The sequence below is a fragment of the Paroedura picta genome, chromosome 9 (genome assembly GCF_049243985.1).
Source record: "Paroedura picta isolate Pp20150507F chromosome 9, Ppicta_v3.0, whole genome shotgun sequence".
Taxonomy (NCBI): domain Eukaryota; kingdom Metazoa; phylum Chordata; class Lepidosauria; order Squamata; family Gekkonidae; genus Paroedura; species Paroedura picta.
This window is the reverse complement of record NC_135377.1, coordinates 58,428,883-58,500,971: the sequence shown is the minus strand read 5'-3', so window position 1 is coordinate 58,500,971 and position 72,089 is coordinate 58,428,883. Positions and strand designations below refer to the sequence as shown.

Sequence of the window (72,089 nt, the reverse complement as noted above, 5' to 3'; positions counted from 1 at the left end):
ATAGTGTCTTCATATGTTCATCTATCAAATTGTGTAAATAATAAGTACTTACTGTGAGGGAGAATCATCAAAAACAACTATATGGAACCTAAACGTTTCTTTGGTTCAATTAAAGCAAGAAATGAATCACTGTTTCATGGTACTGTGAGGTACTTTTCCTATGCATCTACTGCTTTCAGAGCCCAGGCTTCTTACTTTAAAGGAAAAAAATCAGAGGCTTATGTATTTATTCTAGACTCAATAGGCAAACCTTGCTTTTCCAACCAATAATGAAAATATGTGAATGAGCTCTAACCTTAAGGAGAACTCTTATAAAATGATATTTCATCAGTATTTGTCACCTAAGAGATTATCTGAAATGTACAAAAATATGTCCAGTATTTGTTAGAAATGTGAACAATTTGAAGGGAGATTTTTTTTCATCTATGGTGGACATGTAGGAAGATGAAGAAGATTTGGACACAAATACATGCTCTAATTCCAGAAGATATTAAAGACTAATATACAAGTGAACTCAGAGGCACTTCTTTTAGGACTAATGGGGGAAGAATTTGAAAAAAAATGTTTTTGTATATAATTACAGCAGTGAGGAAAATGGAAAATTTCATTATTACCTACAACTGAAGAATGGTTGATAAAAATGTTGAACTGGTTGATATGGCCAACCTTATTTCTTCACACCAATGAAATGTGCGGGCATTTATATATTTGCTCATCCTTTGCACTGGTGAAAAGATTTGAAGGTTATATATATACATATATATCTTCTTAGCGGTTGGTAAACATTTTATCTCAGATAAATAACATGTGCTTTCACAGTTCCTACAAAATGGAACTCTTCTGCCAGGTTTTTCATTGAGGCTTGGAAGATCCTGACTCCTTATTGAGTTCATCAGGCTCCCCCTAGGAAGATCCCAGGGCAGCTTTTCACAACTTTTTTACTATTGAGAAATCCCCAAAACATTATTCAGGCTTCCAGAAACCACAGAAGTGGTGCAGTCATGCACAATAATATTGGGAAGCATAGCTGTGTACACACCCACCTGGGGCGCTCCCTTTCCCACCCCCTCCAGTCCCATTATTGGCCATTTTGGGTGGTGGGTCAACATGACCATGTATGGTCATATCACCCAATAAATGTTTAACACATTTTTTTTATATATTAACTGCCACTCGGACTGTTTCCGCACTAGGGATATTGTTTGGATTTGCATTTTTAAAGGGGCAAGCTTTTTAGCTATTTCCACACTGAAATGTGCCTCTTTGGGTAATGACCTGAAATGCCCCCCTCGCTTGTGTCCAGATCACACCAGGTGATGGTACTACTTTATCGTACTCTTTACTGTACTCACTTAGACTACTGTGTTCACTTTTGAGCACCAGAACTAAAGAAGTCCATAGAGAAGGATGGAGCACATCCAAACACGGGCAATGAAAATGGTGAGGGGTTTGGAGACCAAGAAAAGGTTGAGACAGTTTGGTCTGTTTAGCCTGGAAAGCAGATGACTAAGGGGTGATACGATAGCCATCTTCAAGTACTTGAAGGGCCATCACATAGTTGATGGAGCAGAGTTTTTCTGTTGCCCCAGTGGGTAGGACCAGAACCATTGGGATGAAATTAATTCAAAATAATTTCCAGCTAAACATCTGGAAGAAGTTCTTGACAGAGCAGTTCCTCAGTGGAACAGGCATCCTTGGGAGGTGGAAGGTTCTCCTTCATTGGAAGTTTTTAAGCAGAGCTTAGATAACCACCTCACAGAAATCCTGATTATGTGAATTTAGGCAGATTGTAAGTGGCTGGGCAGAAGGGATTGTGCCCATGTTTGGGTCTTGTGGCCCTTTCTTGCATGCCCAGGAAATGTCAATCACTACTTTGGGGTCAGGCCAGACTGGCCAGGGATTCGGGGGGCGGGGTTGGGGGGGTCATCTTGACAAGTAATTTGAGGACACTGTGAGTGGGCAGGTAGTTGTGGATTTCCTGCATTCTTCAGGGGGATGGACGAGATGATCCTGGAGGTCCCTTCCAACTCTGATTCTAACACTGCTATGTAAGACTCTTTTTAAAAACCATTTATAATAAACAATGTGATAATAAATAAAAATGTATTTTGTAACTTTTTAAGCACAAATTACAAAATACAGATCATAGAACTAATTGTGGCATTGTTAGTGCCCTTTTGGTATAAGATTCTGGCAGTTCAGCTCTACTAAATCCAGAGAGAAATTCAGCAAGAGAAATGTTCAGCACCTTAAAGTAGATTTCCCCTCTTGTCTTAGGCGGAGAGAAGCAACATGAGGCGTAAAAGAGGGGAGGCATCAAACAGAAAGTTAATTAAAGTGATGTCTATGCCAGGCACAAGGATGCCTGAAGCTCTGCTTATTGTAGCAGATACAACTTAGAAGGTCAAACTCTTAACACTCAGTTGCAGAAGACAGATGTGATGATTCAACAGGCTGTTTTTTGGTATCTGCATGTTTTTTTTGTTTTGTTTTTGTTTTAGGAGTCAGACTGTCAAGGCTGAATACAATAGACTTTTTTATTCACTGAGCTTTATCATCAAAACTGAGATTACTTCTTGGTACTCTATATTCAAACATCAGAGTGAGCTGGATAATATTTTAATATATAAATTCCTCCTGCGTGGGGGAATCTCCCTGTTAACAAGATTTCCGTTAATGCCAGAAGCTACATTAGATAACAGATCTCAAAGAACACCTTTCTGGCAGAGGTGAAAGTAAAGAATTTTGCATATTATTTACTTATTCTTTTACCCAAGGGTCAGATTTCTCCTACAATTTGTATAAGAGTGACAACATTGATATAATTAGGGGGGGGGGGAAGGTTAAATTCTTAATGAAGATACAGAGTTTGATCAAAAGGTACTTATTTTTGTAACCGGTTCTTGCTAAAGCTTTAAACACTTGATGGCTGAGCATGAGCTTACTTGTGGGTGCAATTCAAAGCCATCCAGTTAATATTAGCCTCATAATCCCTGCTCTTTATACCCTTGCCTTCAGAAGTAAGGTGAATAGCAAACAAATATGGCTTTTTCATTGGTGACCCATTGCCTTTGGAATGCACTTCGCATTGAGGATCACCTGGTGCCTATTGTGCTCTCTCTTGTTGCCAAGGCAAAATGTTTCTGTCACGGCAGGTGAAGAGGCCTGTTTGCATGCATATATCTGTTAGGGCTTGTTCCCTTCTTTTCCCCATTTCCCACTGGCTAGATTGGACTGCCATCACCCAAATGGGTGCTGCCTCTCCCATTTACCAGGGGTTGGGGACACTCTTGGGGCTTTGTATATATACATAGAGTGTAGATTCTCCTTGTGCCCACTTTTGTTTATTCTTCAACCCAGCCTAACTGGGAGATTATAACATATTTTGAACAAATGACTAGACCAGGCTTTCTCAACCAGGGTCTCATGAAACCATGGGTTTTCTTGATGACCCTGGAAGGGTTTCTCGAATGAGTGGGAGTTAATTAATGTGTTTGTGTTTGTGTTTGTGTTATTAGACATTTATCAGGTGATATGGCCATATATGGTCCTGTCGACCTGCTCCCCTCTCCCAAAATGGCCATTGATAGGCCTGGAGGGGGTGGGAAGGGGAGGGACCCTGGGTGGCCGTGTACACAGCTATGTTTCCCAACCATAATCTGTATGATCGTGCCATTTCTGGACTTTCTCAAAGCCTGAAGAATGTTTCAGGGGTTTCTCAATGGTAGAAAAATTGAGAAAGGATGGACTAGACACACACGTGAGGCTCTTCAAACAAAGTTCCCTTAAAAGAGAAAGATCTTTATTCAGTACAACACTGCTTTGAACTCTAGAGGCCAACTACACAGAGAGTAGCACTAAGTGACTATTGTATAACTAAGAAAGAAAATAAACAATTGTGCTAGTCTCATCTTTAGAGAAACTGAAGTTACCTTCGGCATCTCCCTCTGTGGGGTGGCCACAAGTCTGATGGATATAGAGGCAGGTGCCCTCTCTTCCCTCCCCTGTCCTGTCAGTACTGGGTAGCTCTTTGCACACAGAGTGTTCAAATCTTTTAACCTTTCCTGACCAATCTGGGTCAGACTTTACTTTCCCCGTTCCTGAGTTTGGAGAATGATGGCTTTGGAGGCAGCCCTTTGTCCAATCAACTTGAGCTGTATGATTGCTCAGCAAACCCAAGCCAAACCCCGATCATCTTGCCCCTTCCTGGCAGCTGGTCAGCTTGTTATCTTCTTGTAGGAAGCTCATCTCTACTTACCTGGCAATTTGAGCAGTTTATTACTCCCTTCCCTGGGAAAGAGTGTCCAAGGAAATCAAAGGTGGTATAAGGATATTTGAAATTGGCAATGAAGAAAGCAGTGGGTTCTGATTAGCACAGGTTTGGTGGCCTGTGAAGAACAGAAGCCCAGTTTCAAGAGGTTAAGAGACAAGGTGAATAAAGACAGCAGACACAGTGGGAGGTTTGGAGACAAAGGATATTGGCAGAGTGTATCAGGGAGTAGAAGATAATAGTAAGGGAGATTGTGCTTCATTTGAAAAAGAACCAGAAGAAATTATTAAGTGCAACACATGGTAATACAGAGAGTGGAAAGATATATAATAATTGGACAATAAAGTGAATGTGTTTTATTACATTTATATATTAAAATAGTTGCATATTGTTACTTTATAGAACTAGGAGAAAAATCTTCAAACCCAGACACTGAGGACTTGTGGTAATCCAAGAGCAACAGAACAATCAGGTCAATATGCCGAACAAAAATGACCAAATTATTATTTTTTAAAATTTATCTTAGGGACCATTTGTCTGAATACAACTCCTGGAGATTGCGGAGTTCAGCCAATACCAACTGGCTGAAGGTCCCTGACCCCAATGGAAACACACTTGGCCTCCATCACCACCATGGCCTTCTCAGTCCTTACCTCCACTTGGTGGAATGAGCTCCCAGATGAGATCAGGACCCAGACAGAACTTACTCAGTTCCTCAAGGCATGCAAGATAGAGCTCTTCTGCTGAGCCTTTGGTTGAGGCCAAAGGAAAACTCATGTAGAACAACCTGGTTGGACCTCTCCTATTCTGTTCCTCTCCTCTCTTTCCCCTACCCATAGGGCCTACTGTTCAACTATTGTTGTGAGGTAGAATTAATGTTTTTAAATGTTTTTTAATAGTTGCTTTTATTACTCAATGTCGCATACTTAAAGGTCATGCACTACCTAAGACGGCTGGTTCAGAGGGGTGATATATAAATTCCAGAAATAAATATATTTAAAACTATATGTATTTAGACTTTATTTCCTCCTCAGCTGAATGAATCAATATATCTTCTCATTGTGAGATGCCCATTTGCACCACATCCTGGTCTTGAGAATGTTGCCCAAGCATCTTGCACATCACCACACCAGTTGACCACTGAACCTCAAAGCACATGCTGTGGTGCACTCCAACCCTCATGTTGACATCCCTGATGTTCCTAGCCATGGCAGCAGTTCATCAACTTCAAGGCATGTCCCATGTTAAGAAAGGCCTGGCAGCTGGCCTTTGTCATCCATCGACCCAGCCACATGAGACAGAGCATGTTTAATAAAAAGCACAATGGAGGTGAACCACGACTGGAGAGCTGAGTCTGATGAGGTCTGAGGAGATCTGAGCAGGTCTGAGGAGCAAAGCCAAATAAAGGAGCTGAGTGATCCCAAGCAATCCATTTGGCCAAATGAGCTGGTTGGGCAACACAACATGCTTTCCTTCATTGGCCCCTCCCTCTTTCACTCTCCCCAAGCTTCAGTCCCAGGTCCATCATAGGGGAGGGGAGGCCCTGTGTTTCACACATTTGCAGCCACCCTGCCCCTCAACTGGCTACCATTGCCCCCCACTGGCTCCTTCCCCCCTCCATGCAAGTCCACAAACAAAACCCAAAGGTAAATAAGGGTCCCTGCATTGCATGTAAAAGTTGAGGGTAATCTTGTTCTAAGGGGAGAAATGTATGTTTTCCAGTTGTCACACATACAATTTGTGTAATCTTGATAAGGCATGGGAATAATCTCCCAGTATCCTTTTTAATAGCAGCAACCCTTAGATAATAATGCTAACTTTTCTATTTATATTGTACACGGCTGTGAAACTTGTTTGCTGAAAGATCCATTTTCCCATCAATGCCAAAGTAAATATCTACATCATCTCCTGAACAATTTTCAGACGAGTTGTTTCCTGATTCATCTCCCCAGGCTGTGAAATTCTTCAGCTTGATACAGTCTTAATCTATGGCATCTCTATATGTGGATCTCAATGGCTGTACAAGCTAATGAGGTGTATAACACATTCTAACCAGAGGTGCATTTTATTTATGTATCTGTTTATATATGGAATGCCGTGATTGTAAATGCGGCTTCACTGAGCACTGGAATTTACATGCATTTGGATATAAGATATCGTCCTGAGAAGACAATATGTATGCATATCATGTACATGGGACTCAGTGTGAATGATATTGCTCATTCATCATTGTAGCAGACCACTGGGGGCTTTATAATCCTCCTGCTTTTGCCATTTGCCTAGGATTGCCAAAATGGGTGATTATCTAGCGTTCTGCGGGCATGGATGTGTTGCAATAATTTAACTGGCGACAATAAATTGTGCAAGTCTGATGTGTGTGTATGGTTTGATGCAACACATCAGCCATCAAATCAAATTCATTTGTCAACTGGTTTCAGTGAAAGACCAAAGCTAGGACTTAGTAGGTCTTGATTTTCTCTCTGTGCGCACATTGTTAACTTCTAACATGCTGTTGGCTCTATCGAGGCCTTGATCACTCTGTCAAATGAGGAGATGGCCCATTTGTTGTCACAATGGTCCCTATCTATCCCTCTGCCAGACAGAGCCAAGCAGACTTCCTGGTTCATTGGTTCAACTTGCATTGAATAATCTGCAGGGTTGCAGTCAGTATGTTAATCATTTCAGTTATTAGTGATGTTATTGTTATTGATGTTATCGCTGTTATTATTAATTGGAGCATTTATCAAACCTATATTGTATTTATCTTATGACTTTCATGTTCTCTATAATCCACCCAATCTCTATAATTGGGCAGTATATAAATTAAATAAAATAAATACATTGGTGCTGAAATAGGAGGGGCAATGGGTAGAGTACCAATGGCAGAAAATTCAGAGTGAGATTGATTGAACATGTCATAGAGCTCATATTGAAGCCAACTCCATTGTGGCAATGACAGGGAGAAGGCAATATTTATTCACTACCATTGCATCTGTACATGATCATCTAAATGAACTGTTTCATGTAGTTCTGGGACTTTTACATCATAGCCTTATGTAATTGGACTCTGATCATACAGCAGCCAGCTGTGATCAGTTTGTTTTGCAGAGAAAATTGCACAGATCTACTATAGGTAGCTGCTGGCATGGATACATATTCAGATGCCTTTGGCATCTGCTCTTCTGATTTTTACAGATGCTTTGTAGCTTGTGGAACCTGAGGATATGGGCAAGAGCTTTGGACAGGTGAGAGCTACCATCTGTGTTCTAGACCTTTGCCCTTCTTGTCTGATAAAAGCTGGTTGAAAGGGAAAGGCTACATCAACAGGGGAATGATAAATGTTTCCTTGAGAGTGGGAATTATGCCATCCATGCATGGGAGTGGGGGAACCCTCCCTGAGAATTTTTATTCTTGGAGAACTTTTGGTCAATCTCCAATCTTTCATTTTTGTCAAGGTACTACAGCAAGTGGTTGCTTCTCAGCTCCAAGGGTTTTTGGAAGAGATTGATATTCTGGACTCATTTCAGTCTGGCTTTAGGCTGGGATTTAGAACAGAGACTGTTTTGCTTGCCTTGATGAATGACCTCTGACAAGGACTAGACAGGGGAAACGTGTCTCTGATAGTTCTGCTGGATCTCTCAGTGGTCTTCAGTACTATCAACCAGAGAATCCAACTGAGCCACCTCTTAGCACTGGAACTAAGGGGCACTGTGTTATGATGGTATGAGTCCTATCTGGTGGAGTTGGTCACAGAAACTAGTGTTGAGAGAATCCTGCTCTGCCCCAAGGTATTTGACCTATATGGTTCTGCAGGGTTTGATCTAACCCCAATATTATTTAATATCAATGTAAAGCCACTGGGAGAGGTCAACAAACGGTATTGTCACCAATGTACAAATGATACTCTGGGGTTTCATTTCCAACTAGTTCCAAGGATGTTAGTGACAGTGCTTGGAGTCAGTAGTGGGTTGGATGAGGGTGAACAAGCTGAAACTTAATCCTGACAGGACAGAGGTTCTCTGAATTAGAAGAAAACAGACTGTGGTTTTCAGATATCTCCTTCTGACAAGAAATGTTCACAGCTTGGGAGTGCTATTTGACAGAGCAGTCTGAAAACTAGAAGGATGCAATGGCTCAGAGTGTCTTTGTCCAGCTTTGGCTAGTAAGTCAACTGCATCCATTCCTGGGTCAGTCAGATCTAGCTACAGTGATTCATACCTTATTTTTTTTTCCTGATATCTAGTTGTACTTGGAGTTTAAATCTATTACTGCACGTTCTTTCCTCTACAGCCAATGGGAACAGCATCCTGCCCTCCTCCAAGTGACAACCTTTCAAATACTTAAAGAGGGCTATCATGTCCCCTCTCAACCTCGTTTTCTCCAGGCTGAACATTCCCCTCAACCTATCTTCATAGGGCTTGGTCCCTTGGCCCCAGATCACCCTCATCACTCTCCTTTGTACTCTTTCAATTTTATCTGTGTCCTTCTTGAAGTGAGGCCTCCAGAACTGCACACAGTACTCCAGGTGTGGTCTGACCAGTGCCATATACAATGGGACTATGACATCTTGTGATTTTGATGTGATGCCCCTGTTGATACAGCCCAAAATGGCATTTGCCTTTTTTACCGCTGCATCACACTGCCTGCTCATGTTTAGCTTACAATCCACAAGTACCCCATGGTCTCATTCACACACAGTGTTACCTAGAAGTGTATCCCCCATCTAGTAGCCATGCTTTTCATTTTTCTGACCTAGATGCAGAACTTTACACTTATCTTTATTAAATTGCATCTTGTTCTCGTTTGCCAATTTTTCCATTGTGTTCAGATCTCATTGAACTCTGTCTCTATCTTCTGGAGTATTTGCCAGTCGTCCCAATTTGGTGTCATCTGCAAACTTGATGAGTAGTCCCTCCATCCCTTCATCTAGATCATTAATAAATATGTTAAAAAGTACCAGACCGAGCACCGAGCCCTGAGGTACCCTGCTACTCACCTCCCTCCAGTCTGATGAAACACCATTGACAACAACTCTTTGAGTGCGGTTCTCTAACCAATTCCCTATCTACCTAACTATCTGAAAATCCAGATTGCAGTCCTTCAATTCCAATTATGGACAAAGTAGCAGGGAAGTGCACTTGACCCCTCACCTTTGATCTTCTGGAGGCAGCTGGAGACAGTTTTATATAGGTCTGCATTTTGACTAACTTAGTTTTTATTTATTGGCTGTCCAAATTAGTTTTTAAACTGTCATTTTTATTTTTATTTTTATTATTTAATATTTATACTTTAAAAGTTCTGTGCATTCCCATTGTTGCAGTTTCAGCAAAGTCCCTCCCCCTGGCTCTCTAGTCTGAACTTTTTTTCTCGGAGGGAGCGGAGAGCAACGAGCCGGCGAACTTTCATTCACCCAGCGAGGCTTCTCCAGCTGCAGTCCCTCCACAGAGCTGCTTTAAAGCTCCCCTCAAGTCACCAAGCACAACACAGCCCTGTTTGCAAGTTCCCTTTATTTTCGGCCGAAAATCGCGCCCGTGCACGGGTGGGGGGGGGATTTTTTTTCACTCAGGGGAGCATGGCAACGATGAAACGGCAGCTCACACACTAGCTGCCAGCTAGATGGGTCTCTACGTTAGGAGGAAGCAAGGAATCAAGGCATATTCGTTGCAACGTATGTTTTTCTTTTTTAAAAAAAACCCTGTTCTTAAAGGCAAAGGGGCTTTTCTGGAGCATGGTAACAACTGCCCATTGGCTGCTCGTTTGATTGACGGCCAGGGGGGGGACAAGGCACAAAAAAAATCGCTTCCTTTCTAGCGATTTTTGCCAAGACCGGAAACCTGTGGGAAATGACTGAAACGCAACTGGATTCCACTACAAAGTAGGTATGCGTTACGCCGAATTCCACTATTTTAAATTCCGTTTTTTCTTTCTGTAAGCAATTTGCCACATTGATCCTTGTGCGGAATGGGCCCAAGAACTCCCACAGGGCCCACAGCTCTTCCCGGAACTCATTCTGCCAGGTGGAGGCCTGGACTGAAAAGGCCCTGGCCCTGGTTGAGCCCAAGAGTGCCTCCCTGGGGCCAGGAATGACCAATAGATTGGTATCCACAGAGCGCAAAGCCCTGAGGGGGGCATAGGCTGAAAGACAGTCCCTCATATATTTGGGACTTAGACTGCAGAGGGTCTTGAAGCTCAAACACAGAACCTTGAACCAGATCTGGGCAGCAACTGGCAACCAATGCAGCTGCCTCAGCACAAGCTGAATATAGACCCTCCAAGATGTTCCTATGAGGATCCTAATAGCTACACCAGCTGCAGTTTCCGGATCAAGGCCAAGGGAAGGCCCACGTAGAGCAAGTCACAGAAATCTATTCTGGAGGTGACTGTCGCATGGATCATGTTTATTGTGTTTTATAACTGATATTGTTTTTAGGTATTTTTATCTTCCCATTTTATTTTTAGGATCACTGGCTTGTGATCTGCTTTATTGCCAAGTAGCTGCCTTTAGCAGCCTGGATTTTTCTTTTCTTTTCCTCTGTCAGAGGTTCAACAAAAATTGAGTCCAATAGCACCTTTAAGACCAAAAAAGAATTTTTCAAGGCATAAACTTTCATGTTCTGGCACATTTCCTCAGACAACATGGAACAAGAGCCATGAGAGAACAGATATATAGAAAAGGTAAATTAATGGCAAATCCAAATGTGTATCCAAATTATGCCATATTGTAATTCTTTGCGTATCCAAATTATGCCATATCCAAATTATGTGTATCCAAATTATGCCATATTGTAATTCTTTGCTAAAATGGCTAATCAGTCCTTTTGAGTTCAGTTGTAGTTCACAAAACCAGAGGTGAAATACAACTGTCCATGTTAGTAATTAATGGCAGACAGTTTCCCAGTTGTAAAAAGAAATAATTAAAAGAGACTAGTTGCTTGCTCCATCCATCTCCACCCAAGCATGGAAGCATCCCTGTGAGTGACAAGCTGTGCTGGCAAGTTATCTTGTCCGGGGACCTGAAAGTTAAATTCGAAATTACATTTTCAAGGCTCATGCTTTAAAAAAAATCTTTGTTGGTCTCAAAGGTGCTGTTGGATTCCATTTTTGTTGTGCTACTTCAGACCAACATGGCAACCTCTGTCAGAGGTTGTCTTTGTGAGGTCACTGACCTTAGCTTTTGGCTTAATTAATCAAGTGGGATGAAAGGGAGAGGGAGGAATGGTTGATGGGTGCTGGTAAGTGATAGAAGACTTGCCTATATATTCTTTTCTATTTTGACAGTCTGTTGTGGTTGTGTTGCCTTGTTTTTTTAAAAAAAACAGTTTACTTTCACATGTGTACCTGTATTTGTATCTACTGTCTTTTTCTTTTTTCTTTTCTGTGTTCCTAATTAATTGAATTAATTTGTATTTGTTCATTTATTCACCTAGAATGCCTAAGGAAAAAGGCTGCCCTTTTGAGAATTCTCCCATGCCATCTCTCAAACAAAGGAAACCCCAGAACTTTTTAGAATGTAATGTTAAGACTAATAATAAGCTTCAAGTTCTTCAATAGAGCAATGAGAGTATTGTGGGTTCCCCTGTTAATAGAATAGGAGGGCAATTTGGCAGGAGACCATAATCCCTGGCACTTTGGCCCACTGATATGGCCCCTTCAGATGGATTTTGTGAATCAGCTGAACTTTTTCAGGAAACTGATGGGGAAACCTCTATTTTAAATATATTAGCCTCACAAACATATTCAGTTGCTAAAAGGTAAAGGTAAAGGTATCCCCTGTGCAAGCACCGAGTCATGTCTGACCCTTCCCCAGTCATTACCATTTACCCCCCAGCAAGCTGGGTACTCATTTTACCGACCTCGGAAGGATGGAAGGCTGAGTCGACCTTGAGCTGGCTGCTGGGATTGAACTCCCAGTCTCATGGGCAAAGCTTTCAGACAGCTGCCTTACCACTCTGCGCCACAAGAGGCTCTTATTCAGTTGCTAGACAAGAGAATTTATGAGAAAAGAGATACCCTAACCAGTTTAACTAAACAATCAACATATCAGAATTCAGCAACTTTTACTAACTAAGGAAGGGACACAAAAAGTCTTTCTGGGCCAGGTATACTGCCCAAGAACTATGTAAAGCAAAGGATCATTTTAGATCCATGTGAGTTATTCTGAATATCCCTCTTTTTCCAGGCTGAGTTATTCATGGGGGAGACAAGTGTCTGATCAGAGAGCACACCGATTTAAGAGGCACCATCTGTTCAAGTGTGTATGAATACTTTGGGATTGATGGCCTTGCTCTGGCTCACTAGATTCTTGTTCTAGTCCTATAAATTAGATAGTTGTCATAGCTTCCTGTTGGCAGTTTGCAAAGGTCGTGACACTTCTTTTGAACATTCCCTGATGGAGGGGATTTTTGCATACACACAAACACACACACACAAAAAAAACCTTATGGAGGTTGCCATTAAATCACTGCAGGATACTCGTCTTCAGATAAAGAGGTTCTGACCAATGATGAACACCTCGCCTACCTTTTGTAGACAAAGTAATTGAACAGGTGGGAACAGAACAACTATAAGGGTTTTTGGATGACCCACCTTCCCCTAATACATCTGACTTCGGCCTGAGCATAGCAAAGTTCAGTGTGTACAGTGGAAAAGCAGCCAGCAAAAGAAATAAAAAGAAATTTACAAATTGAGGATTCATATTGTCCTCAGTGCTTTTTAATATCTCTGCTCATCAGTTAAATTAAATCACTGGAAACTTTGTAGTTGTGTATCATCAGCCTTTCTTGTTAAAAAGCCTCTTGAAGGGGCTGCTTCAGTTCTGGGCTGGTGTTTGGCTGCCATATATAAAGTGGCTGCGGGAGAACAAGCTAAAACTGAATCTAGATGAGCTGGAGATGACGCAGGTGGTGAAGGCTGATATTCTGAAAACAATTTTGCTGCTTACTTTGATTAGTTTTTCTTTTGGTGGCTGGTTGAAAAGCTTGAGTACTTTCTGATCCAGTATTCTTGCAAGAGAGGCAGGTTGATGAAGAGTGCTTTTTCCTCAGCTACTTCAGATACAAAAGCTGTTTTCCTTTCAAGACATAGTTAGGGTTATCATTCTCAAGGGGAGCCTGAAGTTCTTAATTACAATTGATTTCAAGACTACAGAGGTTGACTCCCCTAGAAGAAAGGACAGGGTATCCCCGCTCACCTTCCTCCCTTCCCTAATTCCTGGTTGAATTCCGGATCAGATTCAAGGTATTGGTCTGGGCCCTATGTGCCTAAAGGACCACTGGACTGTATTTCCCAAAGAAGTCTCCACCAACATGAACAGGCTCATGATCCCTGGCCAAAGAGATGTACGAGTGGCCTCAACCAAGACCTTCTTAGTCCTGGCCCCAACCTGGTGGAATGAGCTCTCTGAAGAGCTGCAGGCCCTACAGGAATTTCCACAGTTGCAAAGGAACTGCAAAGTGGAGCTCTTCTGCCCGGCATTCAGTTGAGGCCATTGAGTTAATAGAACACCACTCATAGTGCTCTCCTCCATAATTTTCTCCTACCCTGGCCTGAGTAGGGAGCAGAACTGATTACTTGGCAAGTTTGGCAGCTACAGTAGCTAAGACCATTTTTAAAAGGTTTTGAATGTTATTAAATCAATCAATAAATGGATAAATAAATAAATTCTAGCCTCCCTGTTACCAACTGCTAATCTCAAAGAAGTTCCCAAGTCATCACTGGGAACCCTGTCCATGGTGCTATGGCTTTTAGGCTTAACTATATGAAATCATTACTGAAAACAATCTAAGAACTGCAGATGGGTGCAAAATGCATCAACTTCACTTTGACTGGAGCTAGCCATGTGGACATGTCAGTATATCTCATTCTCAAAATGGCCAAATCTCCCAGGGACTGAAGCCATGAACAAATAAGATGTTTCTTTCTTCAGACAAGAAAAAGTCAATTGGCAGATTTAAAAAAAATCTGAAATAATAGAAGCAACCGCTGTAGATAGATGAGGATGGAGAACAGATAAAAAGTACATCAGTTGGTGAGTGGGAAGGAGAGAGAGAAGTAAGGAAAAGGAAGGATATGGGGGCTGCCATAGGAGGAAAAGAGGAAATAATATGGGAAAAGGGATACAGAGGGCAATGGGATAGCCCCCACACATTTTTGTGGTTTTCTCCAGCACACTACTGGGCCCATCTTGGCAGCCAGTACTGTGTAACATTGGCCATGGGACAGGATGTCAAGATATGGAACAAGGGAAAACTGAAGGGGTGGGATAAAGCCAGTTGAAAGGAGAGAAGGTGGCAGAACAAGGAGAGAGGATGGGGGGCTTTCAGGGAAGGGAAAGAAGAAATAGTGGAGGAGTAAGCAATGAGATCCACCCACATGTCCTTGTAAGCCCCCCATGTGTAACCCTTATCCTGTAGGGTCTTTTTCAGCTCTCTTTTTGGTTTTAGTTAAGTTTAAGGTGCTGGTACTCACACGCTTGAAGGTACCCACACTCTTTCTGTCTCAACCTGTTGACCAACTGCATTCCGCACCCCCAGTGGCTTCTCTTTTGTGGTACCATCACACAGGCTGATGAAAATCGGTTCCGCCTGGTTGCAGGCTGCATCCATCAAGAAAGGCATGGCTCTTTGGGATGGTGTTACATTATCATCTTCTCTGCTGGCCTTCAGGAAGACAGAGCTCTTCAGATGAACCCTTGGTGAGAGCAAATGGTAGTGTGGTGAACTATTTGACTTCTTTGTTACAGTTACAGCGACATTTGTGATGTTGCTTTCAACTGTATGTTTTTTATTACTTTTATTATATTATTTTTATTGCACACATTGTTTAAGCCATCTTGATGTCATCAAAGAGGGAGCACATGTGAATGATACATCCAAATATAACCTTTGAAGTTATGATAGAGGCATATTGCCTCTACAGAAATGGATTCTGGAATAATATGCATGTTGCCATAGCTCTATTTACTTATTTGTCAAAAATGGCACAGTAATTTCAAGCTCTTTAAAATGGTAAAATTAAAGGACGTAAATTTGCTTAGGTAAGGATGGAAGGTAAGTAGGCCAGGATCAGAACAGGATAAGAAGCATGACAGCTGCAAGTCAGTCTTCATCATCTCTGGGCAAAGCCCTGGCAACATAGTTAATACAAGAAGAAAGGCATTTAGAGTCTATAGATTCAGGGATGCAGATAATTTAAAGCTACTCATTGCTCAAACACCTGATTCCCCCCCCCTTGTTTAATATATCTTATCCAGTCATGTGTTAAAAGTTATCAATATGTTTGCTATTTCAGGATGCGAGACTTATGCTAAGTGTCCTTTCCTGGACCTGAATTCTACTATTATCCATTATCTGAATCAGGTCAACATTCAAGACTCTTTCACATATAATAAAGATTATTTTTATTAGACATTATTGTGTTTCCTTCCGTGCAGACTGATAAGAAACCCAGTTGCTCAGCAACTAATTTAACATTATTGATATTTTGCCCAAGTGAGAAAATTGCACATCTTTATTATTTGCTACCAGTCGCTATGAACTAATTACTGGGTCATACTGTATGTTGACCAGGATCTCAAAACAGTTTCTGTGCTCTATTTCAGAACTTAAAAGATCCCCCCCCCATAAATGTTTGAGTTTTCTCCCTCTCTCCAAAAAAAAAAACCTCCCCCGCACCTCTGCTTAGAAAAGAGCTGGCTTTATTTATTTCGTTGCTGTCTTTTTTGATCAAGATTAAAGCTCATGCTGTTTAGCACTGGCTAGTCATTCTGGAGATACCGCTTTTTACTGCTCTAGTCATTATAATGAGTGAGGTGTGCTGATGAATAAAACTGTGCAATTATGTTCCATTAATACCACTGGAAGCACTGGGAAGAGAAAACTCATCGAAGACCAGGCACAAATTTGGGAGTACTCAGTAGCTACCCTAGGAACTTGGCTTCATATGTTTCATTTAATTATTCTGCACTTTACTATTCTAAGAAATTCTCCTAAGTATGATCCTCAATTCTAACAAGCTCTTCAGTGTAATTTGATTTATTCCAACCACCTCTGGAGGGCTGAAGAAAACAGGACTGTGAATGGGTAATTGTACTTGGCCGCTGCAGGTTCCGACTGTGTTCACGCTAACCATTTCACCCCAACCTCCCTTACCTGCAAATCATTACCTAGACAACAATTCCCTGAACTTCTCTGGGGTGTCATTTGAACAGATGATGCCCATCTTCAAGCCTAGCCCAGGAGCGGCTCTAAGTGGACGCCAACCAGGTTAATTAAAAAAAAATACCTAATGTCATAATCAATCGAGTATGTGCAGAATGTCTTTGCAACATTTGGGGTGCAGAGGACAAATGGGACCCAAAGCATCATTTGAATACAAATATTTTAATATAGAACCATCAGTCATGTGTATTATATTTTCAGCTTCCTTCTCAGATGGGGTGAAAGAAAGAGGAATAAGAGACACAAAAACAGTGTCGCTGCATTGGACCATGGTCCCTCTATCCACCACTGGGATTCTGATAGCAAGTTAGCAACCCACTAGATGCCTCTGGGAAGACAACAAGCAAGGTTTGAAGGAAAGCATTCTTCTCTGTAGTCTGTCTTCCACCATTCAACATTAAGAAGGAAAAGTGATTGTGCATTCAAAATGATGGTAGGAACAGTTAATTGACCATCAGGAACCAAAACAAAGTTTGAGTCCAGCAGTACCTTTAAGACCAACGAAGTCTGATTGAAGAAGAAGAAGAGTTGGTTCTTATATGCCACTTTTCTCTACCTGAAGGAGGCTCAAAGTGGCTTACAATCGCCTACCCTTTCCTCTCCCCACAACAGACACCCAGTGAGATGGGTGAGGCTGAGAGAGCGCTGATATCACTGCTTGGTCAGAACAGTTTTATCAGTGCCGTGGCGAGCCCAAGGTCACCCAGCCGGCTGCATGTGGGGGAGTGCAGAATCAAACCCGGCATGCCAGATTAGAAGTCCACATTCCTAACTACTACACCAAACTGGCTCTCCAGGTGTTAAATCTATGGATTCAGAGGAACATGAACCCTGGATGTGACTTTAGCTCCTTACTGGGACCCCAGCACTGAACTCAACCCCCCACACCCAAATCCCCAACTTATATGCATTGCAACACAATAGACATTCTGCCAGTGTGCACTATAGGTCAGTTTCAGTTCAAACTAATTGGATCCAGCAGTCAGGATCTAGCCATGCAAGGGCTGATTGTGTGCAGGGTTACAATCCTGCCTCAGACATCAAGCTTGGACCTTGGCAGAGGCACAGACACAACACCAGGTATAAGCTTTCATTTGCATGTACACTTTGTCAGATAGGCCCATTATGCAAAGCCGCCAAAACGGCGATTTCGGATCACATGGAAAATGCGGAGGGGGAAGAAGCGAAGCAAACCGCTTATGCAACAGCGGCAAAACCCAGAGTAACTGATTATGCACGCGGCGACCCTGGCGCTGCTTCTGGTTGCGCCCCGGTCACCCAGAAGCTGCGCTTTCTTCCGCATTTCGCTAACGCGGCTTTTTCAGCGGCATGCACCGAATCTGCGGCCGGTTGCAGCCGGCACTGTGCGTTATCACTGATTTTAGTCGCCACCATTCCACCCCGAATGTGCATTATTCCCCCTGTGCATAATGGGTCATAGTGGTGAACCAGAAGTTACACAAATCATTGTAGGAAAGTAACTGGAAATTGGAGAGAGATACTAAAATGTGGGGTTCTTGAGTAGCCTGTCCTCAATTATTAGAACCACCTAACACAAGCATAAGTACATGGGCTACCAGTGTGGCAAGAGGCTGCAATGCTGGCACAGTCTTTCCATTGGGATCCAGGAAGCACAGCTCTGTGTTATATTACGAAAAGTCTCATGCTTTTAACTTGTTGATTTTTTCCTTTCTTTCTGCCATGCAGCATATTCTCCTCTTCCTGGACTGCTTCTTTGCTATGTTCCTGTGAATCTCATAAATGATCATAACTTTCCCACAGTTAGCAAAGATGTGAGTAGAAAGGGAGATTTGGGAGCATCTATTCACCATCCAAGGTCTCCACATGATAATTGCTATTTTCGTTTCCAGTTGGGCCCCTAAGCTGTTTGACTTCTACCTTCCTTCGTCCCTCCTGCTCCTCTGCTGTTGTACTAAGCATGGTGTAGTGATTAAAAGTGTGCGACTAGTATCTGGGAGGCCCAGGTTCAAATCCCCAGTTATGCCATGGAATCTCGCTGGGTGACCTTGGGCCAATCATACTCCCTCTGCCTGACTTATCTTACAGGATTGTTGTGAGGATACAATGGAGGACAGGAGAATAATGTAAGCCACTTGGGTTTCCCATTGGAGAGAAAGGCTGAATTACAACAAACCAATAATTCACTTTCTCTTTGTTGTTCCCTTCATCTGTGTCATTATTCATCTTTTTTCTCCTTTCCAAGCTCCCTTCTTTAGCTTCACCTGCACTGACGCAAAAGACCTCTATCAGATTCACTCAGCTGTGGGCTTCATAATGCTCCACTCACAGATTTGTGTAGACCTCCTGCATCACATGTGCCACCGCTACCTATCCAGATGTTAATGTTAAGACCACAATTCTTTATTCTTCTGGGTTTTTGTTGTTGTTATGGATAATTTTATCAGACATATTTTGTATAGAGGTTCTCAAGTTTTGTTCATAATAAGCTTCTAGATATAAACATGCCATTTGGCAGTGTTTCATCAACAATTCAGGGGCAAGGGAGATCATGTAAACAGGATTTAATCATGGTCATATGGACTTACTGGGGAAAAGAGCACATAAAACACAAAATATATTGAAGTTGCCCCACTGGCTCCAGCCCTCTAAGGCAGGGGTAGTCAACCTGTGGTCCTCCAGATGTTCATGGACTACAATTCCCATGAGCCCCTGCCAGAAAACACTGCCAAGAGCTCATGGGAATTGTTGTCCATGAACATCTGGAGGGCCACAGGTTGACTACCCCTGCTCTAAGTTACTTGACAAGACGCTTGCCCAGCCTAAATGGGATCAGGAAAAAGAAAAGCCTCAGTCTTCCTTTGTATCTTCTGAACAGGTTTCAATTTACTTCATCTCAAGGTTTATTGTTCTTGTTCTTGTTTTCTTGTAAACATGAGCCATGTGATGATGAACATGGGATTTTCATAAAGTCAAGGGGAGGTCTCACAAATCAATGGAAGGACTCATGCTCCAGTTCTGTCTCCTTCCCTATCTTCTGTTTGCAGTGTACTACTGGAAACTCAGAGTAGTGTACAAGTTTTTGCAAGGTAATCTCCTCTGGGCTAGCATTCCTAGGCTACTGAAAATGGCTGCAAAGAGCTTGTTAGACTCTCTAGTGAGATGTCACATGCTATTAGGTGAATCCCCTACAAGAGCAGAGAGATCTCTTGCATTATACATAGGGATGGGCACGAACCAGCACAGAAACTAAAGTTTGTGATGCAATTGGCTGGTTTGTCATCGTGAACTGAAGTTCATGGCAGGTCAAGCAGCATGAACTTTCCATGAACTTCGAAACAGTTTGTGGAGTTTCATGGATGGATACATTTCCAGACAAATTGCCTCTGCTCAAACAAAATGTTTGCAGACTTCAACTTAATAGGGGACAGGCAGAATTCTCTATCCCTTTAAACACTGTTGTCAGTTTCAAACAAGTCTAATCAATATCAAGACAGTTCTTTCCCCTTTTGCTAGCATTCTTTTGTGTTTCCCCATTTTCGTGCACAGAGCTTCCAAAATGCCACTCCACTTGCTTGGATTTGTGCCTCTGCTCTGAGAGCAGTCCTTTTAGAAGAATAAGAGCTGGTTTTTATACCCCACTACCCAAAGGCATCTCAGTGTCTTACAATCACCTTCCATTCCTCTCCCCACAACAGACACCTGTGAGGTAGGTGGAGCTGAGAGAGCTCTAATAGAACTGCTCTGTGAAAACAGCTCTAAAAGGTCACCCAGCTGTATGCATGTGGAGGAGTGGGTAATCAAACCCAACTCTCCAGATTAGAGGCCACTGCAACTACAATACCAAGTTGGCTCTCTTGAAATACTAATGGCATTAGGTTCTGCTGATCATTTTGTGATTGTGTTGGTGTTGCTGGGCACTCTGTACATTATACTGTATCTGTTGGGGCTATCTTGCTTGGTATAAGATTCTGTGATTGTTCTGGTTCTGTTAGACTTGCAAAAATGTTTCCCAATGTTCAATCTTTACTGCAGAGATTCTCTGGTTTAACCTTAGTTCTTTAAAGTTTGCATTGCCACATTGGCTCTTGTTCTGTTGGGCATATTGTTCTGCTGGGCTTGCAAAAATGCTTTCTATCTTCTGTTTCTACGGCAGAGATTCTCAGAGGCTTTGATTCTGTTCTGCTGAGCTTCTACTGTTCATGACTTTTTTTTGTTCTTTCTTTGGGGGACTGTCACTTGGATCCTGTCAACCTAATCCTCAGCAGATGGAGGAGAGTCAGCTGTAGATTCTCTTCAAGTATGGTGTCTCTAGCATATCAAGGAGACATTCTACTGCACCACAAACCAAACTGGTTCATTTAGCTCTTTAAAGTTTGTAACGATTCTTGGCTCTGAAATCAAGCAGGCAACAAACCATGAAATTAAATGAACTACATTTTTCTGTTTTGTGCCAGTCCCTAATCATATATAGTATGTTGTAGGATCTGCTGAAGTGCTAAGGGCCCCTTCTCAGGCATCAAGTATCAGAACAAAATGCTTGGGAGAGTGCCTTCTCTAGTCCATCATCAGGTTCCATTAAAATGTTAACATTTCGTGTTATATGATCCACAGTTTCATCATTGCAGTAAGAACTACTGGCACATAACTGAAATTTCACCCATATCGTCCTAAATTTTCCACTCATGCTAGAGCCTCTAATTCAGTTTTGTTATTTCCTATGTCCCTGTTAGAAACAGAGAACAAAAAGTCATTTACAGCTCAATTAGGCAAATACTTTCCTTAGTAACATGCCTGCAGGCCAATCTAATGGGTAACAGTTATCTCGTCTGCTATACTGGCAAAAACCAGAGACCATTCAGTGCCCTTGGCAGTTATTAAGAACGCAGAGGCAACATTTACTATCTGATTCCATAATATATCATGGTGTTTCTACTGCCTCGGTTAAAATAACTGACCTTAAAGAACTTCTCTGATATAAGGGATTTGTGGGTACAACTGAGCTTTCCTGCCATGTTTTTGCCAGATGATATTAATTTGAGTTTAATATTCTCATAATAAAAAGTGCCAGTAAAGCCAGGCAATTAATACTAGTGGTCACTTCATATGGTTACAGTTATCCAAGCAACATAATATAAACTGATCTAATTTTTCAACCACCTCCTCTTCATGGTACATCATCAGTCAATATATAAAAAACAACAATGATCCATTTGCTGGATTTCCTCTGTTTTAAATTAGTTCATTAACATATAGATATCCTGCTTTGTTTGTTTAAGACTGTCCAGATTAGGGCTGCCATTTTACTGGCACCACTCTTGTACCTGGTAGAGAGCCAGCTTGGTGTAGTGGTTAGGAACACGGATTTCTAATCCGGTGAGTTAGGTTTGATTTCTTGCTCCCCCACATGCAGCCAGCTGGGTGACGTTGGGCTCCCCACAGCACTGATAAAGCTGTTCTGACTGAGCAGTAATATCAGGGCTCTCTCAGCCTCACCTCCCTCACAGGGTGTCTGTTGTGGGGAGAGGAAGGGAAGGCGAATGTAAGTCACTCTGAGACTCCTGACAGAGCTGTTCAAACTGAGCAGTGAAATGAGAGCTCTCTCAGCTTCACCTATCTCACAGGGTCTCTGTTGTGGAGAGAAGAAAGGGAAGGCAATTGTAAGCCACTTTGAAACTCCCGGTAGAGAAAAGTAGCATATAAGAACCAACTCTTCTTCTTCTCCTTCTTCTAGAAGGAAAACAAGTTTAAATTGTTGAAACTGCTGTCTGCTCTAAGAATTATCAGAAACTCTATGGCTTTTACCACAGAGTTTCTGACAATTCCAAGAGAAGCCTAGCACTATCTTCAGGTTTCCCTGGAAGTGATGTCTCTCCAGGACTCCTGCTTGTTGCCATGCCATACCCTGCATCCATAGTAGATGGATGCTTAGATCCAGAAGAAGGTTTGCATAGGTGAAGGAGCATTTTTGTGCCCTGCTTTTCTCTAACCTAAGTGGTTTCAGTCGCCTTCCCTTCCTCTTCCAACAACAGTAACTTGTGATTTCCAAGGTCACTCATCAGGCTTCATATGGAGGAGTGGGGAATCAAACCCTTTTCTCCAGATTAAAGTCTCCTGCTTTTACCACTACACCATGCTGGATTGAAAGAGAGGCAGTTTCCACCAGTGATTTTCTCCCACTGCAGACCTCTAACACCAGTCATGCTATTTCTGAGAGTCCCCTGTCCCACAGGTGCAGAATTTAGGATGCATTTTGAACTGTAGTTGGTGTAAGAGGCAGGGGGGTGGGGGGACAAGGAAGTAATCAGTGGATTAAAGTTTCTTTTGTCTGTGGAAAGTGTGACTGGATCTAAGCTGATATTTTGTTTGCCTCTTGGTCTGGCCCTATGCACTGAACAATGCAAGGATGAGAAAAAATCAGACTCCTTGTAAAAACAGATTGATATTGTTGCTCATGGCTTGATTCCCGCTATGCAGACTGTGGAGTCTGTATTTACAGTTGCTTATTCTAGCATTGAGGCGAATGGGAGTAAACCTCGGAGACTGGTTACTTGCTGAATGGTCAAAGTGCATGTGTCTTAACACATCCATCTCAAATGGCTATGCCTTGTACATAACCTAGGACTCTCCAAGTATGCAATAAATCCTCCGTGTAGAGTGTTGTTATGGCTGCAGCCTCACGGAAATAACATATGTGCTAATTAGTCTCCTTTGTTTCCCAGTAACACTTGGTGTGATCCTGAATTTACATTTTTAGCATCTCTAGCTTGTACAAATTGCTCTTTGGGAGACAGCGTATTGCTCTTGGCTCAGACGTTGCATGCTCCGTGAGATTATGATTACTGAGTTGCTGCACTTCTCTTTTTTTTGGGGGGGGGGGAGATGTGAACTAGAACTAAAGAAAAGTTTAAGGCCAAATTCTGATAATTTTCAATACTTTCCCCATGCATTTTTGTTATATGTTTTGGGTGAATGTGATTTATTTCTTCTTAAAAATTGCAGCTGCCAGAGAAAGAAAATTCAAAACCCATGACCAGTCCATGCCTGATCAATGCCTACTGAATGAAGAACATGACCCCTATAAGAAGTTAAGACATGTATTAGAAACAGTTCTCCAAAGTAGCTGTATTTAGTCCCACTTTCCTTCAAAATCCTATTCCCATTTAAAATATTTTATGCAGTTTCTTCCCACATAGTGAACATGGCAAACCTATAGGAGGAAAGCTAGATATGTGTTTAATAACAAACGTTTCAGTGATGTAAGGTAACAAAGATTAATTTATGGTGGGAACAAGTATGATAAATGCAGTGAGAACAAAAAACATTCCAGCAGCATGGCCTTTGTAAAAAAAAAAAACCTTAATGTAGAATACAGAAGGTAATCATAGTTACTGCACTGTTATTAATATTTCTATTTTTACAGAATATATCTGATATAGGAACTTGCTTGTTGGCTCCCATGAACTCTCAAGCACTTCTATTTTTATAAAGCAAAGTAATGCTTAAAAATAATAATGTACTCCGAGGTTTTCTGTGCATCTACAGTTCTTTTAATAACTCTGCAGTCTAGTTTGAACCGTTAATCAAGACTTTGCCCTCCAACAAGCAGAGTACAGATGATTCTCCTTTACTTCTGTGCAAGGCACACTCAACCAGACTTTCAAGAAGATGAAGCCAAATTATTAAACTACGATTATGTATTTAATTTTTATACCGCCTCTCCTCACAATAGGCTTGGGGAGGTTCACAACAATAAAAGCACATGCACAAAAAATACAATAAAAACAGTATACAGCAGTGGTCCCCAACCTTTTTATCACTGGTCAACACTTGGCAATTTTACTGAGGCCGGGGGGAGGGGGGTTAGTCTTTTGCCAAGGGACGTCACCACCAATGCCTGAACCCCTGCTCCGCTTGCTTTCCTGCCAGTGCCCCTGACTTCCCGCCGCCCACTAGGCAGCGCTGCTAGCAGCAGCTGCGCAGTGCCATGCCGAAGGGGAGCCCCAGCCATGGCGGCCACCAGAGGACACCAAAGGTGAGCCAGCAGCAGAGTGGCAGGGCAGCCCCCAAGGCAATAGCCATGGAGGAGGACAAGGAGGAGCCATGGCCTGGTACCGACTAATCCACGGACTGGTACCAGTCCTCGAACCTAGAGTTGATATTGACGTTGCACAGTGCTCTCCACGGAACATACTGGGAGAGGTGGTCCCTCAGATATGACCAGATCACATAGGGCATTAAAGGTTAGGACCAAATATGTGAGTGGAAAGGTGATTTAGCTCTTTGCAGAGAGCAAATTCAGGCTTGCCAGTTCCAAGTTCAACCTTCTCTGCTGGCCTTTTAATTTAATGCCTGTGGTTAATCTTCTTCTTTGAAGCATCAAAAATTGTTGTTGTTGTTGTTATTTAGCTTTTATTCTGCCCTCTCAGCAGACTCAGGGCAGATCACAACATATTTAATTAAAATCATTCTAAAATACAGTAAAATATAACTAGTTTAAAACTTCTAAAACAAATTACAATTAATAAAACATATCAGAATCAGAGCCAGACTGAGTTTGTTAGATCTGTGGATTTCAACAAACCTGATACATGTAACAAATCTACAGGTCCAGCGACTGATAGAACTAAAAGTCAGGGCTCTGGCATGATACAGGAATATTACTGTCCATATGGAAATATGCTGACATCTTTTCTATCTATTTCATGGCTTTCAGGTCTCAGTGCTTACTTTGTATCTGACCTGACCAAAGTTGTTTTGCTTATTAACTGGGCAGGGATTCCAGGAACACTGTGCTAAAACTGAAGAATGTCAGAGGTTGGAGCAGCCAAAAACCTTTCAGGTTATGTTACTATCATTTCCATGTATACCCATGATGTTTTATGTAAACCACACTGAGCCTTATGGAAGGGTGGTATAGAAATTTAAGAAATAAATAAATAAACCACACATTTTAGGAGCGAGAGATAAAGCATGAGTAAAACATGAAAGATTTGGTTAAGAGAAATGTAAAGCATGATGTTGTCGTTAGTTGCGAAGTCGTGTCCGACCCATCGCGACCCCATGGATAATGATCCTTCAGGCCTTCCTGTCCTCTACCATTCCCCGGAGTCCATTTAAGCTCGCATGACTGCCTCCCAAAGGAAAAATCTCACTTATGTGGATATGGGGTCTGATGATTTAATAAGTAAAGTACTTTGAAGTAAGTCAAACCAAGTTGGGGAGTAAGGAACTAGAGACATAACAAAGATTGATGAGGAGTTTGATACACTAGTTCTAAGCAGTCAAATGAGTCCATAAGGCTGTGTGGATTAATTTAACCGTCTCCCTATATGGATTGGTTATATATATTAACTACCCTCTCCCTATGCAGTTAAATTATTTTGCTATCAGGTCACATTGCCCACAGAAATACATGTCTGGTCTGCAGAAAATATATTCCCTATGTTTTTGACCCCATAGGGGTTCAAGTCAAGATGTTCAGAGGTGACCCTTCATTGCCTGAGTCTGCACAGTGACCCTGGACTTCCTTGGTGGTCTCACGTCCAAGTACTAACTGGGGCCAACCCTACATAGCTTCCCAGATCTGATGAGGTCAAAGTAGCCCCAGCCATCAAGATCAGAGGTATATCTGTTGAAACTTCATGTTATTGGTCAAAGAACCCTTAAGGACACTTTTGGTTTGTTGAAGCATCATGTTAACCATCAAGGGACAATTAAATTAACTGCCAAAATCCAGAAGTGGTTGCCTAGTATATTTGACCAGGATGGTGTCAATCTATGACACAAGAGGGAGGATACCTTGGAAAATGGTATAAATGTAACAGCATAATGGAGTAGTACAATAAGGAAAGAAGCCTATGGCCTCTCTAGCTGTTTCTATTTCCACTTTTTAAAGGTTATCTCCTCTGTGTGAATCTAAAGGATGGTGATATCGAATTTCTCAGCCAGGCTGCTCCAATTGAACGAGAAGTGGATGATTCATTCTATTGTCATTAGGTTTGGAGAGGGAAAAAAAATAAATGGTGAAATCAATTTACACTTCACAGCCAGCCAGAATAATAAAAAATGAAGAATTAACCAAACCATGTGACATACAACAAGGGGCTAGACAAGCATGCGTACTGTACCCCGTCCTGTTTACCACCTGAGATCTTGAATAGAAGTATAAGACAAGATGAGAGGATTGGTCTGAAAATTAGAAAAGAAACATACAAGCTAAGACCTTTTGCAAATGACTTCATTTTAACCTTGGAAGACCCCTTGGAAAGAATAGAAGCATTAATGATTATGTTGAAAGAATATGGTTTGGTTGCAGGATTTAAAAATAAAAAAGGAAAAACAAAGTTAGTAACAAAATATGAATTAACAAGACTAATCAGAATTGATGGAAAGAAGGCATAATGTTGCCAAATAAGAACTGTATGTTATTTCAAAATAATTAGGGTAGATCCTAGAACAAAGATTTGTTAAAACGGAATAAACTGAAAGTGTGTCTGATAGGGAGAATTACTAATTAAAACAAATGTTTTATCAATAACGTTATTTCTCATCCAGATAATACCGGCATTGATTTCAGATGTACCATTTAAACAATGCCAAAAAGATACATCAACATTTATTTGGCAAGGGAAAAGCCTCTTTTTGTTCAGATTAATTTATGTGCTAGATATGCTAATAAAAAAAATTATTAGCCATTCCTTAGCTAAGTATATAACTTGAATGGAAAGTTTTAAGAAGCAGAGATTGTGTTTCAGAAAAGATTAACTATTTGACCAAAAATCCAAGGAACAATATGTGTATGTGGGAAGAAGCAGCTGCTGTTCATTCTACTTTGTTTGACATCATTATCATAGCCAGAGGCAAGATGCTGTCTAAAACTAAGACTCATCTCTTTGCAATGAGGGACAGACCAGAACGAATGGGATGAAATGAATTCAAAATAAATTCCATCTAAACATCCGGAAGAAGTTCCTGACAGTTAAAGCGGTTTCTCAGTGGAACAGGCTTCTTCGGGAAGTGGTGGGTTCTCCATCTTTGGAAATTTTAAAACAGAGGCTAGATAGCCATCTGATGGAGAGGCTGATTCTGTGAAGGTGGAGGGGGAGTGGCAGGTTACAGTGAATTAGCGATAGGGATCTGAGTGTCCTGCATAGTGCAGGGGGTTGGACTAGATGACCCATGAGGTTCCTTCCAACTCTATCATAATATGATTCTATGATTCTAGAATGTGACCAAACACATCCCTATAAGCAGTCCCCCAACCCCACAGACATATCTTTGGACTGCTGCTCTAGCTATTAAACTCCACATATCAAATAAGCAAAAGCAGTATATAGACAGAACATTTTTGCTAGAATATTAAAGACAACAAATAAAGGACTTACAAAGAATTTTGTGCATTTGTTGTAATGTTCCTATTTTGGAAAAGCAATTTTATTAGAACTCATGAAGAAAACTTTCACATAGTAGAACTCTGCCCACCCCGCTCCGAATTCTGGAGGTAGAATTGTTTGACATCTCCTTTCTAGCATATAAGAAAAGAGTTAGGATCAGTTTCTTACTACAAAGCATAAGAACTGTGAAGAGCTGGTTTATTATACCCTTCTTTTTACTACCTGAAGGACTCTCAATTGCCTTCTGTTCCTCTCCCCACAACAGACACCCTTTGAGGTAGGTGAGGCTGAGAGAGTTCTAACAGAACTGCCAGAGGTCAAGGTCACCCAGCTGCTGCATGTTGAAGAGTGGGAAATCAAACCCAGTTCTCCATAACACTAAGCTGACTGAATTCCATTTACCCAAACAAGCAGCCAGTTTAGTAAGGAAGTGCATTACTTTGGACCGTTGACAAAATCTCCCCCCTTGCTTTGATAATCCAAAGGTTATTTAGTCAAATCATCTGAGCTTCTCCCATAATTGTATATGTGTATGGATGTGTAACCTGAGCTGAATTTGGCTAGGGCAATAAACATCAAGCAATATTGGTGATAAAAAAGTTTTACTTTCTCATCCTTTTTATGATGAAAATATAGTACATATAAAGCAATTGGGAGCCCTAACTGCTTGCTTTATTCCTCCTTGACATTTTTACCAGTGGATTACCTTGTTGCACACTACTGTTTTATATTTGAGCCATGATAAGCAACGGGGAAATCTGGTGATAGAAAAATATCATGGCCTCTGAGACATTTTGAATGACATCTAGAATTAAAGCCAAAAAACAGCATACTTAAGAGCTTAGTGTAGCCAGATTACATGAAATAGAATGCTTGTTTTTAATAAATGTCATTTGAATTCATATTTTTAAAACACATATTTCATTTGCTCAGGCAGGGGGATATTGCCTGCGTCATAATAAGGACAGAGTGTGACCCAAAGCACACTTACGATTGTCGTGTGAAAAATCTGTACTACCAAAATAGGAGCTAAACTGCAATTACTTTGCAAACAGAGATAGAAGTCTCTTTTCCCTCTAACCAATCTCAGATCTCACATATATTCAGGTGACCAGTGCATTCTAGTCTTTGCAGGTAGAGATGAAAATTATCAGTCCATAAACTGTTTTTGACTATGTTATATTTTACACAGGGACTTTATTCAGATGTAACCTGAGAATTCCCTACTGGGAAATTGAATCTCAAGTGCACAGGAAGCCGATTCAGACTGGGATTACTGCAGTGTACATGGAGAAGGGGCTTTTTTATTATCTTCACATTCTTTCCTAACAGCCCCAGGAGGTACTATATGCCCCTGTGGGCTGCCCGTGTTCAGATAAACTACATTTGCAGTCATCAAGAGACAAATAGTTCCCAACTGGGGCAGTTTCAAATTGGGAAATAACAGGGGAAAAGGAGGCTGAAGCCCCTTGTCCCTGCATACCACAATTCTGATCTGAATCAGGGCCCTGTGTGCTTGAGAACTAATTGATTTCCCAGCAATGAACATGCGGCTGAAGTCTAGTGAAAAGTCCATGTGGAAGACAAGTAGAGTTATCAACCTCCAAATGGAGGGCTGAAGTTCTCCCAAGATTACAGCTGATCTCCAGACGATGAAGATAAGAGTTCTCCTAAAATCAATGGCAGCTCGAAAGCCTGGATTTTATGGCATCATATATACATTAAGTTCCCTCTCCTCTTCAAATTCTACCTTCCCCAGGATACACCTACAAATCTCCAGGCATTTTCCAAGATGGACAAATGTAAAATGTAGCAAGTAGTGAGGCCCTTAATTAGCTTGGCGGGTCTGACTAGACTGCCATGATGATTGTTGTTGACATTTGTGCCAAGCAGTTTGAGCATGCGCAGAAGCTGCTTATTCTACAGGGTCTAGTTGTTGCCTCTTTGGTTTTTGCATTTCTGGTGAGTTGTCACAAAGACCCATTATGCACGGGGGGAATAACGCACATTCGGGGTGGAATGGCGGCGACTAAAATCACGGATAACGCACGGTGCCAGCTGCAACCGGCCGCAGCTTCGGTGCATGCCGCCAAAAAAGCCACGTTATAGAAACGCGGAAGAAAGCGCAGCTTCCGGGTGACCGGGGCGCAACCAGAAGTGGCGCCCGGATCGCCGCGTGCATAATCAGTTACTCTGGGTTTTGCCGCCGTTGCGCCCCGTCCCATGCATAACCGGTGTGCATTGCGTCTTCCCCCTCTGCGTTTTCCATGTGACCCGAAATCGCCAGTTCGGCAGCCGTGCATAACGGGCCTAAGGAAAGACTTCTGCAAATAGTAGTCAACAAAAAAGGATGCAGATTCCTGATCAGGCACTAGAACAGGGGTAGTCAAACTGCAGCCCTCCAGCATTTGCTGGCAGGGGCTCATGGTAATTACAATGTCCATGGACATCTGGAGGGCTGCAGTTTGACTACCCCTGCACTAGAAGCATATAGAGCCACCTCTCAATTCCAGCAACACATTATCCTTTTAACTAGGTATCATTTAACACAGAAGCTGCTGCTCTGAAAAAGTGCTGGAATTAGGGACAGTGCTTCTCACTGTGTTTACTGATGCCAGCAGAAGTTTACCTCATCCCCCCCCCACACACACACACACACAGAGACACTTTGAGCAGATTTGAGCAGATTGTGCATTGGCTCCAGGCATACTATCAGTGAAAAATAACATATAACAGAATATGAATGTGTTATATAATTAAATATTAAATAATGTATAATAGCAGAAATTTCCATTTTTTGCAACAAAAAAAAACCCCTCTTCTGCAAGGAGTTTATGGAATTTGTCAACCAGCATTATGCTTTCCAGCATATGAGGGAAAGCAGTGTAATTGGGTGGAACGGAGACATCCACATTTCTTCAGGCACATCCAGACAATTCACTGAACCATCAATTACCCACTGGCAACTGGCAAGCAGTAATCTGAGCTGAAACAAAAAGTGCTTGAGCATCTCAAGACAGTTCTGCACGTCTTGAGTCAAAGGAAAGTGAGTGATAACCACTTGACAGATCATGGATACAGTTATAGACAGGCCAATATTTCCCCATTTCCAAAAGGCTGGCTTCTGTGAGTTTGAGCTCAATATGTTTACTAGTTGCACATGCATGGCTTCAATGTCCAGAAGCCTACAGATGAACTAAAGGTAACAGCTGGATCACCATTCATATCAGTGGTGGGAACAGTTGTACATGCAGTGTGTGTGTGTGTGGGGGGGAGCTTTGATGAGAGGAGGTAATTCTGGTCTTCTGCTTTTGTACAACAAAATGCTGATTAGTCCAGCTTCTGTTTCATATCTTAGAGTTCCTGCTTCCTTAATCGAGGAATTGCTTTGTAATAGCCTAGCTGATAGTACTGATACCTTGATCTAATGAATTGTTCAGTGCTTTCAGTGCTTATAGGCAAGTATGTAGGGATAACAGCCTCCAGGTGGAACCTTGGGATCCCCTGGAATTAAAGCTCATATCCAGTCTACACAGATCAGTTCCTTTAGAGAAAATTATACCTTTGGAGGGTGGACTCTGTGGCATTGTATCCCACTGAGGTCCCTGTCCTCCCCAGGGTCCATCTCTCCTGGAATGTCCTGCCCTACCTCCCCCATCCCCCAACAGTGGCCAGGGGGGACCTGGTAACCCTACAAGTAGTCAATCAGTCCGTCCAAGTTATAAAGCTATAAAGGGGGAAATGTTAGAAAAGTTATAAAGATAAAATGGTGCAACGATAAAAGTTTACAACCATGTGATTAATGTTTACCTTTCTCTTTGCGAACTGGAGTGTTCATGTGAAACTCTTGAATAATGGCTAGCACCTATTTTCTTTCATAGCAGCGTAAAAGCTCATTAACTTCATTTAATTAAAGAAAATCACTGTGTATCTGTTTTTGCATAGGCAAGTAAGTACAAAGATGTTTTGAAACACTAGAGAGGCCACAGTAAAGTTCCATTTCAATCCGGGGGCACTGGTATCCTCAAAAACCACACCGAACTTAGTGGACTGTTGCCTAGCTGTGCCTCGTTGGTAAACTGGAACCTCAGAACATTGTTTTTTAACATCCTGAAGACAATGTGATGATGATATAAACATGATACAAGCACGTTTTGTACAAACATGTGTACAAAAACAGATGGTACAAATGTTGCAAACTGCTTTGAACGTAAAGTCTGTCTGCTGGGAATGGACTTGACCTAAACTGGGCTCTATTTCTGAACAATGCAAGTATTAGCACAATGCCTTCTGCCTGGCAAGTTCTACTCACCAAGCTGGAACACTGCAGATAGCAGCACCTCTATAAGGTCTCTTCCAATGGAGAAGTATGAAGTACCTAGTAATACATATTTGATAACCCTGATGCACAACTATGACAAATCTCAGAGTGACTTTCATTTACATTTCATCAACAGCTGCATGTTTTGCTTTCTATTCATACTGTTATTGGATAAGCGTAGTGATGTCATAGATACATTTTCAATACAAGTAGCCACAAATATTCTGACCTGAACATCCTTTCAAAATTAGATTCTCTTATTTAAACTGGACTTCTTGAGTCTCCTCAAGCCAGTATTCCTGGGAGTTGTTGTTGTTAGGTGCGAAGTTGTGTCCAACCCATCATGACCCCATGGACAATTATCCTCTAGGCCTTCCTGTCCTCTACCATTCCCTGGAGTCCATTTAAGTTTGCACCTACTGCTTCAGTGACTCCATCCAGCCACCTCATTCTCTGTCGTCCCCTCCTTCTTTTGCCCTCAAACACTCCCAGCATTAGGCTCTTCATATAAATATGATTAATATATATATATATGATTATAAATAAATAAATAAATAAAACTGCTACAATCCGTCGATGGGTAAAATTAACGGGCAGCTTTGTTACTCTGTTGTATCAGCTGACGAGGAACAGATTAATAGTAAATCTACAGATCTTACCAGGTTAAGGTTGTGCCTCCATTCCTTTCATATCGTCCCATCCAACGATTTGATACGACACATCCTTCATTTGTTTGTGCACATTTCTTTTTGTTTTGTGGTTGTGCTGTGATCAATTTCTAGCAGTGTAAAAATCATTCCAGCTGTTTCTTTTGCTGCTAACACTGTGACACTTGGGTTACCCATGCCAATGTTTATTTAAACTTGTTTCATTTTCTACACACAATAACAACACTAAGCCATTTCAGCTGCATATATCAAAGACCAGGCAACAACAACAAAGCTTTTTAGATACAAAAAATAAGAAAATATGTGTAGCCCAAGAACCTGACAAGACTTGTGCCCTGTGAATATGTAAAATGCATGGAATTGATGCACAACCATTGCGACACATATTTGGGGGTGTAAATTGGGGATTCTTGGTTAATATGGCAGTGTTTGCCCAGTCATAGAAGCATGATTCTGAGTGCAGTAAACAGAACTCCTAAGATGTATACTACAAAAAGCCCTAAACTTCCATGTATTCAAGTAGATCCAGTTCACATACAGATGCAGACAAAAGAAGAGAAAGAAGCCTGATCTAAAGATCACTTTCAATATCACAAATAGCAGTTTATCAGCCATCATGAATGTAGGAGTAAGTACATGAGAGAGCTGCAAAGACATGGGTCTCAGTGGAAGGCCATGTGTTAATCGGACAAAAGAAGAGGTCAAAGAACAGCTCTCAGGTTAAGCCAAAGTGAAGCATCCCATTCAAGAAAATAATATCTATACACACTTATAACCCCCCCCCCCCAATGTCCAGGCATGCTGAGTTGCTCACTCCGATATGTTGTTGTTGTTATTAGAATTTATTTCCCGCCACACGCGGCAGAGCCAGCTCATGGCGGGTTACAAGAGAAAAATAAATTCCCTAGGCAACACTCTCTGTTCCTGTTGTACAACACTTTCCACCCAAGGAACTGCTACTTTATTACCATAGACCCCACCCATTTTGTTTATATAGGTGTGCTACCTTCATGAGAGCCAGCGAGGTGTAGTGATTAAGAGTGGTAGCTTCTAATCTGAGGAGCTGGGTTTGATTCCTTGCTCTTCCACATGCAGCCAGCTGGGTGACCTTGGGCTTGTCACAGCCCTGATAGTGTTGTTCTGACCAAGCTGTCCTGTCAGAACTCTTTCAGCCTCGCCTACCTCATAGGGTGTCTGTTGCAAGGAGAGGAAGGGAAGGCAATTGTAAGCTGCTTTGAGACTCCTTTGGGAAGTGAAAAGTGGGGTATAAAAACCCACTTTCTTTCTTCTTCAAAGTGGTATTGTAATAAGGCAGTAAGTAAGGCAGCAAGTACTGATGAATAGACAGCAAGCCAACTTAATCATCACTTCAACTCCAAAACTGATGCTCTGTTCCAAGCTTATCAGTTGGCCCAAGCAAATAGAATCTCGCATGTGTGTGTGTCCAAAGTAGCTCTCTATGGCCTAGCCCAACACGGAGTGAATTATTCAATATTTGGAAAATTCAAAATGCAATCAGCTACTCTGTTAGATCAATCAAGTGTTCATTGTCTCTGAGCCTACTCAGCCTTATCAGTGGATTCTCTGGAACATCTTTGCTAACATTAATTCACATTAGTCTATAAGGGCATTCCTTTCTTCTTCTTTTTTTCTTCTTGAGTAGAAATATTCCCCCATGCTGTGTCATAGTTTCTAAAGGAATTGATGATAATATGTCAGCAATGTTCCTGCCCCTCAGCTGTTTGGAAACCCCTGTGAGGAGTAGAAAGCAGGGGTTTTCGAACAGCTAAAAAGTTGTGGGAAGCAGAAAACAGGGTTTAAATGCCTGAGTGGTGAGGAACTGTTTTTCATAAGGAGCATTTCTGCTTTTCATAAACTGCACCAAACTGTGCAGCTGTTTTTCAGGCTGACTTCTGCAGTCCCTTTAAAGTTTAAAGACACTGCACAAGACAACCCAAAGCAACTGAACAGTGGGGAGGCCCCACCACTCAGCTTTTTAATAGCTTTTGGGGGGAACAGAAAGCAGGGGCTGAAAGAGACATGCAGTGCCTTTAAACCTTGCTTTCTGAAAGAGACTTTCTGAAAGAGACATGCAGTGCCTTTAAACCCTGCTTTCTACTCCATCCACAAACCATCATGAATAGCTTTAAAAGTTCTTGGAAATTCATGACAGACCTTTCACACACTTCAGTTGATGAACTGCAAATATGGCAAAATTCGTGACAAATTATGTTTCATGGTTCGGTTTATGCCAACCCCCACCCCTAATGTTAATTCCATCCAGGTGCCACCATATATTTCTTGAAAGGTGAGACTCGGCATTATGATAAGCATTTCTGTCAAATTCTAGCCAGAAAAAGATTTGGACCACAAACGTGTGCCTGAGGCATACATAAGAATACATAAGTTCTGTAATTTAAGTACAACACTTTGAGCATGCCAGCTAAGCTCTGTTTTGAGTGAATCTTCGTTGGGGTGTTTTCTCATGTAATATTATAGACAGCCACCAATTCAAAACAAGGGGCCCAAAAAAACCTGTCTTGCCTGCACCATGCAAAATGTGATCTGACTGTCAAGGGCTTTAACTCCTTTTGCACACTTTTTGATGTGTTGTACATTTATACTGCCAATTGTTTTCTACCATATTAGATCTGCATATATACAATAATTATTGGTATATTAAAAGTGATTTATAATTGTATGCTTGTGACACATTTTCCCCTCAAAGTCACTGTGCTACATTGGTTCAGTCTATTGAAACTGCCATCTGACAGATCTGGATCCTCAGGTGTGCCACGGAAGCTTGTTGAGTGACCTCAGGACAGTCATACTCACGCAGCCTAACCTAACACATATGGTTGTTGTAAAGAGAAATGGAGGAGAGGAGAACAATGTAAGCCACTTTGGGTCCCTATTGAAGAAAGGAGGGCTACAAATTAAGTATATATATATGGCCTTCCACGCAGGACACTCATGGGCCCATTATTCACGGCCACCGAAACGGCGATTTCGGGTCACATGGAAAATGCGGAGGGGGAAGAAGCAAAGCAAACCGCTTATGCACAGGATGGGACGCAACGGCGGCAAAACCCAGATGCACGCGGCGATCCCGACACCGTTTCTGGTTGCGCCCCGGTCACCCAGAAGCTGCGCTTTCTTCCGCATTTCGCTAACACGGCTTTTTCAGTGGCATGCACCAAATCTGCAGCCGGTTACAGCCGGCTCCGTGCATTATCTGTGATTTTAGTCACCGCCATTCCACCCCGAATGCACGCTATCCCCCCTGTGCATAATGGGCCATGTAGATACAATGCCCTCATACTCCCACACACATGATGCTAGCCAAGCTGCCCATTTGTGATGAGGAAAATACTCTTTAGATTAGGCTTCTTTCTCTTCTTTTGGCTGCAACTTGAATGTGAACTGGATCTACCTGAATAAATGTAAGTTCACCTTTTTTTATAATATGCTTCTCAGGTGGGGATCATGCTTCTATGGCTGGGCAAAACTCTGCTGTATTAACCAAATATCCCAATAATAATCATCCTAGCTTCACACAGTACTTTGCCTGTTTCCATGTTCACCTCTTTGCACATTTAGAAACAGATCTGCACAGAACGTTTCAACCCTTTCCTTCAACCTCCCACCCCCAAAGCAGCATCCCATGTTAATTTCCATGCACATAAAGCAGACTAGTGCATCTGGTTTCACATAGATTGTGTGGCAGAATACTTTAAGATATTCCACAGGCACAGCACAATATCCTAACTTTTAGAGGATCTCTAAATTAGGACAATTGCTTGATATTGATTATAGCATTGCAGGATCCGTTTAAATTACTACTGATGTGCCTATGATTGCTTTTTAAATACCCTTTCTTTGAAAAATTATATAAAACACATTGTCACAAACACAGTGGCTTGCAAAAGTGTTCACCCACCTCGGTGTATGTCCTGCTGTCGCATTACAACCTAAGTTGGGTTTGGGGGGATGGGGCTAACACCATTTAATTCTCACAACATGCCTACCACTTTGAAGGCACAAAATCTTTTTTATTGTAACACAAACAGTACTCAAGACAAGAAAAACAAAAATCATGACTGTGCATAAGTCTTCATCCCCCGATCCCAATACTTTGTAGAACCACCTTTTGCTGCAATTACAGCTGCAAGTGTCTTGGGATATGCCTCTATTAGCATAGCACATCTAGGCGCTGGGATTTTCACCCATTCCTCAAGGCAAAACTACTCCAGATGGGTAGCAGTGATGTACAGCAACCTTCAAGACATGCCATGGATTCTCATTTGGATTGAGTTCTGGGCTTCGACTAGGCCATTTCAGGACATTAACATTCTTCTCTTTAAACCATTCCAGTGTAGCTTTAGCCATATGTATAGGATCACTGTCCTGCTGGAATGTGAACCTTTGTCCCAGTCTCAAATCTCCGGCAGACTGAAACAGGTTTTCCTTAAGAATTGCTCTGTATGTAGTGCCATCCATCTTTCCTTCAATCCTGATCAGTTGACTTGTCCTTGCCAATGAAAAACATCTCCACAGTATGATGCTACCATCACCATGCTTCACTGTGGGAATGGTTTTTCAGGGAATGATCAGATGTGTTGAGTTCAATTTTTGTCTCATCTGACCAAAGAACCTTCTTCCATGTCTTTAGAGAGTCCACCACATGTAGTTGGGCAAACTCCAAATGTGTCTTCTTATTCTTTTCTTTTTGTTGTTGTTAGGTGTGGAGTCGTGTCCGACCCATCGTGACCCGATGGATAATGATGCTCCAGGCCTTCCTGTCCTCTACCATTCCCTGGAGTCCATTTATTTTTTTTAAGCAATGGCTTTTTTCTAGCCACCCTCTCATAGAGCCCCTCTCAGTATTATACAGCTTAAAGTGGTCCTATGGACAGATACTTCCATCTCCGCTATGGATCTTTGCAGCTCCTTCAGTGTTACCCTTGGTGTCTTCATTGCATCTCTGATCTCTTTGCCCAGTCTGAGTTTCATAGGGTGGCCTTCTCTTGGTAGGTTTATAAAAGGTATCCCCTGTGCAAGCACTGGGTCATGTCTGACCCTTGGGGTGACGCCCTCTAGCGTTTTCATGGCAGACTCAATACGGGGTGGTTTGCCAGTGCCTTCCCCAGTCATTACCGCTTACCCCCCAGCAAGCTGGGTACTCATTTTACCGACCTCGGAAGGATGGAAGGCTGAGACAACCTTGAGCTGGCTGCTGGGATTGAACCCCCAGCCTCATGGGCAAAGCTTTCAGACAGCTGCCTTACCACTCTGCGCCACAAGAGGCTCTTTGGTAGGTTTATAGTGGTGCCATATTATTTCCATTTTGTTATAATGGATTTAATGACATTCCATGAGATATTCAAAGAGTGGGATATTCATTTATGGGTTCATCCCTAATGTATACCTTTCCACAAATTTGTCTCTGGCCTGTTTGGAGTGTTCCTTGGTCTTCATGTTGTTTTCTTAGTGGTGCTACAGAACATATTTATACAGACAACCTATGGCAGATCATGTGCCACTTGGATTGCATACTTGTGGACACTAATTAAGAGAGTCCGTTTGGTGTAGTGATTGAGTGGAGCCTTCTATTCTGGAGAGCAGGGTTTGATTCCCCACTCCTCCACATGCAGCCAGCTGGATGAACCTGGGCTTGACACATCCCTGATAGCACTCTTCTCACAGAGAAGTTCTGTCAGAGCTCTCTCAGCTCCACCTACCTTGTAGGGTGTCTTTCATGGGGAGAAGAAAGGGAAGGTGATTGTAAGCCTGTTTGAGACTCCTTTGGGTAGTAGAAAGTGGGACATAAAAACCAACTCTTCTTCTTCTAATTATGTGACTTCTGAAGTTAAGTGGTTAGAGAGATCTTATTTAGGGGTGTCATAGCAAGGGGAGTGGAATACTTAAGCACAGTTATGATTTCTGTTTTTCTGGTCTTGAGTACTGTTTCTGTCACAATAAAAAATATTTTGCATCTTCCAAGTGGTAGGTATGTTGTAAGAATCAAATGGTGTTAACTCCCCACCCCCACACAACTTAATTCCAGGTTGTAATGTGACAAAAAAGACAAGCACCAAGGGAGGGGGTGTCACTATTTTGCAAGCTACTGTAACTATATAAAGATTTCATTTTGTATGCTCAGTTACACAAAAACTTAGTCATCTGGCATAATATCTCCAAAAACAAAAAACAGTGGTCTTTGAAAATTATGCCAGGAAAAAGGATATTAGCAACCAAGGCATGTTTTGTTTTGTTTTTCATATTTAACATATGCCTTTTCAACAGCTGTTATTGCAAACAGAATTTCAATAAAATGAATATAATTTCTCGGCATGAGCCTTAAAATCCTTCCTCAGTTGTGGGAGCTCTTGTGCTTTTTTGCAAGTCCACTCACATGAAAAACCACAATTAGGGATAAAGACATTTATTTTTGCTGCTCACACGTGTGTACAATTGGTAGATGGGGGTGTGTCGATATTACTCTTACTCTCTTTAACTTCGTTTAGAGGTACTTTATTACCTATCTGGCATTTGAACACTTGTTTATATGCCTTCCGAAAATTCTCAGAGAGAAATGCATATATAATAGGATTCACAGAAGAATTACTGTAAGCCAGGCAATGAGCTGCCACTCTGAAGAGAAATGACGCTTGAGTCAGTGGGAAAACTCCAAATTCGGCCCAGAGGTGTATGATATGATGCGGAAGCCAGGATATTCCAAAAACCACCACTACCACCAGGACCGTCTGTGCTGTCTGGGACAAAAAACAAAAAAGTAAAGCAACAAGATGTCATATTGCAAAAGCTCGGAACTCATTACCAATATCCATGGGAAAGAATGTAAAGGAAATCAATGATTGTACATACTCCTTAAGTAGTGCACTTTCATACATTCTTTCCACCTCTCTACCTGCCACAAGAAGAAGCAAACAGCAAGCTGTGTAGAAACCAGGAGAATCAAGGGAAAATACAGAGGGAAAAGATAACTTTAACTCTTCCATAATTTCAAGTGAGGTGCCAACCTGAGTTAGTGTAATATCAAACTGATACACTATTAACCTGAACCTGAAAGTCTGTAAAAATCATGAATGGGAAGGGGAGAGAATCCTATTTTTGATGTATCGTCCTTCAGAGAGGCAGGTCTCAGCCCTTATGCCCTGTTTGTTGACTACCATGTGAAAGAGAATGCAAGACTAGATGGACCACTGGTTTAATCCAGAATGCCCTTCTTATGTTCTGATTTCTTAGATAGGGTTGGAAAATACCTGGAGAGCTGGAGTTGGGGTTTAGGGAGGGGAAGGACTTTAATAAGGTATAGCACCATAGAGTTCACCTCCCAATGCAGCCATTTTCTCCAGGGGGGGAACTGATCTCTGTTGCCTTGAGATCAAATCTCCATCCGTTACCTGGAGGTTCACAACTCTATGCTTAAGATAAAAAACTAGCTTTGTCTTTTACTCTTATTTAAAACAGATTACATTTCCTGGCCAATGTAAACTATATAACAAGTTATTTTATAAGTAAGTAGAATTATAAGTCCTAGTTTATTCAAAATTGCAAAGCTCATAACTAGAGTTGCCAGGCATCTGGAATTGGCCCAGATGTCCAGTATTTTTACCAACAGGGAAAAACATGAAAAAAATACTGGACATTTAACTGTCAAGCCTGCTCTGGCCACCCTCAGCATCAAACGTCAGCTGGGGCCAAGGGAAGGAGGCTATTGGGCAAAGAAGGCACCAAGGCAGAAGAAGCACCAGATTGGAAGAAGGTGAATGATGCAGCAGCTGTAGCATGTAAGCCTTGATACTCCCAAGCAAGGGAAGGGTTCTCTTGTTTTCACAATGATGAAACAATCCTGGGTAGAGGGGTTTCTTAAACTAGCACACTCACCCACGTGGAGAAGAATGGCATATCGTTTGTGCTCTCCCCCCGCCCCACTGTATACTAGGGAAGAAGGGAGAGATATGTTCTTACTGCACAAGAGGCAAAGGAAGAATGCACGAAAAGGCTAGTTGGTAGGCTGATCACTTGTATGCCTTTTAGGTGAGAAACTCTGCATTCATTTGCATTTAAAATAACACTTGATTTATTTACTTCATTTTCTCCCTACCTTTCTCCCCAAATGGGGCCCTGGAGAGAGAAGCATGTTTATTTGGTTTGCAAATCATGCATACCTGAGATTTTGATACAGTGTTCTTGAAAGAGAAGTGCAAAAGGAGGGAGCAATATTTCTACTAAGGTTGAAATGGGCATTCCATCCTCTATGTGTGTGAGAAAGAAAGTGTATGCCTTTTCTAAAATGAAGGCTCCCCCTTTCCTTCTTAAAAAAAAAAAAAACTTGGATTTTAAAGGTTTTTCAACTGCCCCAATAATTATAAGGGTCTTCATAATATAAAAACAGCCCTTGTGGCTCAGATCAGGAATTCATTTAATCCAAAATTGTTTCTGATAGATAGGTTCCCTCCAAGAAGCCTCACTCTGTTGGCCAAAGGCCAAAAGCTCACTCTGTTGTCATTCAGAAGCTGCCATGGAGATATACTGCCTCTGCATATTTATTTATTTATTAAGAAGAAGAAGAAGAAGAGTTGGTTCTTATATGCCGCTTTTCCCTACCCGAAGGAGGCTCAAAGCGGCTTACAGTCGCCTTCACATTCCTCTCAATTAAAAATTGTACTGACTATCTCCTTGGACTCAAGGTAGCCAACAATGCAGCAAACAGATTCTATGATAACCACTGAAATTAACAAATTAAAACCCTGAGGAATACAAAGATTCCATCGTATCTGATAGTTCCTGCTGAAGCTTTCCATACATCTATCTAACCAAGTTTTAAATCCTTTCAGCTATTGGCCATCATTCCAATTTGTTATAGCAAGTTGTACTTTTTGTGGAGGACAATCTGTCAAACCCCCTTCTTAAGGACAGATTTACTAGAAAGCATACCTCTTTCATGCAAAAAACCACAGCAAGAAATTGTGGTTTCAAATTTGGGTTGAATGAGGTCAAAGCAGTATGGGAAATATGCTCTGAATACTGAGCAAAGAAGCACAGGTTTCCATTAAAATTATGCTCATCACCTTGTAGAGAACATATGTGTGCCTTTCACAGTTAATATGGTGTTATGAAATCATAATACAGATGATGGCTGGAGATTCACCCAAAATATGTCTTTGTGGAGAGGAGATTCTCAGAGTTGGTTCCAGGCACAAGGAATGGATGTTGAGCTGCTCCCTCTCCTCCCTTAAAGGGTGTCAGCAACTGAAAGCTGGAAGGTGAGCTGTCTTCCCAGGGCCTTCCAAAGTTCTCCTAGGCTGCCACCACTGAAGCTGTTGCCTTCAATTGCTTGGGCTCAGCACTTCCTCCAAATGCAAATCGAATGCAGCAGTAGCTGTGGCTGCTACAGAACAGCTAGCCGTAACTCTGGTCAGGGTGCAAATAGGTGTCCACGCCTGTAAATGTGGAGGTTCTACACAGTGCTCATGTCAACGAGGCACTGATAGATCTGTCTTTCATGACTTCTATTGATTTTCTGTGGGGTCTTTTAAAAAGCAATTTAAGCTAATTACTATTACACATCAAGTAGTAGTTAATTTTTTAAGTTAGCTATGCCTGAAGAAGTATTTTTCTCTGGTTACCCAGAACGTATGCGAGTTGGTTTGCTGGAGAACGCAAATATTATGAGAGCAAGAGAGAATATTCCTTCCGTGCTGAAATATATTACATTTGTTGTACATTATATTTAGTACATTTTTATCCTACCCTTCCTCCAACTCAGGGCAGCATGCATAACCCCCCCCCCCCATTTTATTCTCAAAAATATCCTGTGTGAGACAGACACTGGCAGAAAGCGACCTAATTAACGTGATGACAAGAATGAGGATTTTAATCTGGATCTCCCCAGCCCTTGCCCATTAGTCTAATGATTGTATCACACTGCCCCTCACTGTATTCTGGTAAGAAATGTTAAAGTTCATTTTGCATGTCACCTTTGATCAGGGCTGGCTATATTCATTTTGCCTCTTGAATATACCTGCTTATCTGTACTCAACTGAACTGATTTATTATTTTAGTTAAATCTGTTGGCTAGAGCTATTGCAAATGGCTGAAAAAGCTGATCAAGGCTTAATATATTTCTAGTCTGTTTGTCTTGGATGGTAAACCTGCTTATTTGTATCTGAATCTTAGCTGGCATATCTGAATATTTATAATCACTGAACTAATTTATTATAGTCTAGTTTATTAAATTCTAGTCTAGTAATTTTATGACTATCATACCTATAACAGATATGCCAGGTATACCGTAGAGCCATTTATATTTGTATTTGTTTATTTGCAATGACTTATTAGCACTGGAAATGTTTTATATATCTGTGGTGAACTGTGATCTGTAATCAGTGAATAAAGAATAAAGAAAAATAAGATGTAATGTAGAATGTCACTGTTAAACTTCTCATATGGGGGGGTGAGTGTTATCAAGTTTATTGAAATATCTGCAACTCTAATTATGAATGGGGCTAGAGGTCTCCCAGTATTACAACTGGTCTCCTGGTTACAGAGATGACTTCCCTGGTAAAAACTGATGCTTTGGAAAGTGGAATCTGTGGCATTATACCCTGCTGAGGTCTCTCCCCTTCCCAAGTCCCACCTTCCCAGGCCTCACCCCAAATTCTCAAGGAATTTTCCAATCCAGAGCTGGAAGAGACCCCAAATGTACTATATGACAAGATCTGAGCCTCTGCCTCTTAAGTCTATCATACCTATAACAGGTATTTCCTTTGGCAAAAATAATTGTACATAATATTTATTGATTTATTGTATTTATTTATCTTGTGTTGCTTGTACATTAACTAAGTTATTCCTTGTGTGTGTTATAAATATCCAATAAGCAGTACAAAAACAGATCAGAGAAATTAGGGACAATTAGAATTTCTTCACAGTTCTTAAGATTTGTTTATCTTGAAAAATACCAATATATATTGAGAGATCAAATGAGAGAACAGGTGGGTTAAGAACATAAGAGACACTTTGCAGATCAGATGATGGTCCATTTAATCCAGCATGCATAGCAGGGGAGAAAGAAAGAAAGAAAGAAAGAAAGAAAGAAAGAAAGAAAGAAAGAAAGAAAGAAAGAAAGAAAGAAAGAAAGAAAGAAAGAAAGAAAGAAAGAAAGAAAGAAAGAATTTTTCCATACTCTTTAGTTCCCAATGACATTCAGTTATTAAATCATTAATTCATTAAAATACAAATTAGGAATGATAACTTTGATTGCCACTATAATGAATTCAGGAATATGCAAATGTCTGAAAACTTGAGCAACAACAAAAATTCTATAGCAAATTTCTCTGCATGACATATTTAAATTATTACTGACTTAGAAAAAGTATTTACCTTTTTCTTAGATGCTTCTGACTTCTTTGACATGTTTCTCAGCTTTTTATGCAAATGATTGAGGACCTGAAAATATTATAGTTTTCATTTTGAATCTTGCAAAAATATTTCCACAGCTTATTGATTTGCATAAAGAAGATATGTTTAGTTAGTACAGACATCATTCAACAACATATGTCTTAAGTCAAACAAACGCAAAACTGTATGTAGACTTTTTTAGTAGAATACATGTAAAATCTTAAAGACAATATAGCATATACTTCCCTTACCCTGTATAAACTTTTTAAAAAGCCAAAGACACTGAAAAATGTTGATACACCAGTTATAGCAGATCCAAAGAACTGTGTTGTTGAACAATCATTTATTTCAATAGATTTTAAATCTCTTCCTGGAAGTTCCTGGGGAATGTGGGTCTCCCTGTCACTATGGTATCACTTGCTTTACTTGTTAGTTCCACATTTAAATAATAATTTTAGTTGGGGGTTTGATTTGATCTTGACAGCCAGTAACGCAATTCATAACTTATCAACATTCATAGTTCTTTTGTACTTGTTAGAATTGCAATCAGCAAGTAATCTGGTGAAGTCAGCTCTGAAGGGATGTTGTTGTAAAGTTATTAGGCTGCTAACATAGGTACCTATGTTCTCACTACTGACACCTAATAGTCACTCTGTGAGTGCAGTGGAAAAATCTCAAGCAAATGGCTGGGATTCCCTTTATTTAAGCTGGCCTCCTGCCCACTTCCTGCTTCTTCAGGAGGAGAAGCCCTGTGTGCTTTTACTGAACCAAGTCATTAGGCTCAGCTCTCTCCATCTGCTGATGTATAGGTATGTAGTCTGCCTGCAGCCTAGCCATAGAGGCTTGCAATATGCTGCTTTTGTAACTATTTACTCTGCTTCAGAAAGGAGACTGAAGCAGAAAATAGATAATAATAAATGTTGATGAATATATGTATTTGTAAATAATATTTTCAGTAAAGATTACTCTCTTTAAAATCTCAAAGCGCTGTGGGTCTGGATCTGTGCCTCATCCACAAAGGTAACTAATAATTGAGTATGTTCAAAACACTCTGTTACTCCACAGTTCTATTTATCTGGAGGGACCCAGGAGCAAGTCAAGTCCAAAAGTCCCAACAGTACCTATCAAGTGCTGTCACAGACCAGCCATGGCTCAGCAACAGTGAGGAATGCTCAGAGGAGGAGAGGAGGATCAACAGAAGCTGACCAGCAGTCAAGTGAGATGCAGGCATGCCCTAACTTGCAGGCAAGAGCTGGTTCAGAATCACCTCCACCCTCAAGTTCTAATTCAGCATATGAAGGTCAGTCACCTGCCCTCAGCTCTCTAGGATTGTCTGCACCCTTTGAATGTCACAGAAGGCTGAGAATAGATTTATAGGCTAGGTGGTGCAGTGCACACTTTATGGCTCAATGACAGCTGCTTGCTGAGGGTGATGAGTCTACCGACAGGGTTGTTCCTGCAGCCATTACATCTTGGTGTGTGGCTATAAAGTCTCCCGAGAGACGTTTTTGAGCATGGACACAACAGGTACATCAGCTGAACTGCTGACACTGCCTTGATTGATTCCTGGAAACCTGACCTCTGACCATACAACACTGAACTTGTGAAACCTCCTCTGGCCTTGCTTCTATTTTAAATGAGAGAGATGCTGTAACCTGACACACGAAGCCCGCAAGCCAGCCAGTACAGGTGCCCTATAGACTGTGTTCTTACCCATTTCATTTATAATGTTACAAAGTCTTCTTATAATAAGGTTTCAACAATATTAACTTGCATATCAGAGCCTCTTGCAAGAGTTCCTTAGCTAAAATCTCTCACAACATTGGACCTTGAGACATCAACAAACCAAAAAATATATTCAAATCTAAATGACAGATACATGAAGAACATTAATCATTTGTGTTTAGTATAATTTAATAACACAAATAATAGCTTTGTTTACTTGTTCATTTAGCCTACCTCTTCCCAAATATTTGTTATTTCACCATCAAACAATCGTCTCCCTGGAGTACAAAGGAGGCAGTCATTAGACCTCTGCTCAAAAAACATTCATTGGCCAGGAATGAGATAGCTAATTACAAACCAGTAATTACCTCTATCTTTTCTAGAAAAGGAAAAAGATTGTGCAGAAACAGAGCAGCTCCAGCAGCTCCTGAATGATACATCTGTCCTTGATTCAATCCAATCTACCTTCTGTATCTATTCAAATTGTATGCCTTTCAAGGCAATCTATATCTGTATCTAATCTACCTTCAGGACTAGTTTTGGTACTGTGATGACTTTACTTACACTTGTGGATGATCTTTGTCTAAGTTAGACAAGGGACTCTCTACCATCTTGATACTGTTGGAGCTCTCATTGGTAGAGTTGCCACCCCTGTCCCTGGGCCCTGCCCCTCACTGGCTCTCAGCGGAATTAGCTGGCTCTCAGCGGAACTTAACAGGAGTGGCAGAGTCCGACACCAATGGCTCAGGGCCATTCCGCACAATGGGCGATGTCGCTAAATCTGAGCATTATTGAAAAGCGCAGCAAGCAAAAGGGGCAGGTCTCGGTAATGCACACAGCCGGTTCTATCGAAAAAAGGCTCTCCCACTAGCGCTGTCCTTGTAACGCACATGTTTCTGGTCTCACTGAAATCGCAACAAAGGAGGCGATATTATTCCGCACTTCTTCCAGCCCCTGACCGTCAATCAAACAGAGCAGCCAATGAACTGTTGTGTTCGTGCTTCCCTTTAAAAACTGATTTTTAAAAACATGAAAACACCAGTAGGAACACATATTCATTCATTCGATGTATCAGAAAGACCTTTTTCGCTGGCTTAGGAGCTGGCGCTTATTCGTTTACATGCTCTGAAAGTTTAAAAAAAAAACCTCCCCCCCCCCAGTGCTATTTCTGGCTGAAATTATGGGCAGTGTCAAACGGGGGGCTGTATTCTGCTTGGAAACTTTACAGACATTTGCTTGTGGAGGGATTTCAGCCAAAGAAGCATAGCTTATTCATTGCTTTTGCCGGTTTAAGGGGGGGGAAATGGCGATCGCGACACCAGAAGCTCAGGTGCAAGAGATTAGAAAGGGACATGCTTGCTCCCGCTATTCTGAAAATTCACATGTCTTTTTCGGATGTGTTGCAGGTTGTTCTCAAGAGTAACAATTAAGCGATTTTTGCGGGAGTGTTGCAGGAGTGTTGCAGATTGTGTACGACATCATGAATAATGAAAAATAAATAGTGTTACACAATGGTAACACTTCAACAACATTAACGCTGTGCGGAATGGCCCTCAGTGTCTTCACTGGCAATGTGCCACAGTTCTAGTTTCTCAGCCAGTTTGGTGTAGTGGTTAGGAGTGCGGACTTCTAATCTGGCAAGCCGGGTTCAATTCTGTGCTCCCCCACATGCAGCCAGCTGGGTGACGTTGGGCTCACCACAGTACTGATAAAACAGTTCTGATCACAACAGTAATATCAGGGCTCTCTCAGCCTCACCTGCCTCACAGGGTGTCTGTTGTGAGGAGAGGAAAGGGAAGGCGATTGTAAGCCGCTTTGAACCTCCTTCGGGTAGAGAAAAGCGGCATATAAAAACCAACTCTTCTTGTTCTCTTTTATATGTATACTAGGGGCAAAGCCCGTTGTCTCCAAGAATACAACAGGCGCTAGAGCTTGGCAGTGGGAAGAGGAAGGGGAGGAGTTGTCCAGTCTGTAAGGGCATGGGGTTGAATGTTGAGGCCTACTGCACAGGGTTGTTGTGCAGATGAAACAGGAGACAAAAAAAACAGTTTCCACTGCAGAATAACGCTATGCAGTGGCCTCAAACCTGCAGAGAGTTGCAAAGAAGAAAGACACATGGTTTGACTGTGTCTAACCCCTGGCCAGAGCAGTATTTTAAGTGAAAAGGGGCTTTTCTGTGGCCTCCCTGTCAGCCAACTATTTGGCAGAAGGGGTAAGTTCCCCACTCTCAAAAGTAAGGCCCTCAGGCTCCCCTGTGTTGCTCTTGGAAAGGCCTCCCTCCTCTCAGTCAGGGCCTGTCAGAGGCTCCTTCGCAGCCGGCCTGAAGGGGGAGAGGGGGAGCACTCTGCAGCCTCCTGCCAGCTCTGTCAGGGTTCTGAGGCAATTTACAGTTGGACATGACAGTTAGGACAGCCTTGGGACAAAAAGGGCTGGCGCAGCCTGTGTTCTCATCTCCCTTGGCAGCCCTGCTGACCTCCCCTCCCTGCGGTGGTCAGGAGCAGATTGGCAGCCAGACTGGACTATGTGAATGGAATTTTGGTCTGTCCTGGTGAGGGGCCAATAGGAAGGCGCTTCGCGTGCCTCCCCATTGGCTGCTTGGCCCTGGATGGACACTCGGAGGGCCCTGACTGAGGGGAGGGAGGCCCTCTGAGTTTTTATCCTGGACAGGGCCCGCCCTAACTCCTCCCAGGTGGCCTTACCCTTTTATTTAATACCGCAGGAGCGGTTACAGATGGCCACTGAGTAAGTTTGCACAGAGCTTGGGGGTATATGCGGATGACACTAAGCTCTGTATTTTATTACCCAAGCCTTGTGATGTGTCTGCCTTGGTTCTGAACTGGTGCTCTGAAGCTGTAGTCAGAACAACCTGGGGCTGAATCCAGACAAGAAAGAGGTAGTTGGGAAGGCTGATATTCAAAAGGGACTCAATCTGCTTGTCCTATATGGAGTAACATTGGCTTTTTCAGAGCATGTTGAGAGCTGGGAGGTACTCAAAAGACCTTCCTTGCTGGATGAAAAGTAGGTTGGCATAATGGCCAAATTCATCTTCTATCAGCTGCATCTAATTCACCAACTTTCTTGTGACCTAAATCCAGCTGATCTGGCCATGCTAATTCATGCTTCTGTACCTTCAGGATTGGATAACTGGAAGAAACTCTCTATGGCGCTGTCCTTGAATCAGCCAGAGCCTAGACCTTTTCCATTATGGATCCAACTCTGTGGAATGGGCTTCCTGGTAAGAGGACCCCCTCCCTGGAGATCTTCAGAGGTACTGGGACCAAGCCCTATGAAGATAGGTTGAGGGACTTAGAAATGTTCAGCCTGGAGAAAAGGAGGTTGAGAGGGGACATGATAGCCCTCTTAAAGTATTTGAAAGGTTGTCACTTAGAGGAGGGCAGGATGCTGTTTCTGTTGCCTGCAGAGGAAAGGACACGCAGTAATGGGTTTAAACTACAAGTACAATGATATAGGCTAGATATCAGGGGAAAAAATTTCACAGTCGGAGTAGTTCGGCAATGGAATAGGCTGCGAAGGGAGGTAGAGAGTATTTTCAGCAGTTCAAGATGAATAAGAAAACTGATTTATCATAAATTGCAAGAGACATAAATCTACCCAATTGTATTATTAAGACTGAAATAATGAGGCACTGAGTTGCAAACAGGGAAAATTAAGAAACAAATCCCTGGAGTTACTTTTGCTAGATTTATCCCAGTCAATTTTCTACTCAGCTTGAGTTGTTATCCCCTTAGTTTTTTGTTATCAAGCAAGATGTTCATATTAAAGCTTTTAGTTGTTGAAACAATACATTCCTATATCACAGAATCACTGATTTATGCATTTATTGAAGATGCTATTGTATGCTCTTGTCCTGACAGCAAAAGAGAGAGACCCCTATTATACTAGTGTTTCCATGGCTACTTGGCTACATATAATACTTATCCTATGATATATATTATATACTTCTTTTGTGTAACTCAGCCATATGATAAAAATAAATAACATGGAGTTTTAAAACTCTCAGAGATAGAAAGGTAGCTGGAGTCAGAGTGCCACTGTTTTACTACAATTACTGTAATGAAGCTTTTAATTTTAGACAACAGAGAAAAAATGCAGAAATGATAATCCATGTTTCCTTCTGCTTTTGACAACTCTTTGGATTTTGGGACCAATGATAAAAACAAGAAAATATCGCAGTTTAGACATTTGATGTTCATGCTCTCTGCCTGAAAACAATTTTTTGCTTATAGGTTCATTGGCTATATTTTTATTAAGAACAAGTTATCTGAGGAAGTGTGTGTGCACACGAAAGCTCATACCTTGAATAAAACATTATTGGTCTTAAAGATACCACTGGATTCAAAATTTGTTCTGCTGGTTGAGACTAACACAGGTACCTACTTGAATCCAAGTTATGTAATATGTCATTTAAAACTTAACATCAGTTACAAAATAATATTTAAAGCCTAATCTGTGGCCTAAAGCATATACAAAATCAGAGTCCAGTAGTACCTTTAAAACCAACAAAGATTTATTCAAGACGTGAGCTTTCGAGTGCAAGTACTTCAGACCAACACAGCTACTCATTTGAATCTAAAACATATATGAATTTCAAGGTACCATGAAAGCAATATCAGGGTACATATTAACTGCAACAGAACGTGCCATTCCATTTGACTTAATACTATGCCATTATTTCTATTATAGTTATGCTATTAGAGACATAGTGGCTTCCTCTTGTGCACAGGGGATCAGCAGGTACCTTTCCAGGCTTTGCTCCCCCCAAAAGCAGCTTCAGAAATTAGCATAACCTTCAAGGTAGTATGCAAAACAGTACTGGAATGGTGGCGGGGGGGGGGGGGTGCGCTACAGCCTAGGGAAAATTGATGACAATATATGAAAAGTGTTGTCTGTTCATATATGGTGATATTTGAATACAGCCCTTACTGTATTGTGATATATTCCTCTACCACAAAAACAAAGCTTAGCTTAGGAACAACAATTGAATCTTTGCTTTTCTAGATGTTTTGAAATATAAACTATCAAGTGTACAAATCACCATTTGCAGAGTTCATAATGGTCAAGATGTTTGTACACTGTAGGCAATCCTGTTGTGCTATTTTTAGAGTAAGCATAAATTAATAACTTATGTTTCTATTAAATTGTTGTATTTGAAAACAAAGCCAGTGGACCAAACTGCAACAGACATAAATATTTATACTTGTTTGACAATGCTCCAATTCCAACTAAACTTAATCATGGTTAAATCTGTTTGATACCAATGGGACAGGTTAACAGGAAGTACAATAAGTCTCATTTGACTTTAATTGGAATGGTGTAATTCTGTTTACTTAGACTTGATGGGTATCTTGGAATGCTGATCTTACAGAATTATATTCAGCAAATAGATATCCATTAAAACAATTAATGAACAGGGGGCTAAGAAAACCTACTAACTTGGATGGTACCAATGAAATATGGCTTTGAGACTCAGGGCAGGATTTGGATATAAATGTGGGTATGGCAGGACTGGGGCCTCCCAGGTATCCTGTAGTATTGCAGCCCATAGCCAGCTGGGTAAGGATCTAGAATCAGTTGACCCTGCTCCCTCAAGCACATGCTCTCTAGGTTAGCCGTTCTCAAGTTTTTTACCATTGAGAAACCCCTGGCTTCAGGCTTCAAGAAACCCCCAAAGTGGTACGATCGTGCAGAATATGCTTGGGAAGCATAGCTGTGTCCAAACCCACCTGGGGCCCCTCCCCTTCCCACCCCCTCCAGGCCCATCATTAGCCATTTTGGGAGGGGGTTGACATGACCATATATGGCCATATCATCTGATAAAAGTTTAACAAATTTTAAAAATATATTAGAATTAATTAATTCCCACCCATTCAGGAAAACTTCATATGAACACGAATGCTCATACCTTGGTCTTAAAGGTGCCACTGGACTCAGAATTTGTTCTGCTGCTTCAGACCAATATAGCTAACCAACTGAACATATGTTTCCAGCTTGATTTGGGAAATGCATTGAATTCTGTGCAACCTTCCTGCTAGGCTTAGTAGGCCATGTTCCGAGCAGCAATCCTTAACACTATTTCGCTCCCTTATATTTGGGAAACAGTATCCTGGGGCCCTGTCCATCCAGGTCCACCCTGATTGGCCCTCCCCCTCCTGCTCCCACCCTCCCTCCTTGCCAGCTAGAAGCCTTGTGGCTGCAGCCTCCATTGTCGCCCACGAAGAGAGGCAGCGACAGGGCTTTGCAGCCCACAGGTACGCTCCTGCTGGGAAGGAGGCAGGAAGGGGGGGAGTTTGCAGACTCCCTGTGGGCTGCAAAGCCCTGTTGTCACAGGTTGGGGGGGGGGGGCTTTCCATTCCCTTTAGCCTGCTTTGCAGGCCAAAGGGAGCCGCGGCCATCCACTCATGCCCTCCTGCCTGCTGCCCCTTTCAAAGCCCATTTTTAAAATGGGTTTTGCTACTAGTAAATAAATAAAATGACCCTTTGTGTGGCTAACAACTCACTGCATAACAGCTAACAGCTCTGCTCTCTGCCAGTAGGCACATGGGGCCCAGGCTGAGTGCCTGTTACGGTCTTCTTTTACCCATGCTGCCCAGCCTCCACCTTCTGCTGATTCCCCCTAGCTGTGGCTACCAGGGTTCCTAAGCACTGCCTACACCCACCTCCCAAGCCGCCTCCCCAAGGTAAGCCCTTAAGCCAGTCCTCTGCTGTTCCTCATAGACTGAACCTGCCTGCTTGGCAGTGCCAAGCCCACAACGGAGGACAGTGCAGCTGAGGCTCCTGCATGTTGCCCACACTCGAATCTCCAACAGGAGAGCTCACAGTGCCTGTCCACCACAGCTTGCCTCCATCTCCACCCTGTGATGCAGGGGTAGAAGGCATCCGGTGAGAGATGACGTGGCCCCTACTGATCCCACTGGCCCAGCCACTTAGTTCCCCCACCCGCCTCTTTGCTACTATATATATAAAATAACAGGAATAAATTGAGATGCATTTTCCCAATTTATATCAAGCCTTCCTAATTTATGAAGATAACCTACTACTTTATCTCTTTTTTAAAAACAGAAATATTGATTTATTTATATGCCTGCTTTTCCCCTGAGCATCTCAGCATTCAAAGAAGGTAGGCTAGGCTAGAGATACTTTTTTGTGTGTAGTCCTGGATGTTTATTGACATAAGGACACACTAGAATTTAAAAGGATAGGTTGTTTTTTTTTTGGGGGGGGGTGTAGAAAGCAGGTCAGGTGATATTGCTAACTGGGTATTCACTGTTGGAATCCAGTTACTGTACCAGTGATCTAATTCTATCTATCCACTATCTTTGACCGGAGGCTGAAATTCTCAGTCTTTAGAAGCATTAACGCAGGTTTTAAAAAACTTTCTATCCATAAAGTAATTGAGGCCATGCAAATTATTACAATACAATTCTTTTTGTCACGCCCCCAGCATACTTTATTTGGAAACATGAACGTTAACTATGATAAGTGGAGCATATGAAGCAAGGGCATTATCTGCCTGGCATATATGCTTCAGCTGTTGGTGAAGGATACTAAGGGCTAAGGTGACCAGATTTTAACATTGGTAAAGCGGGACACCATTGACTGGGGAGGGGGGGCCTTGATTAAAAATTTGGTCTATATAGAGCAACAGAAAATTTCATAGAACACATAGAACACATAGAAAATAGTAGTAGTAACCATAGTAGTAGGTTATATATAAATTTCAACATAAGTACAATTGGCCAGGTACACCCAGATGTCCCTCCAAAAGTGGGACAATCTGGTCACCTACTAAGGGCTGAGGAGCACCCTCAGGGCTACTTGCAGTTCTCATGCAGCATCTTCTGCCCGTCTACTGCACAAGAGAGGGATGAGGAACTCTACCAATACCATTGTTGTGTGTTTGGTGGACCAGAAGAGAGCCCCACAGGTAGTCATTTCCATAATGATAATGATGATGCCGGCTTGGTGTAGTGGTTAAGAGTGGTGGACCCTAATCTGAAGAGTCTGGTTTGATTCCCCACTCTTCCACATGCAGCCAGCTGGGTGACCTTCAGCTAGTCACAGTTCTGTTAAAGCTGCTCTTGCAGAGTGGTTCTGTCAGAACTTTCTCAGTCCCACTTACTTCACAGGGTATTTGTTGTGGGGAGAAAAAGTGAAGATGATTTTAAGCCACCTTGAGGCTCCCTTGAGTAGTAAAAAGTGAGGTATAAAAACCAACTCTTATAATAACAACAACAATAATAATTTATTTTTAATTATTTTAATTTAATTTATTTTTATTCTTGCACTTTCCCAAAGGCCTAGGACAGTTAACAACTCAGAGAAAAGAAAGGAAAATGTAACGGGAAAAGTGGCTAAAGGGGATAACAGAAAAAGATAGTGTGAATGGGTCAAAGGACAACAAACAAAAGCCTTGCTCACAGGTTACACATGATGTGATCATTCTTTAAGCGTGTAGAGGAATTGTCATGTTACAGTCAATGCAAATCCAGCTGAATATGTCCTTGCACCCAGTTTCATACATAAAGTGAATGCTCACTGACTCTTTCTTACAAACAGACTGATGAACAAACAGACATAATCTAGATGTATTCCCTGTAATACATGAAAAGGTCTAAAAGTAAGACAAGCACTTAAAAAATAACAAAAGAGGGTGGAAGGGGACATGAACAGGGGGAGCAAGTGGGTACCACTTGTAGAGTATTGTTGGGTTAAGCTTGGCTTCCAGGAACAAACCCCTAGTAATAACTTGAAAGTTGCTTGATCTACTTCCACTCAGAATACTGAAAGTTCTTTCCCACCCTTAGTTTGCTGGTATGAAAGCCCAAGTGATATTTAAAAACAGAATAAGCTTGCTGGCTCAGTTAAATTTGGCCATGGTCAGCTGTCTCCCTGGTACTACATGCTAAAACTGAATGATTATTAAATGCTATTTAATGGATCTTTCTGAATTTCCCATGAGGAGAGTTTTGGTAACCCTGTGGTTTCAGAAGATCCAATCAGTTATCTTGGATGAGCATTTTGGAAGTATTCCAGCAAAATAACCTGCAACGATGATAGTTGAAGACTGTCCCTTTTACTTATTGAGCTGTACAGTGGTAAGACATAAATAAAGGGAGAAGCTTCAGACAGGAATTTAGCATGAGTCAACCGACAGAAAATTAAATTCCCAGTTGCTAGTCCTGAGTGGAACAATATCGGAAAGGTATTGATTTAATTTTCTAGCAGAGCATAAATGACAAAATGTTACATATTTATTTATATATTTAATTCATTTTACCCACTTTTCTCCCCAATGAGCACTCAAAGCAGCTTACATCATTTTCCTCTCCTCAAATTTACTTCACGAAAACCCTGTGAGGTAGGTTAGGCTGAATGTGTGAGTGGTCCAAAGTCACACATTGACCTTCCGTGGCACAAATGGGGATTCAAATCCAGGTCTCTCAGACACAAGACTGGCATTCTTAACCACTAAGCCATACTGGCTCTTGAATAGTGGATTGTTTTAACAGTAAATAAAATATCAGTTAAGTTTAAAACTGATAATAATTTAAATACATTTCAAGTGACTTGTGGGCTAAACCAACAAATTACTACCCAAGTGGTTAATAGTGTCTCATTTGGTCACTTGTCCAAGTCAGAATTGATCCAGGCAACCAGGCTGGAAAGCTTTGCAAAGGCTTCTTTTATTTTTCCATTAGTTCCAAAATGACTAAAGTAGTGAGAGTAAGGCTGATGAAGGACAGAAACAAAAAGCTCTTCTAGATATGTAAGGCTATTTGATAGGGATCTGCACTTATAGCCTAATTCTCGCACCAGTAGTTAGATCTTAGGATAAGAATGTGAACCATAACACAAGAACAATTCAGAAGTGATACAGTAATGCTACAGTCTGTTTCAGAATTGTCTAAAAACAATAAAGTAGCATCTCTACTGCTGTACTACTATTACTCCAGTATCTACGTAAATCTCTCCCCTCCCATATAGAGTAAGAATTGGTTCCCAGTATACACACGTGTCCTGACTTGGATGTCTCAAACTAGCCTAATCCTGTGAGATCTTGGAAGCTGAGTAGAGTCAGCTCTGGTTAATTCTTGGACAGAAGACCGCCAAAGAAGTCCAGGGTCCTGCTAGACAGAAGCAGGCAGTTTCTTGCCTTGAAAATCTTACAGGGTTGCAATAAGATTCAAGTGGTATGAAGCAGCAGAGTCCATGTCACCTTTAAGATCAACAAATTTTTATTCAAGGTATGAGCTTTCATGTGTGCGCACACTGCAATAAGTTAGTCGTGCTTTGCGGACAATGCACACACATCATATGTTGTATCTTTCGTGCTTATCCTCTTGAGCCTTTAGGGGTATTCTGTGCTACCTCTGGGGACTAATAACAATTTTGAATTATTTTGTTATTGCAAATGGAGTTGTTTGTTATAGAAACTAAATGGAAACTTGTATCTGAAATCATAAATGACAGAGAGGCATTTAGAAAAACAGAAGTTGACATATGTGCCACCAAGGTTTTCTCCTTTACACAATTAATGAATCCTAAAACATGAACCAATGCCAAAATGTATGGGTTTTTTATTGGTAAGTTTGTTTAAATTAAAGAACCAGCTCCAAACTTCATTATGTTTTATGATACAGTTTTACATTTATGTATTTCAATAACACTTTGGCTACTGATAGGTTAAAGTTACTGGCCAGTATCTATAAAGCCAACTTACTTGTTGACAAGGTATCTACATTACTGTTCATTCAAGGACATGTAATAATGCAATATGTAGAGTGGTCCTTTGGTCAGAAAGGGGGGAAATAAGATTAGTTCTGCCTCTGCAATGGCTGTGTCCCAACTCCCATCATTTCTATTGATCTATTTCTATTGGACAGACAGGTGGTTTAAAAAAGCGATGATCTCTGAATAGTTGTTAAGAGATATTGTCCTGCATTACTGAAGTCAATAGCTGATATCTGGGATGCAGTGTTAGGAATTCACTTCCCAGCTGGAATCTTTGTGGCCTTCCCAAAGTACATTCCATATCCCAAAACTTTCAATGACCTTAATAGTCTTGAGTTGCATTCCCTCACCCCAGCCCATCAAAAGGTATAAGGTGTGTGATTACAGGCCATTCTTTTCTTGTTATATAATTGGTAGAATTGGCACCTGAAGGGATGGGGGGACAGCTTTCAGGTATGTTCTTCCTTTCCCCCAACAGGTGATTTACACTGACACACACTGGTGAGAGATTGTAACATGAAGCAGCAAACACTTTTTTATACTGAGCAGCCCATGACTGCTTGCAAAGTTTTTGGATCAGGATAGAATGTTCTAAACAAGAAGCAGAACATGCAAGCATCCGTGATGTAATGGGACAACTCCAACTAATTGTTGGGAACATTTAAGATCTTGAACCAAATGTGTCTTACTACTGGTCTGGGAAGATACCTCAGTTGTCATCAAATACTAAATAATACATTCCAGCCATGGCACTATCATAATTATGGATCTCATTTCAAGTCCTTGAGCCTGTCCCCCCACAAATAAACATATTTATTTATAGCATAAATAACTATTTGTACCTTAGCTCTTGCCAAACTTAGTATATATGCATAGTTTTCTGCTAAACCGTTGCACAAAATAGCCTGCATATAACAATGCATAAGCCTGTTGCATATCCAACAAAATGCTTTGGAAATTTAACTTTATCATTTTATAGGGCAGATTTAAAATCATGTCGTTTTTTGTTCTCTTTTAACTATTTAACTTTTAACTATTTATGTCTTTCACCCCAGACTCCTGTGTCAACATGTGTGCAGAAACACAGACACACACAATCCTGATGATTTTCCCACACTCCCATTTATCCACTAATCATCTATTATTCTATTCCTTCTATTCCTGTATTTGTAAAAAAATAAAAAATTGCAGTACCTTTGCCCAAGAAGATCTGACCTATATGTCTTCTCTATTTCTACACATACATGTATGCACATACACACATACTTCATTTGTGCATATTGTACACTTAAGAAACAGCTTCTTGGAGTCTGGCTTCTATTTTTCTGTGAGACACGTTTTGTTTTGCACTCAACATTCAAAGTGAAGATTATGCCTTTACAAACTTCTACGCTTAACACTGACTGCTCATCTGTCACAGCACCTGCTCATTCCTATTCTTTGCATAGTCTGTATACCATGTGAACTCACAAATACCCTGACAGTTGACCATAGGCAAAACATAACCCATATATGCCCCACTCCTCTACATTTCATTGGAGCTGTCCCCCTTTTCTCACACAAGATTGTGTGACTCTCTCATACACAGGGACTTTCTATATAGCGTGTTATTCATACACCCACCTTAGCATAACAGAATGAGATCAGCAGCAAAGGAAGCAGGTATCCAAAGACAAAGGTGCAGACCACGTAAACTTTCTTGTGCTCTTGATTGGGCCACATTTCCCAGCAGAAAGTCTGGTTCACGGTTTCCTGATGCAAGGTGCGCTGGTAGTGAGCCACAGGGGAGGCCATGGTAATGGACAGCAACCAGATGACCCCTACACCAAGCAGCGCATTACGGGACACCCGCAGGGACGAAGAACGCCGGGAGTGCACAATGGCCACATAGCGGTCCACGGACATCGCCGAAAGGGTGAAAATGCTGACCAGCATAGAGACTGTGAGGAAGTAATGGATAAACTTGCAGATGAAGGTGCCCAGCACCCAGCTGGGCAACATGTACACAGTCGACTGGAAAGGGATGCAGAAGAGCAAGTAGGCCAAGTCGGCAACGCTCAGGTTGAGGATGAAGATGTTGGTGGTGCTGCGCGGCTTGCCTGGCTTGCTCCTGGCCAGCACCGTGATGACCAGCGAGTTGCCCAGGACACCCAAGGTAAAAATGAGGGCAAAGACAATCAAGGTGATGAAGTTCTCGATGCCAATCTCCGAGAAGAAGTCGGTACCCCCCTCGTCCTCCTTTGGAGGGTCCTCCCCGGAGAGCCAGGTGGCCAGGGAGACCAAGCCTTCCGTCTGGTTCATGGAGAGGGAGGACAGGGCTGCTTCTGGGTCCATCCTCTGGGCAGGCTCCCCTCTCCCAGGCCAACTTGAGGAGGAGGGCAGAAGAAGCCCAGCCCCCCAAGCCCTCTCACCCCAGCCCCCTCCCTTTTCCCCGACCCTTTTCCTTATCCCTCTGGGGCAGAAACTCCCTTCCAAGCCCAAAACCTGGTCCCCTCCAAGAAGCCCAGCAGCCCCTTCGCCTCTCTGGAAGGAGCCAAGGGGAAGAAGTCCCTCAAGTCCAGAGCCTCTGGAGGAGGAAGAAAACTTCCCACCGCCCGGGAGGCAGGGAGGGCTGCTGCTGCTGCTGCTGCTGCCCAGGAGGCGGAGAGCCTGCCCGGCGCCGGCTTCTCAGAGGCTTCGCCCGCCCCGCGCGCCTTTCGTGCCCCGACGAAGCGAGCGCGGCGCGGCTGAGCGCCCAGGCAGGCAGCGGCCGTCGCCTCGGCAGCCCCGACCTCGTCTGCGTGCGGAGTGGGACTGGCGCTCCCGCCGCCTCTCGCCTCTCGCCTCTCGCCTCAGGCTCCTCCCCAGCCAGCTTGACGCGACGCTCGCCCCTCGGCGCCTCGACGCCTCAGCGCACCTTCGCCGCCCAGGGCTCGGGGTGGCCGGGCAGGCTGCGCGCGGGCTCCCCGGAAGGCGCTCGGACCTCTCGCTCCTCTTGCCTGCCGCCTTCGCCGCCCGCTGGCCCCAGGGAGGCGGGGCCGTGGCGGAGCTGGGGGAGCCCCGATCCGGGGTGGCGGCTTTTCTTCGCGGAGTCCCCGGGGGCAAGAGCGCCTTCCAAGGAGCGGCGCATGGCGCTCCACGTGGGCCACCCTCTTGGCCCCGCTTCCAGATGGAGCGACGCCCTTTAAACCGGACTTCTCTTGACTCTTCAACACGAGGCAGCAGGTGAGGTCGTGTCCCCCACCGCCACCCTCCGCCGCCACCCCACGCAGGTAAGTCTGACTTGGTCCCTCTTCTCTGGGCAAAGCCCTCAGGGGCAGCCCACTGGACGGGTGCTTGCAGCAGAGGCAGCGGGCTTGGGTTTGTTTCCGTGCATACAGCTCACGTCTCGCTTCTTTTTTTCCCCTCTTTTTTTTTTTTTTAGGGAGCTTGATTTTTTAAATAAATAAATAAATGCTTCCTGGCGCATAACATGGGCTGTGAAGTTCCTTCTGTCTTTGCGGCGCCTCCAAATTTCGCGGAACGCACCAAATCTGCATGTGCAGGAGCTCCAGTGATGCCCTGCACTGGAGGCCGGAAGGATCTGCGGGAGTCCTTGTTTGTTTGCCCCAGCAAAAACGAACCTAATCCCACTTAGGGAAGAAGTGAGAGATGCGCCACCTGTTTCTTCGTATTAGAAGGTGCTATGTTTGTGTTGCAGGAACAAGAAGCAGCAGTGCAGTGTGATGCTCTGAAAAGAACAGGAGCTCTGTCCAGAACAGCATCTGTCTTTCCTACCCATAGGGCAGCAGGTGGGGCTCCTTCATTCATCTCTAGCATGGTTAATTGTCACAGGAAATATTATTTGCCACATCAGAGCAATCTTGACCGAAACAACTAAACAATTTTAATCACCATAAACAAACTTGTGGATCCTCACAGACTAACACTTTATTGTGATAAAAAGTTTCATAAGTCAAAGCCCACTTAATCACATAAATGAAATATTTTCATCAGTAGACAGACAGTTAACACAACTATGCACATGATTTTTAAAGGGGGGGTACAGTACATTCCCGAACTTCCATGTAATTTTTTATTTAGTTGTTTCTCACTCTTTCTTAAATTTTAAAACTCTTTTTCTATTATTTTTCTTTCTTGTACCATTGTTTATTGGTTTCCATTTACTCAATTAGTAGCTTTGTGTATCAGTTCTTTTATTTAATCTTATGGAGGATGCAGAAGAGCACCCCCAAACCTTCCCCCCTCCCCACAGCATAGATGGATGGACAGAGAGAGAGAGAGAGAGAGAGAGAGAGAGAGAGAGAGAGAGAGAGAATTTTCTAGCAAGTCATCTGCAAGTTTGGAAAGCTTCATGGGTTAGAGTGCCCATTCACATTGTGTGGGGTCAAATTTTTAATTTGTTATATTTTTAATGTAAATCACCACAAGCCGGCTGGGCTGAGAGTGGCGATATACAAGTTGAATATTCTTTTTTTTTTTACTTAAATTAAATTAAAATTACAAATGCCTTAGTTTCATTATCTTCTGTCCTCCATCCTCCATCCTTTAATAATAGATCAGATATTCTAATAAATAACAAGAGAGTTGTGAATGTTATATCACACATGAAAATGCTTTAATAGCAACCCCTGCTGGCTGCTTTGTCCATACTTGGTCTGCACATGTTATATATAAAGATAGATTGTCCCAGCTCATCAAACTGTGTGTTGGGCTTACTTATTGTTCTTTGAGAGGTCTGCTAAGAATGATGACTGTGGCTGATGGCAAAAAAAAATCCTAAACTATAGTTCGGAAAATCTGTAGTCCAGTCCAGGGTCATGATGCAAAGGATGGTACCTCACTAAGTATTCATCATTCAACCTCCCCTGAAAGCTTACTCACAGATATGCTTAGTGATCCATTCATCTCAGGTTGGTATAATCGAATTCTCTCTAGGATTAAAAGCATAGGCATTGATGTATCTTACTTCCTGGACCAGGAGGAAATATATATATTAAAAACAATTGCCTGAAGACTTGTGGATTTATATCTCCAACTTCTAAACTCAGCTCCCTGTAGGTCTTGTTCCCCCAGGTTTTGGGGCATCCCTGTATCCCATAAAACTCTGCCTGCTTATCTTTATTCTTTGGACTCACTTCAGCCAAGAAAGGCACTATTTCTAGCAGATGTCTTTCCTTATATGTTACTTGTAGCAGTATTTGCCATATTCCAGAACCAGAGAGACTTTGTCTGCATGTCTGTAGTGTCTACGACACCCTTCCCCACATCATCCTGGTCTGTCCAACCCCTTGTAGTCAACATACCCCAATTCAGGTCTTCATAGTCAAATTAGGCCTGAATTGCAGAAATGAACGCCATAGCCGTAAAGCACTGCTCAATGAGAAGTGACATGCTCTACTGCCTAAATTTGCCAGTGTACTTTGTTCAATGTTAGAATTTATTTCATTTTTGTGTGTTTGCAAAAATGCTAGACTGTGTATTGGGTTTTAGTGTACACCACCAATGTCCATCTGAATTCTGGCTATCTGTATCAACTTGAATTTTTATGCCATTAAAGGTGATCTATATCTACATCTACCTCTTGCCTTGAAAACCCTACAAGTGGGTCACCATAAATTAGCTGCAACTTGAAGGGCCTTTCTTTTACCAGAAGTGTGCCTGAATCTTCCCCACATTCTCTGTTCTAATATGTGCTCAGTGTTTATTTAAGCAGAGAAACATCACTGTTCAGTGCTTTCAATTCACCTAGCTTTAGGTGTTAAAGCTGCCTTTACAAGACCTTTCACAATAAGCTTCATGCTGATGACACACCACCAACATTTCATACTGCCGTGAAGCTTTAAATTATCACATGGACAATTTCAGAAAAGAACATTGTTTCAAACTAAAAGTTCAGAATGCTATTAAATCTGTAATGTTTCATGATGACAGTTACCATTTAGCATAAAAGATTCTGAGATGCTTTGCAAGAGAAGCCATTACTGAGCCTATTCATGCTCCAAGGATGGGACCTTCTTCAACTGATCGATATGATCTAGGAACGCATAATTTTAGAAAAGATAAATTATACAATCTCTTGTATGCTCATAATGGAAGGGTAATGTCGAAAGGATCACCAAACTGCTACAGAAGCCTTTTTAGAAACAAAGTCAGGGTAGTCACACGATGTTATATTTCCCCCACAAAGGCATGTCTGCCATCCCACTAGGCCCACTGAACCTTCTGTCAGCCTTGGCGGCACCTGTCCGGGTCTGGGGGACCTGCCTGCAGTGTGCCAGGGATCTGGGTCATGGCACTGGCTCAGAAATGGCCCCCTGCAGGTCTTGGGGGGGGGTGCAGTACAGTCAGGAGAAGCCTTCACATGCTGCTCGCTGGATCGGAGCTGGGCGCATGCTGAATCGAGACTGGGGTGTGCATACACTAAATCGGGGGCGAGCAGCTGAATCGGGACCATGGCAGCACACTCTCTGGATTGGCCCTCTGCCCAGAAACAGCCCCCTGCTAGTCCTATGCAATGCAGAGCACACAGGAGAAACCTTCCCCTGTATCTTTATCTCCATTTTCTTTCCAGTCCTCTGTCTCTGTCCCTCCCTGTCTTCCACCGTATTCCATACTACCAAAATCTCTCTCACTTCTACCCCTCCTCCATGGCCAGAAACTTGGGGGGGGGGTTTGCCAGCTCTGGGTTGGAACATACCTGGAGGCTTTGGCTTCTCAGGTCACTTCTGGAGGCTGGCACCTACAATTCTATGCCATGCAGTCCTCTGGGATGACTGCTTTTTGCAGGTAAGAACTGTTATAGTTCTGGGAGATCTCCACATCTCACCTGTAGTCCCCTCTCCAAAGCAGCCATGTTCTCCAAGGGGACTCAGCTATGTGGTCTGGAGAAGAACTATGGTTCCAGGAGATCTCCAGGTCCCATCTAGAGAGTGGCATTTCTGAACCTCAGTGGGGTCCAAGGCCATAGAATCCCCACTCCTCAGCTGCCCTTTTTGCCCGGGGAGCTGATCTGTATAGTCTGCACATGAACTCTAATTCCCGGAGATCTCCAGGTCCCTGGGGTGGGAATATTCTTGGAGGTTTGGAGCTAGGGCCTCAAGATGGTACAATGTCTCACAGTCTCCCCTCCCCAGCAGCCCTTTTCCCCTGCAGAGCTGATCTTTATACTCTGCAGATGAGCACTTTGAGATGACAAACATGTTTGTGTGTGTGAAATACCCCTGGCAAGACCTACACCAGGCCACAGATGATCAGCTGCTGGCCGAGTACTTTTCCCTGTGCTCTCTGCATCCAGAGGGTGGGGTGGGGGGGGGCTCTCACTCAAATGCCCCTATTTTCTCCATGGGGACTGCTGCTTGGAGACCAGTTGTAATTTCTGAAGATCTCCAGGCCTCCCCAATTATTATTTTTCCCTGCTCCCCTGGAGGTTGTCAACCCAGCTGGCTGCACATGGGGGAGGCATCAAATCCAGCTCTTGAGATTAGAGTCCACCACTCTTTAACCATTAAAGGTAAAGGTAAAGGTATCCCCTGTGCAAGCACTGAGTCATGTCTGACCCTTGGGTGACGCCCTCCAGCGTTTTCATGGCAGACTCAATACGGGGTGGTTTGCCATTTCCTTCCCCAGTCATTACCGTTTACCCCCCAGCAAGCTGGGTACTCATTTTACCGACCTCGGAAGGATGGGAGGCTGAGTCAACCTTGAGCCGGCTGCTGGGATTGAACTCCCAGCCTCATGGTCAGAGCTTTCGGACTGCATTTCTGCTGCCTTACCACTCTGCGCTACAAGAGGCTTTAACCATTACACCACACTGAATCTTAAGATCAAGTGGAAAGTAGGGGGAGGAGGATATCAAAAACATGTTTTATACTTTTGCCATGTGGCCAACATCTACAAGGGCCACAATCTAGGCTTGCCTCCTAGCACCCGGTGCTTTCCTGGGTGTACCAGGCTTTGCCTCTATCAATAATGCTGTAGCACTGAATTTCCTACACTGAACACATTATGACTTACAATGCTCCTTTCAAACCTATGTCTAGATTAATGCACTGGAGTCAAGGAATATGTAATTCAGATAAAATTAAGCAAAAGCTACAGGTTCAGAGAACGGAGGATAATGCTGTATTTCTAACATGTCTATTATTTCTATTCCACCCTTCCAGTAATTTAGGGCAGCTTACAATAAGAGTCACATGAAGTTTGCAGAACAAATAATTTAAGTAAACAACCCACTGTATCAAACAATGAACAGGAAAAAAATATGAAAGAATCAGCTCGCAAATACAAACAGTACCCAGACATCTATCAAATGATTTCTCAAATAACAGGTTGACAAGCCTTCCTAAGAGCTGAAAGGGATGAGGTCTTTCGTCATGCCCATTCAAAAAAGAAGGAATTGCAGGGAGCCCGTAACAGCCAAATGAGGCATATATAAGTATATGACCAACATTTTTACTCATCACCATTTACCGGCCTGTGGTGCTCTAAACCCAAGCAAGGCAAATTTTATGTTTCTGGTAGAACCTTAATATTTTTTTTCCCACCAGCTAGTTGCAAACTGATGGCCTTATCAGTTCAGCCAATGACAAAATGGCAGCTCATTCCAAAACTATAGATTTTCAGAGCAGGTCTACAGTAAGAAAATATGTCCTCTGTCACTTTTCCCAAGCAACTCCTCACACACACTTAAAAAAAAATAAAAACCTGTTTCATGCCCTGCAGAGAACAAAGCTTGCAGTTTACGTCTATGTTTTCCTTGGGAGATAATACATAACAGTTTTGTTGCCGGCTTCTTTCTCACTGAGAGCAAGGTTTTGTGTGTGTGCGGATGAAGGAGGAAAAGCAGAGGAAGACTGGTAAAGATGTTCATGTTGCTGTTTCCCCATCTGGAAAAACTGCAGTAGCAGCTTTAAATGAAGGATAAGAAAGTGATTACAGCAGCACTGGAGGCAAGGTGAAGAGCTGCTTCTAATTGCTTTGAGGGTCATGGATCGATCCTGAATTTATGCATTTATTGGGCAAAATGTATACCTCATGTTTCTGCCCTTTTTGTCTTCATGTGGGCCACTAACAAGATTGGCAGCTCTGGGTTGGGAAATATCTGGAGATTTTGGCATTGGAGCCTGAGGAGAGTGGGGTTTGGGAAGGAGAGAGACTTCAGTGAGGTATAGTGTCATACAAACCACCCTCTAAAGAGGCCGGTTTCTGCAGCTGACTTGATCTCAAGGAGATTTCTAGCCACCATCTGAGCAGATTAAGAAATAGACATTCAGAAGCTCCCCTTGTGGGAAAAAAAAACACTCAGTTGAAAACTCTAGGTTCATCATATTGGAGGTAATTAAGTCTCCACCACATGAAAAAATAGATATAGATATGCTTCCACTTAATAAAGAAACTGTTGATTTTAAATTTCAAGACCATGGTGCCTTCAGGTTTGAATAACAAAATTTAATTTTCTTGTTATCTGTAAAGCCGTTTTTAAATTGTCCTAAGAAAAACACCTAGCAGTCACTCCCTACACCCCTCACAAATGTTTCTAGGTGCTGATCAGCCTTTAACTGGGCTGGACAGCAGGGAATCTGTCTAAAGGGAAGAAAAGTCTAGTCTCTTGCTCAACTCTTTTGGCGCAGTAAGAATTCTTTCGCCGTTGTATATTCTGCTTAGTTATTAACAGACTTAGTTGCCCAGTTTCATACAGATATAAAAGTTTCCTGAAGAAAGGAATTGTTTCCAGAAAACAGCCAATAAATTTTGTTATACTCAACGTTTCTTCCAATTTTTGTGTCTCTCAGAATTTTCTGAAGCACTATCTGGAGGTTGGCAACCTTAGCTGCCAAGGTGGCTAACCAATTAGAAACATACATAATAAAACCACATGTTAAAAAACATTTACAACAACAAAAATATATAATTAAAACAATTCAAAACAGCTAAAATATGTGCGTGTGTAAAGTGCCAACAAGTTACAGCTAATTTATGGGATCTGTCAAAGTTCTTCAGGGCTTGCAACATGGCAGGTTTATGGTTGAATCCATGACCTGTCTGGAAATTGGCTCCACTCCCCCTTAATTTCAGACCATCCCCAGTCTGGTTAGCCCAGCAGAGGGGAGGGTATTTAAAAGGGGAGGGTTATGGGTTATAACTGCATTATTATTACAGTGAACCACCATGAAGTTGCTTGCGGGGAGGGACAGTATAGAACTCATCAAATGAATAAATAAATGGTCACCATAAATAAGTCACAGCTATTTATGGTGAGAATCAAAAATTTAGCCTTGCCATCCTGTCAAAGAATCCAAAGCTGTACCCCATGGATTCCTAAGGCAAGGGTGTGCAAATAATAGATTCTAGTGTTTAATAGAAGAAGAGTTAACTTATTGTGTTTTTATATTAATAGGTAACACCATTCTCTAAAATCAAGCAGCAGAGCAAATAATAAATGTATAAGATATTGCGATACAGCAGCTCAACCTTCAGTAATCTCTAAAGTGGTCGTCTGTTGTTGTTGCATATTACAAACTGCAAACGTGAAAATGTGTCATCCATATGCCTGTTGCTGGGCAAATGTGGAAAACCACTGGCCTGACAATTGTGTTGATAGCTTCTTTTAAAGATTTTTGATTTTCTGTTCTTTTCTTATTCTTGATGAATAGTAAATGATGATGGTACTGATGAACAAGTAAAACAAACCAGCTCCGTTCAGTGCTTATGTTGGATTCAATAAAACATTCCCCGAGGCAACTACTGGTGACAGCACTGTACACACATATCTACCGGTGCAATTCTCTTTGGTGGAAGAGTTGATACACACCATTCTGGTTGGTCAAGGTGCCTGCTACTCAGATTGCTGGCTAATTACCTGTTTTACTTTTCTTTGTCCTTCTTCCCTCATTTATGCAAATCAAATTTTGATTAGTTACCATCCACTTCAACATTGCTAATGAGTTAACTAGATGGTCTTCTCTGAGGATGGATAATTCTTACTCTTACAGACTCTAAAAGTACAGCCTTTTTGGCATGCAAGTTTGGCCTCCAGTTTAAGTTCTGAAAAGAAGTGTACAGCAACTATCTCCAAGTTCACTGCCTGTGAACATTGTTTTAGACCCAGAGCATTCAATAGTCATGGAGTCTAGGGGTCTCTGAGCATCTGCCAAGCACCAGTCCCTGATGTCCAAGTCACCCAAACTGTCCAGTATATTGTCTGACCTTCATGGATAGGTGAACTCTGGCAACTCTCTGTTTAGAAATTGACTCTTGCATTGGATCTAATAAAAAAAAATGAGGCCACTCTCAGGAGAGCAGATTCTTGTATCCTAACGTTTTCATCATTTTGATGAAAATGCATGCCAATTCTGCCTTGGCAGTTTTAATTTCATGCTGGGGCAGTGTCCAAATGATCAATGGGTTCATTTACTTCCTTTGGGTAGCAATGGCTCCCCTAGTTCCAATCCATCAATTTATTAGAGGAGACAGCAAGAGGCGGAGCCTGTGCTTTGTTACTAATGAAAGTGCCTTGGCTGATCTCCTAAGCCAAATGTCCTAAAAGGCAGCATTTACATATATATGTGTTAATAATGTAATATCAATGCAAAATGGTAGTGTGGTGGTACAAATATGTACCACCACATATGGTGGAAAAAATTTCAGGGCAGAAGACTTGGAGGAGAGTCCAGGAGCAGAGAATTTGTATAGGTCATTGGCATATCTGAATAAAAGAGTCTGCAACCAGGCTTTGGATTACACTGGCGGGGGGGGGAGTTGGCCCCTCAGGTGGCAAGTATTCAGAGCTGGAGACCCCAACAGGTTCCAAGGAAGGGAAAGATAGTCTTCACAGTGAGACAAAAGCAGTGGTTTAAATCACTTGAAGACATTTAAGCCAAAGAGCTGAGTGGAGGAATCTCCTGTTTTCCATGAAGAGCAGAAAATGGGTTTAAATGGCTGCTTTCTGCTCTTCACAAACTGCTGAGAATAGCATCAAAATTTGTGTAAATTCATGGTGGCTCTTCAATTTGTAAGCATCGTTTTGTGAACTATAAACTGGCAAAAATTCATGATGAACTTCATTTTGTGAGACAGTTCATGCCCATACCTAGTCAATATAAGAAGCCTCTACCTGGAGCTTTGGTCTAACAGCAGAAATCCCAGTCCTCTGCTTCCATTTGAACAAACTCCACTGATTTTGTAGCTTTCACATAACTATTTGTCCTACAATTTTCCCGCAAATCTCTCCTTTCTTCTTTCTCTCAATTTTTCTCTCCCATCTTCTTCCTCCCCTCAGCAAAATGGAAAACATTACTTAGGTTAGAGTCAAAGCTGCTGGGGAATGTAATCTCTCAGTAATTCTGTTACAATCCATTTAATTGGTGCATTACTTCCATTTTGATCAATTTATATGTTTCAACTTTCTAATGTATTGAATATCCCCCTTATTGTGTGGGTGGGTGTGGATGTGTGGCGGTGTGTGCTGTAAAAAAAAAAAATAGTGTCTACAGATTGATTTTCTCACTGTTTTCCTTTCTATTATTATGTCCTTTTTAGTAATCTCAATTTAAAAGCAAATAATCCCCATCCCACATTCCTTTAAGAGTTTTCAGTTATTTGCTCTTGTCTGAACTACTTTCCCATCTGACTTTGGAAGATTCATTCTGATCTCTTCTGCACAGGGAATAATGCCCAAGCCAGTGCTCACCCAGCAATGGGGCTAATCTCTGCCTCCACATGACATCAGTGCCAGCCCAGACCTGTCCCTGGCCTGGCTTGATTCAGGCCCTCCATTGCCTGGCAATGCAAGGCAACATGGATATTTCCACGTTCCTTTTTCTGCCCTGGACACCAATGAGGCCTATGCAGGGCTAGGCCCATGTGGCAGGGAAGAACCAGGCCTTCCAGTCCCAGCTCCTCCCCCACCCTGGGCCAACTACAGCGCCCTGAAAGGGAACCAAAATGCCCACGGTAGCTCTGGGGTGCTGCACCGCACCACCAAGCTGCCAGGAGAATATATTTTTGTTTAGTGGTATTGCTACCACATTCCTAAACAGGAAAAAAACTGCCCCCACTGCCCCCTCACACACATGCCAGAACCTTTCCACCCCCAACTGCCTCAAGTGGAGGTAAAAATCTGGGACGTAAGAGGTGTGCCACCAAAAATGGTCCCCATGGGGACACAGAAATCAGAAAGACAAACAGCCCCATCACAAAGAACTGGTCATGGCCAGTGAAGCCGCCAGCATGCAGAATGAGTCTCTGAGAGAAGGACACCAAATCCTATTCCTGGTATGTATATGTGTGAACACGTTTAATCTTTTCTCTTTTATTTACTCACACTAGGTGTGGATTTTGTATTACAACTACACATTGTCTATATTACACTAATAGATTATGAAAGAGAGTAATATCTTCCAGTATTTCACAGATGAGAATTTATAGGACTCCAGATGGTGCCTGGAGATTACCTAGGATCACAACTGATCTCTGCACGTCAGTTCACATGGAGAGCATGACTATTTTTGAAGATGTATTCTATGGCAGTATGATCTCCTAAGGTCCTCCTCTACCCAAACTCTGCTGTCCCTAGGATCTACCTCCAAATATCCAGGGATTTTCCAAGCTGCCATTGGCCATTCTCTTTTCATATAGAGCAGCGGTCCCCAACCTTTCTGTGGTCAGGGACCGCCTCTGGGGTTAGGGGAGAGCCAATGGCCCGGGTGCCGCGTGGCAGCTGCGTGCAAACGCACATGTGCAGTTGCCGCACATGCGTGTTTTCGCCACCAGGGAGCGCTAACGCACATGCATGGCAACTGCTCATGCGCGTTTGCATTGCCGGCATGCCAGCAGCCGCGCATGCCTCTTCCCCTCCCTCTTGCAGCAAGCCGGGCCTGGTGAGCTTCTTGCTGTGGGGGGGGGGGGAAGGCAGGCGTGGCTGCCGGGAGCCCGGTACCGTGGCCTTTGCGGACCGGTACCAGGCCGCGGACCGGGGGTTGATGACCCACAATATAGAGCAAGTAATAGTAATAGTAATAAATCCCATAGTTTTCTGTGCAAAACTGAAAATTCTTAGAGAGCCCACATCCATCCAATTCTTGAGCAGCCACACTGGTTACTGGTTAAATTCCGGATCCAGTTCAAGGTTTTGTTTTTGACCAGATACAGCCAATGATAATCCTTTGTCAAAACAGCCAATGAATCCCCTAGAATTCAGTGTACTTTACAAATAAAAACCAAATTCAAATTAATGGACACAAATCTGACATCAAAAGCCACAAGACTGAAAAACCTGTAGGAGCACACTTCAACCTTCCAGGACATAAGGGACTTAAAAGTAGCTGTTGTATTGCAAAGAAACTTCAAGAACAGGCTAGAAAGGGAGATTGCAGAAATGCAAGTTATTACAACACTCAATACTTTGACATACCCTGGACTCAACAAAGGTTTTTTTATCTCACTAACCTTATGTAACTTGTTTCCACATTCCTCCACATTCCACATTCCTCACAATTTATTTTAATTGGGATTATGTGACTGTTATTACAAAACTCTATACTATGACATACCCAGGACTCAATAGAGACAAAGGCTTGTTTTATTCATGCTAACCTTGTTCAACTTGTGTATCCATATTCCTCACTATGTATTTTATTTGTGATAATATGACTGTAAGATATGGCATTGTAATGGAATTTTGAGTTTGACTCCCTGTCCTTGGAAAGTGACCCTGGGAGGAATGTCTCACAGTTGTATGGAGCAAGCACCATATGGAGAGGTGATAGCCTTTGATCTCTCTACCAGCAACACTTTGGTTTCTCTTTGTAAAGTACACTGAATTCTAGGGGATTCATTGGCTGTTTTGACAAAGGATTATCATTGGCTGTATCTGGTTGTGACACAGATGTAACAGAACTGATTTTTGCTATATATTTCCTGTCATAGTCAGATCATAGATCATAGTCTGACGAAGGGTGCTTGCACTCGAAAGCTCACACCTTGATTAAATCTTTGTTGGTATTAAAGGTGTTACTGGACTCTGATTATATTGTGTCTGACACATTCAACTAGGAATCAAGGTTCAGAAAATTTAGGAGGAAAAGCCATGAGGGCAAGCATACATAAAACTTCATTGCCCCAGATGACTACCTGAAATTGCAACTTCCCATTTTATTAGAGTGAAAAATACTTGCATACAAATGAATCCCTATAACCATCAGTTTTCAGAGACGTTCTTGAGCATCTTACAATTTTTCATTTGTCATACTAGATAGTTATCTTTCCTTTGTGTATTTGATTCTTCCTTGGTATATTTCCTTGCAAACAGACCAGGATTTGCTCCAGAATGAAGGCTGAGTGGATCCATCTATT

General features: G+C 42.2%; 1 protein-coding gene across 1 annotated transcript; it reads right to left on the bottom strand.

Moving 5' to 3' along the window:
- Positions 1 to 38,011: 38,011 nt before the first annotated feature.
- Positions 38,012 to 59,137, bottom strand: GALR1 (galanin receptor 1). Its single transcript, XM_077352935.1, has 3 exons — positions 58,380 to 59,137; positions 44,262 to 44,327; positions 38,012 to 39,628 (listed from the first exon to the last, which is right to left on the bottom strand). The coding sequence occupies exons 1-3, from the start codon at positions 59,088 to 59,090 to the stop codon at positions 39,311 to 39,313; spliced, it is 1,095 nt and encodes a 364-aa protein (XP_077209050.1). The 5' UTR covers positions 59,091 to 59,137; the 3' UTR covers positions 38,012 to 39,310.
- Positions 59,138 to 72,089: the final 12,952 nt, after the last annotated feature.

Bases quoted from the DNA above. Each gene is read 5' to 3' on its own strand.
- GALR1 (XM_077352935.1), bottom strand. From the start codon at position 59,090: ATGGACCCAGAAGCAGCCCTGTCCTCCCTCTCCATGAACCAGACGGAA. The intron at 44,328-58,379 runs GTGGGTGTATGA...TAATATTTTCAG, and splicing joins TCTCATTCTGTTATGCTAAG to GTCCTCAATCATTTGCATAA. The intron at 39,629-44,261 runs GTAAATACTTTT...TTTTTGTCCCAG, and splicing joins CAGAAGCATCTAAGAAAAAG to ACAGCACAGACGGTCCTGGT.